Source organism: Emydura macquarii, unplaced genomic scaffold (assembly GCF_026122565.2).
Source record: "Emydura macquarii macquarii isolate MOO-44397 ecotype Brisbane River unplaced genomic scaffold, CSIRO-AGI_Emac_v2 contig_2205, whole genome shotgun sequence".
Lineage (NCBI taxonomy): Eukaryota > Metazoa > Chordata > Testudines > Chelidae > Emydura > Emydura macquarii.
Window position 1 is genome coordinate 15,780,608 of NW_027132342.1, and position 69,717 is coordinate 15,850,324.

Below are 69,717 nucleotides of genomic sequence, written 5' to 3' on the forward strand. Positions count from 1 at the left end.
GGACTTTCAGGACTGAATGAATTTGAACACATGGGCCCAGATCCTCAAACATATTTAGGTTCCTAACTCCCATTGAAATCAATGGGAGTCAGGTGCCTAACTAAGTTGGAGATTCTGGGCTTTAGCTCCCCTCCTCGCACTGGATAATTAATGTCCCACTAGGGGAGCTGTGTGTTTGTGTGTTGTGCAGGCACACCATGGGGCTAGGGCTCTCCGGATGGGTGGTGCACAGAATCCTAGCACTAGATCTGGAAAAGACCTTTTAAGCGACCTTTTCTCTCACATTCACACCGCACCAGCTGGGGTTCTCACTAGGGGCTACATCCTTCCAGGTGCTGAGCATTTCCCAGAGCTGCTGAACACTGAAGTCCTCAGGAGATGAGGGCCCTCAGCACTCCGGGAATAGCTCCAAATCTTGCAGGCTTGAGCCCCAAAGAGAGCAGTGTCCATCTGCATCTGGGCACACATGGGATTCTTGCCCCTTTTTGTGACCCCCGTGATCCTTCTGACCCCAGCATCATCCCTCGGCTGAACAGTAGCAGATATTGGGGTCTTGCAGATCAGCTTCCCCGTGGGGAGTTTGGTATATCAAAGTGTAACTTGGTATATTTACACACATACCCCAGGCCTGGAATAGAGGCAGGGCAATCCCATCTTGCAAGGATCTATCCGACACCAAGGTCCGGTTCCTAAGGAGTAACCTGGGAGTAAGTCTCAAGAATGGGCTCTTGTTAAAGAGCATGGCAGAGATCTGACTCTCTTGCCACTCACACAGCTCCCTCTATCCACAACCTGGTGTAACCGCCAATTAACAACAACACAACATACAGGCCTTTCCTCCCAGACTAAAAACTTGCTCACTAAAAGGGGAAAAACAGCTTGGAAGACTGTGTGTAGGTGGGCCACCTGGTGACTCCCACCGTACTAGTATGTTTTCTAGCCACAATAAGGGAGGGCAGGTGATGGTCTGGGGGATGGTGGCAGTCCCATTGCTTGGGACAATTAAAGCTAGACCTGGGAAATCCCTGGAGCATACATGGTACGCAGCAACCCTGTGCTGGCTGGGACGGACAGACTAACTGCCCCACTAGGTCTTTCCCATCACTGCTCCCTCTGATTCTGTCTGTACTTAGCAGCTGCTGCCGGCCAATGCATGGCTCCATTGCAGTCACTGCGGTTCCCCTCCAGTGGGCCTGGGGCACGTTGCTGTGCTGGAATGTTGTTTTCCAGTTCTAGGAAACTGGATAAAGGGACAGAGAATCCTGGCTGTTATTTACCTTTGATTAAAACCAGTCCTCCTCCCTCCCGGGCTGGGGAGGCCAAGGTTGCTGTTATTTATTCTGCTGCCAAGCCTGGAGTTCAATCTGCCCTGCGGCACTCAATAAAAACCAGTGCTGGGCAAGAAAGAGAGAGAGAGACACCTTCCAGGGCTGGGGGCAGGGCCCAAGCATAACTTTTTTAGGCCCAGTACAAACTTGTAACACGGGCCCCCTCCCATACACATACCACAATCCCTCAGCCCATACATACAATCTCATGAGCCATGAAAAATGTTTGAATCCTGAAATTACTGTTACATATTCTACATTTCTGAAAAATACCCCCCTTTGCTATTTTGTTTAACATAACACCCAGCCTGAGAGTCCTACAAGTCTGCTTACTATTTTATAACCTTTTGGTCGTTATAAAGGTATTATATCCTGTCAGTGTCTTGATTTTTTTTATTCTAATGGGCCAATGTGAGTGCAAACATTTTATAATTAGGCCAATTAACTTTAAAGCTTTATTTTTCTGGCCTTTGTCATTGCAAAATCATGAATTAGCCCCCCAAAGTCAATTTCTCTTGCAAGTTCACACTCAATAGACATGATAGCTAGGTAGCTTAACTGTTCTTGCCCCATTGTAGAACGCCTGCAGTTTTTGATGAGTGCTAGCTTGCTGAAACTTCTTTCAGCTTCTGCCATAGTCACTGGCAGTGTGCAAAAAATCCATAAGGCTATGCACACTTCACTGAAAATTAGTCGCAGTTGTTTTTTGTAAATCTCATTTAATAAGATAAGTGGGGGGGGGCGGGTAGTTCATATTCTTTTCCAAAAGAAGACTTGAAGATTTTTTTCAGGTGCGACATTTCACAAGGAAAATGCTCAGAAAGCGCTGTGGGATACTTGTGAAATAGATATTTAGAAGCTTCTTCCAGTTCCCCAGGCTCTAGTGTCACATATTGGTTCCAGCAAATCTCACACGATCTGGACAATAGATACAGGGAAATAAGTTTCTATAAATATCCTCAGGTATGATCTACAATTTAGCCTCAATTTTTTCCTCATGGTAATGGGGGTTACACCCTGGGCCAGGCCCTCCAGGGCCTCAGGGCCCCGGTAAAGTGTACCCTTCCCCCCGCCCATGTGGGGGCCCTGGCTGGGGCCAGGCCTAGCGAAGAGAAAGAAACTCTGCTGCCCTAGCTGTCTGAGTGTGGGGTATCAGGGGACGTTTCTGAACCACACCATACATGTTCCCACTTCACTTTGCTTATCTCTCAGTTACCCACACCCCCTTCCCATTGTCTTTCGTTGCCCCATTCCATCCTTCCCTCCTCACTCTCAGCCACTTCCCATCCTCCATCTGGCTCGCATTCGCTCTTCTCAGCCTCTTACTCTTGGCCTTGTGCTCTCTCTCCCTTCATGCTCACTTTCTTCCATCCTTTCTTTCCTCTCCTCCGCTCTAGCTCATGTTTTCACCCTTCCTCTGCTCTCTCTCTCTTCCCTTTTTCCCTCTCTTGCCCCCTCCCCCTTTCCTTTCATTATCTCCTCCATTTCTCTTGTTCCCTCCATTTCCCTGGCTTGGGCTCCCTCTCCCCTCACCCCAGCTAATTCCAGGACAATAGAGCAGATGGCAGGCTGTTTGTTTTATACGTCCCTTCGGAAACTCGCCTCGGCTCGAGAATCTGCCGCTGTTTCTAAAAACAGACACCGTATAACGCTGAACCGAGCACCAAGGGAATGGGGGGCTCAACTCCCCTCCCCCCCCCACCAGCTGCACAGGGGCATGCTCTCTCATTCTCTCCCCTGGCCCACACCAAGGCCCTGGTAAAATAAGCCTGTTGCAGATTCCCAAGCGGCTGCAGCAGAGCACCGTCACAAGTGAAGTGAGTCTGGCCAGCCTCTGGTGCAGGATTCCAATGACAGGAGAATGACTTTAAAGCCGTCTCACTGTACATCAGTGTTGTGAGGGAGTGTGCTCGCTCCCTCCAAAGGAGTTGGCGCCAATAGACGGCTCCCAGAAACCGCACTGTGTTTCACACAGCGACAGGTGGGCTGGACACCGGCCTTCAATTCCTGGCTCGGCTGTGCGACCTTGGCGCGGCATTTCAGCTCTCCGGGCCGCTATTCCCTCCCCACCACCTTCCTGCCTTTCCGATTTAGACTGTTTGGGGTAGGGACAGTCTCTAGCTAGGGCCAACTCTACACATCACACTTTTGCTGGTATAGAGATGCTGGCCGGGGGGGGGCGATGAGGAGTAAAATGAGGATGATGCCAGCAAAAACCCCTAGTGTAGACACCATTTCATCAGCAAAGCTTCATTTTTGCAGGTCTGTCTTATTTTGCCGCGGGGAGAGAGGGCCTAGAAGAAGGAGGCCAGGGCCCTGAGGGAGCATCGAACATTTTCTCGCTGTCAGGTGCTTGGCTGGCTGCTTCTTGCTCACATGCTCATGGTCTAACTGATCACCACAGGTGGGGTCGGGAAGGAACCCTCCCCCAGGTCGGATTGGAAGTGACTTTGGCCTTCCCCTGCAGCAGGTGGGTGTGGGTCGCTTGCCAGGATTATCTGGATATATCTCAATCATTTCCCTGCCATTGCAGGGGTCTCGGGCACTGGCACACATCAGTTCTTCCGCTGCTCTGCCTGCAGCACATATCGAGTCTCCTGTGGGCTGTAATACTTTGGTCTAATTTCGGTCGTTGGGTTTCGTGGGCGTGGGTTGGGTGGTGCTGATGGCCTGTGATATTCAGGAGCTCAGACTGGATAATCTGCTGGTCTCCTCTAACCTTATACTCTATGTCCTCTAATAAGATATATCTCCAAAGCACAGTTTTGCCCACACTGGGAGCACTTTGCTGCTGCTGTATATATGGACAAAGCATGCCTTGTTTCGATCTGGCCTTGTTCAGCACCTAGCACAATGGGAGCCTCTCGGCACCATCGCGGTGCAAACAGAGTAAATACACATCAATCCTGGTTTCCTAACTGTAAATGGGACAGCCAGCCCACCTTGTGCTGGGAGCATATCTGCTCTTCTGAGCTAATCAAGGTTGAGCCAGGTCATTGCTTGACCTTCAAGGACCAGACAGCTGCAGCATACACATGATGTGGGTGGCTAAAAGGATGCTCTTCTTGGTGAGCCTAGTGCAGCCCAGCATGGAATTAGGACTCACTATGACGTGGGAAGTTTTGTTTTTTGACTGAGACGTAAGGTCCTAACTGCTCTGCCATCATTAAAGATCCCATGGCACTTTTTGCCAGAGTGTTTGCCCCATTCTCCCCATCAAATTCCAACTCTGGTAATTACATTGGCCCTGGTCATCAAAGGTATTTAGGCACCTAAATCCCATTGAAATCAATTGGAGTTAGGTGCCTAAATACCTTTGTAGATCTGGGCCTAAGGGGATTGGGAATTATGGGACAGGAAGCCTTTCAACTCTTGACACCAGCTCAGATGACCAGCAACATGTCTCCCACTGGGGAAGCAGATCCTCAGTGGCAAACATCTCCCATCACCGGCCAGGAGAAGGAGAGGCAGCTCATGGGTTTAAGCACTGACTTCTAGCTGCCGCAGGCAGGGCTGGGTTGGCGTCGGGGCTGTGGTGATCTATCCTGGAGAGTGGTTGTTGTGACTCCCCATGACAATAACCAGCCTTCACCGCCGGGTGCCAACAAAGCAAGAGGCGTGTCTGCTTTGCAGAGCACAGCCATCCCGCCCCAGCCGCGAGATGCACAGACACTGCAGAGAAAGAGTGTAAATAATGACAGCGCCAGCACAGCTCTCCAGAGCACAAAAAGCACTTCATCACTCAAGCACCACCCGACCCGAGTGAGTAATGGCCTGGCTGCCAAGCGGGAGAGGTGGGACCAGCCTCTCTCCCTTTTCCTTCACAGGCTTCCTCTCGCTCTCCCTTCCCACACTCAGTCACATGTTCTCACCCCTTCCCAATGGGATAGATCCTCAGCTGGCACAAACCAGCCACTACTAAAGCAAATGAGGCTTTACTGCTTTACACAAGCTGAGGAACTGGCTTCATCTCACTCCCTCATTCTGACTGTCTCCTCTTCACCTCTCTTACACGCCTACGCCAGCAGCCCCTCACCCCTATTTCAGCTGTCTTTTTTGGGGGAGTGGAGGGAAGAAGGTTGTTCCTGATGCCTTTTATAGCACTGTTCATTTTCCCCACTCTAGCTTTCACTCCCAGACCCTTTCCCAGACTCACCCTTAGCTCACTGTACGCCCCCCAAAGGACACTGCCCCAGGGACCTCCAGCAACAGATCCTCTTCTCCCTACTAGCTCTGGCAGTGATTACATGGAGGGTCACAGCAGTGGTATCTCTCCCCATCCCGCAGGCCCCCTGATCAATCTCACTTGCACTCCTCCCATTGCCCACAGGATTGCCAACATTTCCAGCTGAAGGAGACAGGCCAGGTTCAGAGAATCCAAGCACAAAGAGTCCCATTTAATTTTTCTCAACGCTCGTTGATAACAAGTTCTGGCTCCCTGAACAGAAAGCAATGGGTGCTGTAATGAGATGCATTCAGACAAGATGCCTGAACAACTAACTTGGGCTCACTAGATCCTGGAAAGCAATTTAAACATCTGAGACAGGCAAATCACCCAATCTTGGGGTCCATAATTAATCACACACATTTTAAACAGTGGAAGAAATGAGATTTTAGCTTTCTTGGAATTCAAGCTGGATCAAAATGCACTAGGCAGAAAATTCAAGTTGTCAAGGGGCAGCCTTAAAGGGGCCCCATCATCTTAGTCACTAAAGTCCTCTCTTGAGTTTATTTTAACCTGCTATTGTCACAAGTGACAGCCCGGATTATAGTACCTGAAAGAGCAGGAGGGAACAAATAGTTGTCACTAATTTTTCCATCTTGTTTCCTTTGTGTATTTGATGATGCTCTGTGTATAGTCAGTTTCACCGTCTCCTCTCTGAGTGAAATTCTGGCTGGAGTGAAGTCAGAGGCCAAACTCCCATTGACGTCAATAGGACCGGGACATCACCCTTTGTGAATAGTCAGTCAGGCCCTGCTCATGTGAGTTGTTGTGCTCAAGTCACAGGGGTTCGGCTGGATCAGTTGCAGGCCTGGGGCCCTAGTCAATTTCACCTCGTTGGGTGGGTTACTCACAGCAGTGGGAGAGTGACAAACATCTAATAGAGCTGGTCAAAACAGCTCAACCCTCAAAAGGTTTCCACAGGGAATAGTGAAAAAATTCCACGAAACCTCTTATGTCAGATTGCTGCCAAGCAACTCCACATTTTAATACGATGGGATTGTAAAACCCCAACTCGGGGATCAGAAGAGTTCTCAAAACTAATTTTAATTCACGTTTTTAACACTGATCAGATTTCAAGTTGACGGTGTCCCCTTAAGCTGTCTTTTTGTGCCTAACGACATGCTCTAGGAATCCCTTTGTCTGCTTTCAGGATCCCTTTTCTTTCTAGTACAGTACGGTAGCAGTTACCACAGGCCCTTTTGTAGTTCACGTTAACACAACCCTGCTTTCCCATGCTCCTCCACATCTTCCTCTTCTCATTAATTTGCAGGCTCTTCATGCGAGCAGATGCTCTCCACAGGAGTGGTGCCTGCTGGCATGGCAAGGAAACGTTCCACTGGTTTGAGGAGGTTCAGACTCACACCTGCTGAAGGCTTTGACCCTTTCAGGGCTAGATTCTCAGCTGAGGTAAAGGGAGCTGTGCCAGTTTATGCCAGATGAGACCCTGACCCAGCATTTGCCTCCTATTTCTGCAGCTTGTCTTCCCACAAGGGCTCAGAGTTTGTTGTCTACCCCACACACACACACACACACATACTGTGTTGTGCTTTGACTGCCTCTGCACCTGCTGTCACTTCTTCAGATATGATTGGCTTTTTTAGTCTAAGCACTGAATGCATATGAGGTGAGATCGCAAATGGGGAAAAATAATCCAGGCACTGTAGACTCTTCTCAAGGCGCTAGTTTTTTCTCTCAGAAGGAGTGGCCAGCCGGAAGCTTTTTCATGTTCTGGTTAACTTGGAAACCCAAATCACTTCTCTTACACCGGGGACTTCAAACTCATTCTTAATCTCAATGTATTGTCACACACTTATTCTGGCAGTGCGGGTGGCTTAACTTTCAGTGGCTTTGATTCACATGGTTACTGGGCTCCGATCGCTGTGTGAGAAAAACATTATACACTGAGAGAGAGGTAATTGTTATCAGCAAACCCTTGCTCCTGGTCAGAGAGGAGTTTCCAGATGAAAGAGTCCGTTTCTTGTGACAGAAAGCAGGACTTGCAAGCCGTCTGCTTCTTCAGAAGTTGATCAATGACTGAAAGCAATGGCTGGATTGGAAAGTGACAAGAGGCCACTGCATTCTTGTTCTACAAAAATCAAAGCACGCTTTCAATTCTTGAACCCTCTTTGCCCAGGCGGAAAACTCGATTGAAACATGCAATTTTTTAACTCTTCAGTAGCCCATATGTGGGTCTGAGGTGCAAGCCAGGACAATTCTCGTTCCTTTGTAGGGGTTGGGCTGATGGGTGTGCAAAATGGTAAAGACACAGTGGTGTTCTCCATAGGCCTCTACCACACTGACAGCAACGGATGTAGTTGTATTATCCCGGGTTAAAGATTTCTCTCTCAATTTGGATGACTCTGTGGAGAGATCACGCCTGCACAGGGGTGTGCACAGGAGTAAACATTTGATGGCTTTTGGAGGGACGCATTCTGTGCCCCTACTACAGCTCCAAGGCTGGAGGAGTTCTATGCCCCCGCTGATTACTGGCAGGCGAGAGCGGGGGGCATGCCCCTGCTTGCTCCCCGCATGCACATCCTTGCACCCACCTTTTCAGCTGCATTCTCACAGAAATCCTCAGACACCACTGGCTTTTGAAAACCACCTTCCCTTTAAAAGGAAACCACTTTACATTTCTTTTATTCGGAGCATCACTTGCCATTGAACGTGGTTTCTTTGCTTTTTATCTTTCCCCAGTCTGCTCCCTCCATGTGTGCAAGGACAAAACATAACGGCTATTCGTTTCCCATCAAGACCTTTGGGTAACACAACAAGACCAGCCCGGGGCAAGAGGCAAGGGACATCCACCCTCTCCCTCCCCAGATCTGGAATCATTCTGAACAGTCGATAACCCTCCGTGTCCTAGCTCTCCATCTCACTCCTTCTTCCCCTCTTGACTGCACTGAGCAAGGAGGAGCAGACAAAGCTGCCCCTAGTGTCTGGAGGGCTGAAGTGCAGGGGTAATAGCTATTTGCCCTTCCATTTTCACTCCACAGCGAATTAGGGGATTTGGGCACAGTTCTTAAATCCACAATCTCCAATCTGCTCCTGCCTGCTCCTTCACTATCTCCTCCTCCTTTCTTCTACCTCACTCTCCTTTTCTCCCACTCCAAATCCTTCATTAAGTCTATCCTCTCACATCCCCTCACCCCAGATAGGAGTTGGAGTCTAATCTCAAAGGACAGGCTGATAATGAGAAAGAGGGATTATCCTGATCCCCAGTGGAGAAGAGAAAAGGAAGAGTGCTCAGGGAGAGACAGAGAGATATCCCCACTTGAATAATGCACGAACCCCACACACCCCTGCAAACGCACACACACATTCTCCTCCACCCACCCATCAGATGGGAGACTCCTGGAAGAACCCAGCGCTCCTGCTCCTCCTTCCCACCCTCTTCCCAAGACAGTTTCTCAGGGCCTGATCTGGTACAAAGACGGGATCACAATCTCATTTTATTTAAATGCATGATCAAAGACTTGAGTTTCTGACTTGAGAATTTAGCCAGACTATCTAAACAGAGGCTTAGCAAGGGGGTTGGGGCAAGAGGAGTCCTGGCCAGCAGAGGCGCGACAAAAGGGGGACAGAAAAGGCTCTTGTCCAGAACAGTGAGAAAAGGTTTGGGGTGCATAAAGGGAGGAGATCTGCCCAGCAGAGACTGAAATGAAGGCAGGGTGCACTCCATTCAAACCCTGGCCCCAAGCTCGCATACAGAGATATGCGCCAACCAGGCAGCAGGGGGCACCAGGTCTCCATCTATTCCTGCACAGCCAGAAGCTGTGGCCAGAAAGTCTTGCTGTGTTAACAGAGGCATACGGTTACCTCACCCACCCTGTCTCTCTAATATCCTGGGACCGATGGGGTGACAGCTACACTGCCTACATGAACAGAGGCATGTCAACATCCCCCTCTCTCCCGTCCTCACCCTCCACAAGTGACCCAGAGCCCGTGGGAAGCTGGGCTGTATTTGAGTGTCTCACTCATGGTGTCCTTCCACATTTCCACCTGGGTGCCTTGCTGTGGCTCCTACCTTCTCACCCTGTGCCATGCCCAGCGAGCACTGACCCACAAAGCTATCGCTAGCGGCAGCATTTGGGCCCCAGGGCGGTCACTGTGGAGGAGCCCCCCACACAACACGATCTGAGGGTCTTTGGCCTTTGGGTGCGGGAGGTCGGTCGTCACCGGCCGAGGGGCCGTGGGCACCAGGAAGTGTCTGGGTAGAGAAGGCAGTGAAAGGATCGGAACCTGCAGGAGAGAGAGGAATGTCAGGCGGCGAAGGAAGCCCCGTGGGAGGAGTGCGTCTCCCCGGCGCCCAATCCCACGCCAGACGCTCTCGCGCTGCACTGCAGCTACTGCTCTCGATGGACGCCTCCAGACTCCTAAACTGCGCAAGGATGTGGGGAGGGCGAGAGGTGAGCCTCAACCCAAGCCCTGGATCCAGACCCAACCCCTGCGACACCGGCCCAGTTCCAGCCAGGACCAAAGCAAATGCCACAAACAACAATGGGGCAGGCAGTATTCCAGCTCCAGCTACACAGTTCTGCCACTGCACCTCGGTCCTGACCAGCCCCCGCTCCTGCCCCCCTGCTGCCCTATTCCACCCTCCTTTCATAGGAAATTCTGGGAGCAGGCAGAACGAGCTAGAGACTCAGCGAACCCACCTGGAGGGGTCTTCCTGCTGGGAGAAGGGGCCGGCCAGCTCAACAGTGTTGAGTTTCTTCTCAAAGACACCATAACTGAGGGTGACCTGCAGGGAAAGCCCATGAGAAAGGAAGGGGAAGGTAAGGTAACAAGGAGGCAGCTTTGGCTGCTCTCAACTTTTATGTGCCTGGGCTCCAGACACTCCAATCATCCCGCAGGCTGGACCCACAGAGCCACTCCGCAAGCGTCATACCCCACTCCCAAATCTCCACTGCTTCTCCCCTCTGCCCACGTTGATTTATAGAGCCAGGCTGCAGGCTTTCGCCCCCTCCTCACTTCCATTTCCTCCATGTCTCCAGCCCCTCTCTCTCCTGGCCCTCTCCCCCTCACCCCATGACACGTAGGGCTATATCACAGGGTCCCTGTGGGTGGGCCACAGGCACATCCTTGGGCTGCGCGGCAGCTCCGAAGGCGAGGGCCCTCCCCATGCTCTTTGACTGACAGCAGTTTTATTGGCTAGTTAATTGCCTTTTCATCCTTTACCCATCATTGCGGAGCAGCGTCGAGGGATGCATTTGTCAGGAAAACCTCGTAGAAATAATATGTGGTTGATTCGATCAGTGTCACAATTACCGCCGGAATGACGTGAGTCATCGCCCGCCTGGTCTGCTCCTCTTCCCCCACCCCGTCCAACTCTCCTCCACAACCTCTCCTTCTCCTGAGCCTCTCCTTCTCCTCCTCCTCCCTTCTCACTTCTCTTCCCCAGTCACCTGCTGCGGGAGCTGGGAGCTGGGGATCAGCTGCAGGTTCTCTAGGTGAGAGTGGAAGAGCCTGTTGGGAAGCAGACGCCTGCCCAGTTTGCACTCAACGATGTAGCCCACGGTGCAGTCGTCCGGGAGGCGGATGAGCTCCGAAGTGCTCAGGAAATTACTGCCGCTGGAAGAGAATGGGCTGCTTTGATCAGTGGGGAAATCAAGACATCCAGTGGGATTCCCCCACCCCGTCCCGGTCTTGGAGCAGGATGAGAGATCAGGAGCCACACTCATCCCTTGGGTAACTCCACTGACCTCAGAGATTCCTGTAGCCCTGGCTGTGAAGAGGCAGGTGGGCTGCCCAGTTCTGTCTGTCTGCACTGCAAAAACTTATGAACAGATCCCCGCTTACATGCCAACGCAGCAATACGTGCATGCAGTGCCCAGCATGGGTGGAGCCCCACTGAGCTACCACAACACAAATACACACCCTCACCTGCCTGCCATCACACACTCACAGTTGTAGGCAGACCCGCACTGTGCCCTCTCTCGCACGCCCCGTGTGCTCACATACACTCACCGACACACACGCACACCAACTCACGCATGACCTTTCATGACACTGACCGGGGTTTCTCATGTACACAAGCTCACATATCTCCTGGCTTCACAGCTCACCTGGCCCAAGGCGCCATCTTGACGGCCAGCCTGCGGCTGATGCAGAATCCTGCCCCTCCGGTAGCAAACCAGAAGCGCACAGACTTCTGGGGAGAGAAGAGCAGAGAAAGGGAAGGGGCTGAAAATGGAGCCCATGGATCCTGTGCCTGCAAGTCTCAACACCAAAGCACTGGCCATTAGATTCACACAGAGCCAGATATAACCCGCCCTGCTGCACCAAAACATGGGGTGGCACAAAGGGGACCTTGGTATTGTGGGTCTCCGGGAGACTCCAGTGCCCGGTGGCCAACTCTTACATTTGTGCCCCCCAGCCCTGTTGGCAGCAGCAGCACCCCACGGGGGGGAGGGGCGGAGTCCCATTTCCAGCTCCCCCTCACTCCCCTCCCCCACTGTGGGGACAGCGGGAAATGGGAGCGACAGGGGCAGATGCCCCCAGGCCGCCCGGCGGTGGGGAGGGGGGCGTGATGGGCTCTGCCCTGGAGCCCCGCCTTTGGCTGCCTGGCCCCTGCGTGGCCAAACTCCCTGCGGCTCTCTCCTTGCACCCAGCACGGGGGTGGAGGGGCCGAGAGGATGCTTGTTCCTCCTGCAGTGAGAGCCCTTGGCCACCGGCAGGCCTGAGCTGGGATTGGCGCGGCCACCGGGGCATCTGCGGCCCCTGGCTGCCTGCAACAACGAGGGGCGGCTCCTCCTCCGAGGGCCTGGCTGGCGCCCACCCAGACCAATACCCAGGGGCATACCTTCCCCCTCCCCGCCCACCACTGCTCCTCCCAGAGTACACCACTGCCTTGGCTTCACTGCATCGGCTGGTTGAAAATGCAGGGTATCTGTGCTACTACCCTGGAGCCAGGATTCTTCCCTCAGCCCACTAGCAAAGAGGGGGGCCCCAGGGCAGAGATGAGGGTGTTCTCCCCATCCTTCAGGAATGGTCCCCCTGAGGCAAAGGCATCCTATCGGTAGAGCAGTGTGGGAAGCCCAGAGCCAGGTGAAGCTCTTCACCGGTGGGGTTGCTATTGAGGACCAGCAGGTGCGTGACGGCCTCTCTCTCTAGGCTGCACGTTGCTCAGACTGAGCCAACCCACACTGCCACAGTTGCCTGGAATCAGATGGGCTCCAGCTGAGGCCAGGCCTGGAGCCTCCTGGTGCCCTCCTCTTCTTGGTGTGTGACAAGTCACATGTTCAAGAGCCCCCGGCTCCCTTCAGAAACACCCAACGAGCCAGTCGACTGCTTGGCCACGCTGCCGTGGGGCGGGAGTTACCGTCTGGTTGTTGGGCATCGTTTCGGAGGTTTGGATGGGCCGGTTCAAGCTGGGCTTCCCAATGTAAACGTCCCAGGCTGGAGAGTAGGAAGACAAGAGCCTCAACAGGGCCTGTGGGTTCAGGTAGTTATCATCATCCAGGTGGCAAAACCAGCTGGCAACAGACAGGGAGAAAGACAAGAGGAGGTGAGGTCAGGACGCTGCTGCTGACTCAGCTTCACGTCACGGGCCTGGTTTCTACAGCTCCTGAGCAGCCCCACGCTGAGGGGCTTCAATCAGCATCTCTGCAGACCAGACCCTTCTTCATCCTTCCCCACTGGAACTCGGCTCACAGCCCCCACTTAGTCACACAGGGCGCCACTGGCTGGCAGTGACGGCTTCCCGCCCCCACCTGCCTGGGGTGGGAAGTTCCCTCCCATCACACAAGTGCGAAGGCCACCCCCCGGATGCTCACCTCAGGCCGCTGGCCAGGAACGCATCGAACTCAGCTGCCATCTTGCAGGAGAGTGCCGGGTGGCTATGCTCTGCGGAGCAGTTTGTGAACACCACGTGGTCACCTGCGGGGAAAGGAGGCAACGCTCCAAGTCAGCTACCCCTGCCCTAGCCAGCTCCAGCCTGGCCTGGCCCTCCCCGGCAGGAAACCCCTCTGGCCAGAGAAAGCAGGAATCAATCACTGTGTTAATTCAGTCCTGGGCTTCTCACATTCACACCCTGTTCTCCAATGGGGTCCTGCCGGTTCCCATCCCCTCCCCCCTCTCCCCCATTTCTCTGGGTTCTTCCAATTCATCCAGCCCTTTGCTTCGCAGCCCACACGCTGCTGCCTTAATGGAACCCCAGCCTTGCCCTGGAGGCGGCTCCCTCCCTTCTGCTGGGCTGAAAAGGGAAGCTCGTCTCCATGTGGTTTCCATCCTGGACTTCTCCCCCCACATGCCAGACAGATGGTGGCTCTTAGCCTGCGCAGTGCAAATGATCTGTGGAGGCACTTGTCCAGCCCCCAGGCATTTGGGCGCCTCGCAAGCATTAACAGCTTTCTCAGGAGGTCGGGCTAAATGAGCTGGCGTTCCCTTCTGGCAGCAGGCTGGCGGACAGCACCACTGCAGTGCAAGGAAGCATGATACGCCCCATCCTCCAGGCAGGGAGCTGGAGCAGCCAAAGGGGAAATGGCTTGACAGAGGAAGCCTGTTGCAGAGGCAGGAATTGAACCTGTGTTCTGCCGAGTCCCAGCCCACTGCCTTAACAACAGGACCTTCCTTCCCACTGGGGGCTGGGATGGAAGACATGGTTGCCTGACCCCCGTGTTACCACCCAGGAGAGCTGGAAGCCCGCAGCTTCTTCCTGCACAATAGGGTGACCAGATAGCAAGTGTGAAAACTCGGGGGGTAATAAGCACTTATTTAAGACTAAGCTCCGAATATCGGGACTGTCCCTATGATATCGGGACAGCTGGTCACCCTGCGGGGTGTTGCTGTGCCAGTCTCCTGTCTCCCTCCCTTCAGAAGGCAAGCTCATCCCACACACTTTTCCGAAAGGAAGCTTAGCTGAGTCTCAACCCCAGAGTCATTGTCGCGCCTGCTGGGGAGGCTCTGGGAGGGGTTCATCCTATCGCACAGATCCAGAGGGGCACCATGCCATGCATGGGAGGAGGATAAGCTGTCCTCACTCAGGGTCTGATCCAAAACTGACTGGAGTTGGGGGGGTGGCCGGGCTGCGTGACAGGAAAGTCTGGGTTACCCATTCTCTTCTGCAGGGCTTCGTCTTCTTCATCAGTAAAGACGTACGTCTGAGAAAACAGGGGAGAGAAGAGAGGGCGAGGTGAGTCTGAGGCCCGGCGCTGGCTCTATTTCTGGCCTCCCGAGCTGTCACTAAAAGCCAAGCTCCCAACAGCCAGACACAAGGGGAGGGATGGGTGTGTTAGCAAGCCTCCCCCCACTCACCCACCCCACACCGGTCTGTGCCTTTAACACCCATTCTGCTGCTGCCTCTGGCTAGGCTGAAGCGGTGCAGCTAGGGAGGCTGCCTGGGCGGGAGGTGGGAGCCGCTGCCCCAGCACATTGTTCATCCGCTTCTCTTGCAAGGGGGGTTGGCGGGTAATTAATCCTCTTAGAGCCCTGTGCCCTGCTCCCACAGCTCCCTCCTCCTCCAGCCTACACCTGCCCAGCCTACCAGGAGCGTAGCCAGCTTCAGTCCAGAGAGAGATTTCCCCCTTGGGTCAGGGGATTGAAGGAAAAGGGCTCAAATCACAGACCCTCCTCCGCAAGAGGCAAGGGCAGCTGGGAACCCTGGAGGTTAGCTCCCCCCGCAGAGCTGGGACCCCCGCCTGTGTTCACACTAGGAAGACATCTAGACAGCCGGGGAAGCCAGGCATCCTGGGGTCAGATTCCCAGCTAGTGAGAAGAGAAGTCTGCTCTGAAGCTATGTTACACTACGCACCCCTCTTACCCACAGTCTGGGCTTTGCGTTCCCCACCCTCCCTTCCATGGCCCTGCCACCTGGTGAACGGAGAACTTGGGCAAGCCCCGATATCCCGAGCCGGGGGTGGGGAGGCCCAGCTTTGGTTTTTGAATGAAGTCGAAGGGCAGAAGAAAGCAGCAACTTTGGGGTCAGAGGAAACGTGGGTTAAGAGGGGAACATCTGTTTGTGTGTAAAGGAGCTACAGCCCCCTGCTGCTTCCCAGTCCCCCCCCCCCCCCACCTCGGTCTGCCCAGCCCCCCCGGCCGCCATTCTGTGACACATCTCCCCCTCCCGGGACAGAGGGGGACCACGGCCAGCTGAGAAAAGCTCTCCTCATGCGGAAAATACGCTTTCAAGGAACCAAAGGGGCTGAAAGAAAGAGACACAAGCCTTAAACAATCTCTCCACCAGCTGCTCATGGGCTAGTTAAACACAGCACCCAGGCTGGGCGCTGGGGGGGGAGCGCGGGGGTGGAGAACAAAGGCATTCAGACAGGCACCAGAGCAAACGACTCTGGCACTGGGCCACGGGAGTCCACACACCCTAGCTATCAGTCCAGGTGCCACATGCCCACCGGGCTACTGGGCAAGGTGCAAGAGGACAAAGGGGCCGCAGCGTTAAAGGGAGAAGCCAAGTTATGATCATTGGAATGGGCAACCCAGGGGAAGGGATCTGACGAGCGTGTGGAAGGGCAGCCGGCAGCGGACTCACGACAAGCTCTGAAGCAAGAGGGTGCAGTAAGAAACAGAGAGGGGAAAGTGGGCAGTGCCAAGAGTGTCAGAGGGGAGAGACTCTGGAGCAGGGGATCCCCCCCACAGGCAGTGAAGAAAGCTGCCTCCGGGAACACTGTCAGCACAGGTGAGCCAGCACTATCTGAAGAGGCAGTGGTAGATGGGGGCCACACCTCTGTGGGGTGAGGGGAAGGGGAAGATCACTCTCCAGCCTCCCCCAATTCTGTGAGCTCCCTAACGCTGCCCCTTTCCAGTAGGACCTGGAGAAGCCTAGAGAAGTGGGGTCAGAGTTCTCCGCCCAGCTCGCTCCCATTCATTCAGGTCTCTAGTTAGCAGGGAGACTGTCTTGTGCCCCCTCCACTTGTGTCCTGCAGGTGATTGCAGCAGCAGAGCCAGCTGCCAGCTCCCGCTCCGGCCCCCTGGCACAGTTGCTGGAACGACTGCTTGCCCCGTTTCCCTCAACAGGGTTGCACAGGAGGGCTGGGGCAGGAGAGAGCTGGGAGGACACCTGTGGTAAATCTGGCAGAGGGCATTTGCTCAGCCCTAAGGTCCGTCTCTCAAGGAGACGCCAGCCTCCATTATATGTACTGACGGGCTCTGGAGCGGGTTTGCTAGCACAGGCGGAGCCCCAAACCACCTCTCCCTCAGCCACTGCCTCTGCAGGGGACACCCAGCAACTTCCAGATGAGACCAATTTGGTGCCACTTTTCCCAGCTCAATCAGAGGGGGATGGGTGGGACAAGGTTGCCTTTGGGTTCACTGGCTGACCACTGTGTCTGTCCAGGTTTTTTTATCATGCCCGTCGCTGTGGCATCCCAACACCGACACTCTGCCCACGGGGCTCAGGGCCTGTTTTGGCAGACGTCAGGGCCAGGCACAACTGAGCTGGAGTTCAAGCCCTGCGTCCCCGGCCCCCGACTACACAGGGCAGCCTACAGTGGAGACGCTGGCTGGGTGTGAGATCCCCAGGCCCCAGCTCTCGGACACACTGTCTCCCGTGCAGTGCTTGCGGCAGCCTTTTCAGTGGAGCGAGGTCAGGAAGGCGGAGGGGCCCAAATGTGAATCTGTCCTTCGGTTCTGAGGAGGAGCGAAGGGGTGCATGGCAGGGAAAACTCCAACTGGATCCCAAATGCAAAAGAAAGCCTGGCGGAGCCCTTGCTGCCCTGAAGCCTCGTCTGACAAGCTCCCCCTGGAGCATATATGCCCCTGGATGGAGAATAAGGACCAGGCTTTAGGCTGGACTTCAACCTGGGCCCCACTGTGCTGGGTGCTGTACAGACAAACACAAAGACAATCCAGCCCCAGAGCGCTCGCGCTCCAGGATTTAGACACCTTGCAAAAGGCGAATCACCAAGAGGTGAATAGGCAGGAGTGAGGAAACCAGCGGCGATTTGGGGGAACTGGAAACGTAAGGGCCCATGGCAGTGTCCACCTTTACAAGATTAAATTGAGCTCTTTTCCTGGCAGAGTCAGCCCTAAAAACGCAAACCAAACCCTGGGATGAAGGCTTGTCACATATTATTCCTCAAGTGCACAGGGCACTAGACTGGGCCTCAGGACACCTGGACTCTATTCTCAGCTCTGCCACTGGCCTCCTTGGGGAGCTAGAGCCAGTCACTGCCCTGCTCTGTGCCTCAGTTTCCCTTCCCATCTTTTGGCTGGCTTGTCTATGTAGACTATAAGCTCTTTGGGGCAGGGAATGTGTCTGTGCAGCACCTAACACAATGAGGCCTGATCTTCTCGGGGGGCCTCAAGGCACCACAGTTGCTAAAAATAAAGATCACAGGTTATCCTGACTCCTGCAAAGCCACCCAGGCCTGGAGGACCCCAAGCAGATTCTCAGCTCAACGGCGGTGCCATTCCAACTGGCATTAGTAACACTGCTGCTGCAAGTGCCTTCCCACCCAGCTGCCTGTCTAGGAGGAGGCTCTGTGGCTGAGCAGCCAGCACGTCCCTAGGTCACAAGATGGGGAAGCTCAGTTCATGAGCAGCTGCTTGGTTTAGGGGAGTAACTTTAAGACTGAGGGGAAGTGATCCCTGCAGGTTAGACCTAGCTATGATACCAATTCCTTCTGTGCCATTAGCCATGTCCCTCACCTTTCTGCCTTTGTCTCCCCGCTAGGCTAATGATACTTGCCTACCTCATCGGCCTGGGTGTCACAGGGATGAATGAATGCTGCAGAATGCTAGCTGGGTGCTTCAATTCTCCAGAGCACACACAAAAGCCTTCATAGGATGGGGCCTAGACCCCCTTCCCCCCAAATGGGACATTTGTCCCTTGCAGATCAGTCAGGTTGGTATTTGTTGCGCAAAACTTTCCTTGGGGTAGAAAAATGAAGTGTTTTTCAAAACACAGAACATATTTGGTTTTCCACATTTCCTGGTTTTTTTTCCAATGAAAACTGAAAGCTTTGTTTTTTCAATTTTTACTTTCTCCCCCCTCCCCACCACAACCTTTTTCATTGACATGATAAAAAAAAGGGGAGGGTGGTAAAAGGAAGGGGAGGAGGAAAAACTAAAGGTTTTCAGTATAAGCAATTCAACAAACAGCTCTTTTTTAAAACATTTTTGACAAATTTCTCCCCTTCCCCTCCCCCGTTTTTTCCCCAGCTAGCTCGATTTGTGGTGCTTTCCTACATAGTGGCAACGGTGCACAGACCTCCACACAAACAGTGGCGCTCCCCTTCTCCCGAGGCAGGACCCAGGGGTTTGGGCATGTATTTCACAGAATCATAGGAATGTAGGGTTGGAAAGGACCTCAAGAGGTCATCAAGTCCAGGTTCCTGCACTGGGGCAGGACCAAGTAAACCTAAATCATCCCTGACAGGTGTTTGACCAACCTGTTCTTAAAAACTTCCAGTGATGGGATTCCACAGCCTCCCTTGGAAGCCTGTTTAAAACTTAACTGTCCTTCTAGTTGGGAAGCTTTTCCTAATATCTAACTTAAATCTCCCTTGCTGAAGATTAAGCCCGTAACTTCTTGTCCTACCTTCAGTGGACATGGAGAACAATTGATCACCATCCTTTTATTAACAGCCCCTAACACATTTGAAGACTGTTATCAAGTCCCCGCTCAGGCTTCTTTATGCAGAAATAAACATGGCCAGTTTTTTTAACCTTTCCTTATAGGTCAGGTTTTCTAAACCTTTTATCATTTTTGCTGCTGTCCTCTGGACTCTCTCCAATCTGTCCACATCTTCCCTAAGGTGTGGCACCTGGAATTGGACACAGTACTCCAGCTGAGGGCACATCACTGCCGAGTAGAGCAGGACAACTACCTCCTAAGTCTTACATACAACACTCATCTTAATAAACCCCAGACTGATATTAGCCTTTTTCTCAACTGCATCGCATTGCTGACTCACATTCAATTTGTGATCCACTATCACCCCCAGACCCTTTTCTGAAGTACTGCCACCTAGCTGCTTCATCCCCATTTTGGAATTGTGCATTTGACTTTTTCCTTCCGAAGTGAGGTACTTGCACTTATCTTTATTGAATTGCATCTTGTTGAATTCAGACCAATTCTCCAATTTGTCACGGTCCTTTAGAATTTGAATCCTGTGCTCCAAAGTGCTTGCAACCCCTCCCAGCTTGGTGTCATCTGCAAATGTTATAGATTTCCCACACACACACACACAAAGAGTCAGGTAATTTGGGATGCCCCGGAAAATCTTCTCGGTACCCTTTTCCCCCTAATTCTTGGTGTGGCCAGAATGGACATGTATTAGTTAAGTTTGGGGTGGGGAAAACTGTTTTACAAGCCCCCTCAGAAACAACAAAGCTGGCTATAATCATGGTACTCGTGTGCCAGCACTCAGCCCACATCATGGCACGTCTATACCAAGAAGTATGGTATCCGCTAAGAGGCATTAAAGAGTAGGAGGCAGAGTGCTCAGGGCTTGGAGCAGCATGTCTAAAAGGGGAAGTATAATATTACAAATGCTAAGGCACATTGAGGAAGTGGGTTCAAAACAGGAAATGGCTTCCTCTGGCAACCGCAACTGACTAGGCAGCAGAAAGCACCAGACAGTTACAGCTCAGCGTGTGGAAGGACAAACCGCCCTTACCCAGAATGCCCTGCTCTGTCTCAAGGGCTCTTTTCTTCTGCTCCCCCACAATCTAGCCACCTCTTTTAGGTCCCAATTCTGCAACCCACCCATGCCTGGGCAGACCTCTGAGCCCCCACTGACTTCTGTGGGGTTCTGTGCAAGGCCCGTGGCAGGATCGGTGCAGCCTACAGCCCCTGCACGTGCAGCTCCACAGGGGAAAAGGGGGACCCAAAAGCAGGGGGGCAGCAGTCAGAAAGCCCTCCCAGCAGTCCCTTCAGTGCTCACAAGATTAGCAATGGGGCAGGCACTGGGCGCCGATTTAGCAGTGGCAATAAAATCAGGTAGGGATTAGAGGCCATGTTTAAATATAACCCAAGTTCCTGGAGTCTACACTCAGCCCTGCAGGGGCTTTCCCCATTACGCAGGGAGACTCCAGGTAGCAGAGTGTGTTTCGCCCCAGCCATTATTCAGTCTGTTCTGGGGCATCAGGGTGCACTAGCCTAATATGCCCCAACAGGATGTGAAACTCTCAAGACTGTGCTGGGTGAAGGGGGAAGAACCGTCCAGCCCGCAGTACCAACACCCACAAACAACAGCCTGCAGCCCCTTCCCCTGCACACACACACTGGGCAGGGGGGCCGAGGAATTCTCACCAGAGCGCATGTGAATGGATCTGGTGCCCTGGCAAGCGAGGGACCGATGGCGCTGAGACAAAGACGGGGCGCACAGGCGCTGTGCATGCGCCCACAGGCAGTGTCACTGCACCCCTCCTGCTCTTCCAGCCCTGGGCCCCCACACGCGCAAATTCCGCTACCCGGCACTTCCGTCCCCCTTGCTGGGCCAGCCCTGGGCTCTATCCACCCCTCAGCCAGCTCTGTGGTCTTGTTCTCAAGCACCCCTGGCTGCCCCAGGCCCAGGCAACCCTTCCTGGGCAGACACTGCCTAATCTGCATGTGGTTTTGTAAGATATACAAATGGTGTGAGGCTGGAGGGAGCAGCTGGTCTGAAACCCCACAAGCTCATTCTACTGGTGAGCGAAGATCAGCAGTTTGAATCAGGCCTCTGATGGTGAAAGAGCAGTGCACTCACCTCACCTCCCCGCCCCATGCCCCAGGCAGACTTTAACCCCAGCAGCTGAAGAGAGGACCCCTAGTGTAGCTGGATATAAAGGGGGGTGAATCGCCCCACTGAGGCTATAGGCGAGAGGCTGATGGTCCCTGTCAAATATCACTTCTCTGCCCAATGCTGTGCTAACAGACATCATAAACCTTTGCGTTTCTCCACAGGGCTTTTCCCTGAGCCTGACGCTGATTCAGACCTAGTTATTAAGCCCTCCACCCAACCAGGGTGCAGTGTCCCTGGCTCTCTGCACGGTGGAATCAAGGATTAGACATGATGTAGAAAACGCACTGAATTGGACAGTTGTTCTTAATCCCCTGCGGCATAACCCTGGCTTCAGTATAATGAGTCCCTGGGTCCTTATTCCTCCCCACAGGCATTAGATTCCTCCTGTCCCCAACACCCCCCTCCAAGGAGGCCTGTTGTTGCAATGAACCCCTCAGTCCTCACCCCCATACACACCTGCTCTTTTGCCCTGGATATCCAAGTGTCCAGCAGCAGCTCCATCCTGGTCTGGTGGAACCTCTTGGTTGTCTTCACCGCAATGAAAACCTCTCCAAGTTCCAGGCCTCTTCGAATGCTGGAGCCCACCATGGAAGGGCCCGGTGGCTCTTCAAGCTCCTGTCTCCTGCCGCTGTCTCCCAGCGCATCTGCTGGGGATGTTTTAGCCTGGTGCTCTGTGATCTCCAACGCCCTTTCCTCAAGCCCTTGGTACCGGGCCACCTCCCGAGTGCCATGATGCCTCGTGGAGAGGAGAGCCATGCTGACAAGGAGGACAGCAGCTCCAGAGAGACTACGGAGGAGACGCCAATGCATCACTGCCAACTTCCAACGCCACGGCAAGGAGCCCAGCAGGCAGAGAGAGCTTCTTCCTCCATGCCCCAGGGTCTGTGAGCCCCACCCTGGCCTCATACCTCCCAGAGGGGGAGGCTAGAGAGAGGACAGACAGGTTGAGGTCCTACTAGGATACGGCCATGGAGTGTGAGGGGAGGGAAGCAGAAAGTGACAGTGAAATTCTTAGAGCGACAAACACCAAGTCTGAAAGGGACAATTGCCCCTGGGGATGGGGGGAGCCTCCAGGAAAGAGACACAGGGACCAGGAAGACCTGATTTTCCAGCTGGCGGAGGACAGGTGACAGGCAGACCCCTGAAGGCCAGCAGGTCACACAGTCAGAGCTGAGCTAACTCAGATTGCAGGCTCTTAGCCGAGAGGCCGAGGGTCCCGGGTGGGGGCCTGGTCTGGGTTGGAGGTCAAGGGTCCAGGAAGAGAGTCCATTCCACGCAAGGGGCTGAGGGTGCCAGGTTTCCAGGAGGCGTGATGGGGAAATATCCAGGTGAATGACTCTGGTTTCCAGGCTGGAGGCAAAGGGCCTGACCCAGCATCAAAGGATGCATCAGGACAGGCAGGTCCCAGGCTAGAGGCTGATGCAGTCAAGATGCTGAGAATAGCCAGGACCAGGGAACAAGCCGGCGAGCTTCCTTCCACCTGCTCTGTCTGTTCAGCTCTCACTGAATAATCCCTCTAGCTACAGGCACCAGGCTCCGCCCACTCCTTCCTTGGGCCTAGGGTAGGCGGGGCCCTTCAGCCTGGGGGGAATCCTAGCTAGCTGTCACCTAGGCTCACAGCTGCTGCCCTGTGGGCGGCTTCTTGTGACCGTATCAGACAGGGGGAAGAGTTGGGTTACACTAAACTGGAAGCCTCCCTGAGGGAGGAAGTCTCCAGAGGCTTCACTCTCATGTAATGAACCCGTGGGGAACGTGCTTCTAGGCCCACCCCCGGCTCCCAGGGAGCCTCTCAGAACTGAGCACGGCTGCCAGGGGTGGGACTCACCCCTGCGCTGTGGCCACTTGGCGCTGGTGTGAGGCTGGTGGTGCAAAGTGGCCTCAAAGCAACTGCATGGGGCAGGCACAGAGCCAGCCGAACACCCCTGCAAAAGGAGATATGCTGGCAGGGCTGGGGGAATGGCTGAGAAGGGAAGGAGGCATGCAGAGGCTCTTAGAATGGCCCCTAGGAGCCATTGCAGATGGTGTGCAAGCTAAGACAGCCCCTGGCCACTGGAGAATCATTACCTCCCCGGTAAATCTCTGTGCCAGGCTTGGCACCAATGCAAGGAGGAAGTACCACAAAAGAGGCTTTCCCAACCCCCCATCCCAGCTGCCAGGGCATCTGCAGGTCCAGCCGCAGGTTCTGTAGGGCCCTATGCAAAGCTGTTGGCCCAATCCTGTTTTCGTGCAATACATGAAAGAACAGAGCCACAAACACAAACACCTGCCCCACTTCCTACCAAGAGGCACTTCAGCCTGACACATTGTAACTTTAATCGAAAGTTAAAACCTCAGCTGACTCTTATTGTTCTACCCTTTGAAACGTTCACTTCAGCCTTTTTAAAATATCCATTTACTGCATAATAATTCAAGTCTGTCTTTACTTTCTATAATTCTATTTGTTTTAGGATTGTTTGTAAAACCACTCCCCTGACCATTTTATCTGTTAATTTTACCCACTTTCAATATATTTGTAAAAACCCTATTTTAAGTATAAAAAGCCACACTGTGAATGTAATATTCCTACCTAATTGTGACACTGACAAAAATAAAATAAAATTTGCTTTAAAAATAATATGTGAATTCTTCAGCTAGGAGTTGGTACTGAGTGATTGAAGTGTGAATGGCTGAGTAATTGAGGTGTGTGTAGACAGGGAAAGTGATTGAACAATTGGTCTGAGTAAGGGATGTTGAAACAAATAAAGAAAACACCAGCCTCACCTAAAACGTTTGAGGGAGGAAGAAAGGAGCGAAGATAATAACTTTTACCACTCAACTGGCTGAAGAGGAGCCCACCCTGATAACTTTGGAGTTAGCCCACTTCAAAGAACAAAATCTGATCAGGCTTGCAACAATGTGGGTGATTAAAGATCACACCAAATGCAGATGAAGTATGACAAAGCAAAACCCCAGAGACTTACATGGGGTCTTTTCCCTATAAAATGGGACAGAAAGATGAAGGCTGGAGGTTCAGGTCTACATCACCAACCAGCCAGAAGTACCGATGCACATCGGCAGAACCTTGCTCCTCACCCTCGTGCTACAATCACCTGGCCAGTGACTACCACAAGCACCAAGAGACTGGTGGTAACTGTAACATCTGTGAGACCCCATGTATGTTTGTCCATCTCCCTGTGAGTTGAAAGAAAATAATTGTTTGCTTGACCACAGTTACTCCATTTTGTTGTTTTTTAGTGTTCTGCTTTCTGTTGAAATCACCCACCCACTCCTCTTCAATATGTCTATGGTGCTTATCTCTGCCAAGGTCAGAGAGAAAGATTAACAGGAGAAATGAGGAGTCAGCTATAAGTAGTTTTTGCTTTCTCTTCAGTCTTGAGAAATAGACTAGACAATGTTGATAGATAAGTTGAAATCGTCTGCCCTTATCTTTTATGTTATGCATATGTTTATAGTTAGAAGAGGTAGAAAGTGTAATGTTAATAGCAATAATAATAATAATCTGAGCGTACCAATAAGCATTAAGAATTTATGCATATGTAATTTCTTTGTTTGTGTTTGTATAAATATGCAAGAGAGCATGCCTTCAGGGTCACACACTGACCACTTGCTGGGAAGTGTCCGATCTCTGCAGAAATAAAACTTTGAGACTGCCCAAATACCTGCTTAGATCTCTCTTTTATCTGGTGCAGGGTAAACGAACCTCATTTGGAATATTTTTCCAACAGAGTGTGAATGAAAGTACCAATTGAAACGTGTCAACGAAGTATCTTTTATTAACAAGAATCTCTGTCATTGTAGTAGTGATACAATGTTGATACTGTTTTCCTAGTATTTACATTATTGATACTATTTCACTAAGTAAAGAGCAATATTGATGTTGTTACAGTGTTGATACTTTTTTATTGATACTATTTACCAAATATCTGCATTCACAATAAACCTGGCTTGTTGCCTTATCCCCTGAAAAAGATCCTGTGATATTTGTAATTTGAATAACAAAGTGACACAAAGTAGCTAGAAACCCAGCTTAACCGGCTCAGTGTCACTCCTTATCCTGGCATTGGGAATGGTTTCAAGGGGAAAGGGGGATGGATAAGGCATCCCTATACTCCAGCGACCCCCAGTTGTTGGAACTGCCCCTTGGCTCCATTGACAGTTGGGCATAACTTAGAGCAGCCCCATGGTTTGCAGCCCTTTTTGCTCTCCCCTCCCCTAGCTCAGACACACACCGCTGCACATCCACTCCCCTGAGGGCAGGTAGAACTTTTTTTCTAAATGACGCTTTACATTGGGATCATATAAGGCTTTTACAGCCGGTAATTGGTGCCCACAGCTGCTAATGGCATTCCACCTGTTCCTTAACCCGTGACTCATTCCTCCACAGAAGGAAGCTGTACCTCCCCAGGGCAGAGATGTCAGGCACCCCCCAGGGAGGAGTACAACAGTCAAGGGTAGAACTGGAGCCAGGGAATGTTACTGGGTTAATGTTTACCTAAGATCCTTCTCTTCCCCTCCATCCACATCTGGAACCAGCTGGAGCTGGGCTTGTGGAACTGTGGAATGGGCCAGCCTAGGCCATTGTGACCTCTGAAACAAACCAGGGAATGAGTGGAATGACTCCTGGAAGAAGCTTGGTAGAGAGCAACAGTGTTATCTAATGGTTAGAGCGGGGGTGGGGTCAGGATCACCAATGGTCTATTCCTAGCTCTGACACTAACTTGCTTTGTGACCTCATAGAAGTCATCCTACCCTTCCTTGCCTCAGTTTCCCTAGCTTTACAATGGAGATGTCACTTACATCTATGGGGTCCTTTCAGATCCACATCTGCTGCCATATGTTCAGGTGACAGCAGTGGCCACGATGACATTTATGTTCTGTGCCTCACAAGAATATCTCCGGGGGGGGGGGGGGTGCATGTCTCCCTCACTCTCATTGGAGGGACCCCGATGGTTGTATTTTTAAGAACCCTCTGAACAGCTGCGCATTCTTTGTGTTCACTGATTGGTGGGGACACAGCCGCAGTGTTGCCAATTTAGTCATTTTCAGCCCTCCCTTGTAAATTTGAACATCTCTTCTAATTTCACTTCCTGGGGAAAACACTGTGCAGTTCACAGCCAGTCGCATGGTGCCAACGCACCAGGAGCTGCCCGCCACCTGCTAGCACCTGGTGCAGTGGAAAGTACTGGCTTTTTGACCTCTAAAGCCTCAGTGACACTGGTCCTGTGACACTGTCACGGGTGTTCTCACTGGAGGCACTTGAGCAACAGTCTCCCCTTGTTTCAGTGGAGGTGGGTGGCTAGCAGGGTGTTCTCTGGGAATGGTCGCCCCTGCATCTTGCCTCCACACTGGTCCAACAGAGGTTAGTTGTGTCAGCCTTCAGGTCACTTTGCAAGAGGCACCTTGGCAGTGGGGCAGCATCTCCCCTGGGATGGGTGAGGCAAGGCTTCTGAGGGGGCGGAGGCGGTGGGTGTTCATCTGTCCAAGGGAGAAGTCTCTCAGACTTTCTTCTTGGGCTACGGCCTGTGCTGCTGCAGGCAGCCCCAGGAGGTTGCATTACGTTTTCATGGCTGTAGGTTTACATTTCTGTAAAGACGCAGGCGCTGCTGTAAAAAGCCCAAGAACAAAGTAACTCATCCCAGGGGAGCTGGGAGGATCAGTGAGTTAATCTTTGCCCAGAGCCGGAAAGCAATAGCTCACTGCTAAGCATTCTTATGGGGACACAAAGGGGACTTTGGGCACTGTCTAGCCCAGTGGTTCTCAACCCACAAGCCACTTGCGACCCAATCAGCACCCAGCTGCGGCCCATGTGACATCCTCAGCCAGTATGTATATTATGGGGATGTACATACAGGCAGTATGTATATTATGGGGATGCGGCCCACCTGATGTAACACACAGAGAGCTGCATGTGTGGCCCACAATAGGTTGAGAACCACTGGGTCTAGCCCCTCTGCCGGGCCGTCTCCCACCTCCTGCAAAGCAACAAAAGCATTCAGCTGTTGCTGATCTCTGCCCCTCCCAGCCCACATCCGTGCGCAGTCAGCATCATAGGCTGGGGCCACTTGGCAGTGGGGCCATGTCCAGCTGACATTCTGGGCCAGGACTCAGGGCCACGCCCTGCCAGTGACTGGGCTGCCTCATGTTCAGGTTGCCTGAGGGTGGGGCTGGCAGCTTGGGCTGGCTGGAATGGGGTTCCTTCCCAGTTGTGTTAGGTGGCTCGGCTCGGTGGGGGCGGCTCTGGCCGGCAGCAAGGAAGGGGGTGTAAGGGGCAGGGCCTCAGGCAGAAGGGGCAGGGCCCCGGGCTTGCCTCCCCTAACGGGGGTTCTCCCACCACCCATGCCCACACCGTCCCAGTCCTGGGGACACAGAGGTCTGCCTCCAGGCTCTCCTCCCTTCATGCTGCTCCCCATCACCCCCAGCACAGCCCTGTGCTGGGGGGTGGAGGGTGGCACACTTTTCTCCAGCTCTGCATCAGCCTTCACAGTCCCCTTTACCGCTCCAGTGCTGTCCCTCCCCCCTCAACCTCCTCCCCCTTCCCTGAACCCGAAGGAAGCCCCAGCTTGGCCAGCAATAACTATGCAAGGCGTCTCTGGTACTGATGAAGGGAGGGCTCGCCAAGCTAAGCGCGCTCCTGACAGCATTATGACTCCCTGAGGAGTGCTTCGAACACCAACCGAGATCCCTGCTACATGCCAGGAACGTGCTGCAGACAAGCGTAGATGCTTCCTCCTGACCTCCTCCACTCCTATCTCCCTCTTCCTTCCCTTCATGGCTGTTTCTTTCTCAAGTGCTTCCTCTTTGGCTCTGTTCTTCCTTTTCCCCCAGCATCTGAGAGGAGGGGTCAGGAGCAAGAGAGGGGCTGAATTTCTGGCGGAGTCAGACCGGCTAGGTAAGAACCGTCTCTTTTCAAGGGGCAAAAGACAATCCCCGGCCTTCCGGCAGCCTCGTGGGTCTACCCTCTCCTATTGATCCCCTGGAGAAGGACCCAGCCAGTGGAGGTAACCAGAGAGCTACAGGGACAAAGGCGCTGGGAGAACCAGCCAAGCGTCCGCAGTGTTCCCCTGACTTTCCCAGAGAGGGACCAGCTGCCTGAGTCTGTGCTGGAGAGAGAGCAGAGAAAGCCGTGCATGGGGGAGAGTCGGCTGGGAGAGGCACAAGGCAGGGATAGGAGAGAAATCCCCCAGCACCCCACTCCTGCTGTTAATGCAAGAAGCAGCAGCCACCTCTCATCCATGCTCATTATAAATGGTATTTAATTCTCTTTTAGATGCGTGTTTCCAATAAAAGGACCATTAATAATTTATACACCATAAAGATTACAATTCCCACCCAATGAGGATGTCTGACAAACCCCGCTTAGTGTCGCTCTGCTTGTGGCCAGGTGTGTGTACCATCTCCATTTCCATTGGGGCATCAGCTGAGATAGACAGGAGGCCAGAGAGAGATGGGGAAGGGGAGATGGAGATGGGGAAGGGGGACAGGTGATTGGAGCAAGTGGAAAGCAGAGAGTCTCACACACACAGGCCCTTTCGCAGATTGTCCTCTGTTCCCCCTTGCTCTGATTCCCCAAATGACTGGGCCTTACAAAAGGGTTTGGGTGCCAAGGGCACCCTGCAGGAGCAGGGGCTTCAAGCTGAGGGGATTCTCAGAAGGGAGGGGAAGAAAATCGCTCCAGTAAACCTGGACATGGGGGAAAGGGAATCTGAGTCTGTGTTACCCCCACCCGGGCCAGTCTCCAAGCAGCCTGAAGTGGGCTCACTAAACTCCCTGACAAGAGTGAGCATGAGGGGCCATCTGGGCCCTCCAGACATCCACTGATTGCAAGACACCCCACTGCACGCGATCAGGGAGAAGTGACACATTGTTTCTGAAACTGTCTGGGGATCCAAGAGAGAAGCTGAGTGTCCTCCTGGCACCGCCCTTGGGAATGGAAGCTAGCACCCCACCCCACCCTCTGCTGGAGCCTCCCGATATGAAGGCACAGCCCCAGCTCAGCCAGGCCTGGGCTCACAGCTCGTCATCCTCAACCCACACGACCCTGTTCTGCTCCTGGAAGATGCGGCACCGCACCACTTTCACCAGCTCCTCGGCGTGGCACCAGGACTGGGCATCCACGCAGGCCCACGAGCAGGGCAGGGCATGGAGAGCCTGCTCGGCACTCCGGCAAAGCTTCACCACATCCGAGTCACGTTGGCCTGGCTTCCCCAACAAGTTCCTGCCAGAGAAAGGGAAACACACCCATAACACGTTGCCCACCCAGAGAGCGATGGTGCCCCAGTGTACCACAGCCAGCCCTCCCCACCCCTTCCCTTTGTTCTCTCTTTGAGCATGGGCCAGCATCACTCTTTCCATGGTATGACCTCTGCTTGTCCTCTGAAGGGCTTTTTGTACCTGAGTCCCCTGACATTCTTCTCGGTGACCTCCACGTGGATAACGATGGGGTATATTTCACTTTTAATTAGATCCCTCACCCTCTGGAGGCCCACCTCGAGCAGGCAGTGTTTATTCTGCAAGGAAATTGAATAGATTTACTGATTTAAATGGAAAAGAAATAACCCAAGTCCTTGACAGTTACATTAAATCAAACCCCATACTGTGAGATATCATTGCTTTTCCAGTAGTAATTCCATTAAATGTGGATTTACAGCTAACCCCGTGAGGGAACCAGAGAATTAAAGAGCAAGGTCATCTGATCCGTAACAGGCTGTGTCCCCAGCCTGGCCAGGGGGCCCTCTTATCCCTCCCTCCCTAGCACCCAAATCATAGACTCCTTTCCTTCCCCCTACCACACTCCCCATTCAGTGGTCTCTTCTCTTCCTCTCTCTCTCCCCCATTCAAGTATCCCATCCTCTTCCTAGTGTCCAGTGGGACCTCCCGCCCCAGCAGGCAGTGTCCAGCAGCTGTTGCTCTCAGTTCAGCACCTTGCCGATGCACTCCCGGATGGCGCGGATCCTTCTGTCCGCCCTCTGCTCCTGGAGGGAGCCTCTAGCCACACAGGCTTCCTGGGGAGGGGTAGCAGCGGCCTGGTGGTTAGCAAGGGTCTCTGCAGTGGGAGGCAAAGAGGAGTGTTGGATGTGACAGATATGGCAATTTTCTGCAATATCCTGGCCAAGCCTTACTGAATTAAGTTAAACCTCATTGAATTAAGTTTCAGTACCCTAGGAGCTCATTGTATTAAAAATGCAGCTGTTTACCTGTTATTGTGGGGTTGTATTTATAGTCTCTAGGAGACATGACTAATGTAAACTCTAAGAAGTGTTATGAGCAACTGGGGATGCTTTGAAACAGTGTACCAGACAAACAAAGTGGGATCCCTAGAAAATACTTGGGAGGAGGGCAAGGCAACTTCACACCTCCAGACCCAGCCTTTTGAAGCTGTGCCCTGAGGAGACACCCATTATGGGCTGATTACCTGTTATATGATGGCAAGATCAGAGGCCCGAACTGGATATGAGTGACTCACCAATTGGGGGGGGCAGGGGAGGGCTTGTTCTGAACTAACAGCTGTTATGAACTTGTGACCCCAGGGAAAATCCTTGGTGGGGTTTGAAGGACCCTTGGCCATCGGCCAGAGCCCTTGTTGGAGTTGGGGTAATCACTGGTAAGTTTATTAGCATGCACGTAGGCTCTTTTCTTGTTTTTAATGTGTTTTCGCTGTAGTGCTCGGATCTTAAGTGCTTGCTTAGACAGAGCTGTGTGGTCACTTAACTGTGGGCAATAACACCACGTACGGCCTTTGAGGCAGGAAGGCAAAGCTGGCCTGCTGAGGCAGTGCAGGCAGGGAGCTGTGCAGCCTGGAAAAACCCCATTCAGGAGGACTGCGGGTCTCAAGAGAGGTGACAGAAGTCAGGCAGTGGGTGACCTTGCTGGACTACGAGGGGGTATACAGGTGCAGTTGCCAGAATTGTGACATTGGATATGTGGTGGGAAGATGCCCATAAGACCCGCCTTCTACCTGGGTGGGGGCAGTCCAGGCTAGCCAGAAGGGGAACCCTGGTAAGTGGCTTTCATAGGTGCCCCAATGCCACCTGGCGGTGTGGGGTGAGAGTGGGGCCCTAGGCTGCAGGACAGGGCATTCGCAGGACAGCACACAAGCTGTACGAGTCACACAGCTCACACATGGAGCCAGGCAGAACATTTTCTTTCAAAGCCTCCTTTTGTGACGGAAAATGGAGATTTTCACCAAAAAAATGTTTGTTGTTTTTTAAAAAGTTTTCAAGTTTGGACAACCAAAAATTTCTGAAGGGAAAATTGATGGGGAGAATTAGTTTTCATGGAAATTTCTGTTGGGAAAATTTCCCAACCAGCTGAGCTAATCAGTAAAACAACAAAAATGAGAGGGAGAAACATCCTTACAGGAAGAAGGGAGAGAGCGCGGCGCCGCAGCTGGTTACAATGGACACCTGGAGGCAAACGAGGAAGGGACAGAGCTAGTGGAGCTGCAGTCCTTCAGGGCAAAGCCAGGGGGCGCTCTGAGAAAAGGGCTTTGGGCAATCTGGAGACACCTACTAGAGTGACCATTATCTAACCAAAGGAAGACACTCCAGCCAGGCCAAGAGACGGGCAGTGTCCCTAGGGCCACGGAAGAGCCTGGGCAGGAGCTGGCCCTCCAGCAGCTCAAAGGGAAGCATCGCAGCCAAGATGATGACAGGAGGCATCAGGTGTTTCGGAGAGTCCCAAGCGAAGTGGGACCCGAACTGGTTAGAAATAGCCGAAAGATGAACCGGCAGCAGCTGCCGTGTGGGAAGAGCCAGAGAGCATTGCGTCAGCTGCTGAGGAGGACACTGAGGCATCTTTCACCATCCCTGAAAGACCTGTAGGTGCACTCTCGGGTCGCCTGGGTTCTTAGACAGCTACCACACTTGACTGGAGAGGGCCTGCCACGGGCCTGGGTATCATCACTCTAGAGGTAGGAAAGACCTGTCTTCAACAGCATCAAGGCCATCTCCCTGGTAAGCGGCTGCGGACTAGCAGGAGGGAAAGGGCAATCCTCCTCCTCCTCCGAAGAGCCGTGTGACTAGCGCTGGGACCAGGACTCAGCCGAGCTGGGCTCTGTTCCAGACTCTACCACACGCCCCCTGGGAGACTCTGGGTAAGTCACCTGATTGCTCCTGCTCACCAGCTGGGCACAGGTGAAAGTCCAGGCGCGAGGTGGGCAGGTCGAGCAGGTTCCTGATGAGCCTGGGCGCAATGCAGTCAGGGGAGAGCACCACCGGGCGAGGTGCCTGCACCCGCAGGGGGCGCACAAGGCTGTAGGGCTTGGGGCTCCTGTCTGGCTCTGGAAGAGAAGCAGGTGAGCGAATGAGAGCTACGAGCTGAAAGCAGCACGGAGACCGTTCCTTTCTCCCACGTCAAACCCACTCCGGCCACGTGCACCCCACCCTCCCAATGCCTAGAGCCACCCAACCCCCTACCACACCCCCTGCCAGACCCATCACCCCCTCCCTGCCACTGCCCACCCACTGCCAGCCTCACCTGCCTGGTACCCTAGCCTCACTGCTTCCCCCACACCCCTCCCAATCTCAGCCTGGTAGGCCACGGAGACTGGCTATGACTCCCTTCCCAGCTGTCCAGCCCCACCTCCTGATCGCCTCACGGGGTCGGGGCAATGACACACACAGGGCACTCCGCTCCCTTGGGGGGCAGGGAGGCTGCACAAACCCAGAGCTCCCTGAGTCACACAAGGAAGCTGCGGCCCAGCTACCCATCCTCACCCGTGAGAAGGTGTGTTGAGTGAGGATGGAGAGTCCCAGCTCCGCCAGGCAACAGCCCCAGAGGGGACACAGACTTTGTCCCTGGGGGAACCCCTCCCCCTGGGGGGGCTGTACCAGAGGAGGGCGCAGAGCAGAGCAGCAGCTCACCTGGGCAGGGATCCAGCAGCAGCTGCTGAGGGGGCTCCACCTGCGGTTTGGATTTTCCCAGCCTCAACTGCCCCAGGGTCCGTTTCTTCAGCTGAGGAGAACAGGGAGAGACCAGAACACAGAGCTCCGCTGTGCCCCACCGGCACAGAAAGGGCTCACGTGGGAAGGCAGATGGACAGGCCCAGACCCCAGGAGGTTCAGGGGCTCCACTGAAAGGAGCATGCAAAAGCTCCCTGACACGAAGCACCCCTCCCCTCCCCCACAGCAGCATGCTGCCTGCTGAGCGTCCCCCCCTCTGGGAGGCTGAGACCCAGCTTGGCACACTGCCCCACAGAGCCCCCAGGCCTGGCCCTTGCAGCATTCCCAGCCCCTAGGAGGGCAAGAGATAAAGACTCCAGCCCTGCTTTTCTCTCACAGCCTGGGGGGCTAACGCTGGCACTGCCATGCTCCAGCCAGGGGAGAGTAGACAGCATGGCCCTGGCTGCTCCTCCCATTCCCCACAGCACGTAGGGGGCTCAGACAGTCTCCAGCCAGGTGGTCTCCTCTCCCCTTCATTCACCCTGCAGCACATTTCAGTGGCGATGAGGATCCCAGCACAGAGCATGCTTGGGCAAAGGAGCGTGTAATGCCATGCAGGGATTGAACTTAGGCCCTCGGGGATCACAAAGCAGGAGCCATCACTGCCTGAGCCAACAGCCCCAGCTCTGCTAGCCAAGACCACAGCAGGCTCATCGACCCCTATATGTCCCCATCTAGCGGCGGACGGGACACAGAGCGACACACTCGGTGGGTGCAGATTACAGGTACTACGATCCCCACCCCCACTTTCCACCGCTTTCTCCTCCAGCTTACATTACTCCCGCAGCCCCTCTGCCGGCCTGGCGCTTGGCCTTTCTCCTGTACCTTCAAAAGCTGGTGAGCCCTGGGAGGAGAGAGATTACCATCAGGTAGCTACAGAACCTAAAAGGGGTGTACCCCACTGAACCCCCATAATTCTCCTGGAACAACACCGGGAAGGGACCTACTCTATCACCCCTTCTCTTGGGGGTGCTCAGATGCCACGGTGATGGGCACTACACTATGATATGATCTTGAGAACCTAGACAGCTCGTACTCCTACAGAGTACGGGAACCCAAAGGCAAAGGGAGGGAAGACAAACGCTCCTTCCCAATTGCCAAGACCCTAAAGAGAGGGCTTCCTCTGACGGGGACTGCAGCCCCCTGTGCCCACATTACCTGCTGTAATTAGGCACTGTTCCATGGTCCAGGTCCCGCAGCGTCAGGGGGTCGACGCGGGCACAGTACCACTCCAGCCGCCTCTTGTGCATGGTGTCGGTGACGTGCAAGATCTCCCAACGCTTGACGCACAGGGCATAGGGGTCGGATTGGTCCAGGAGGGTCAGATTGGCACGCACATAGAATGAGTCTCCAGTCACTTTCTTCCCTTCTTCTAAGGCCTCCTTGAGCGGCCGGTACCCTGGGACAAGAGAGACAGAATGAAATTCACCACAGCCAAGCCCCTTCTCCAAGAGACAGGCAGGAGCAAGCTGGGCAGCCATCTCTGGAACTTCTGGGCCTCTGTAACAGCCGTGCTACATGAACTGGTATTCACAGCCACATGGTCTTTGGTGTGAAGTGAAAGCCTGGTAGTGAAAAAACATGAAGAGTCTCCTGTGAGGCAGGGTGGGGGTCTTAGGGCAGGGAGGGACAGGGCCCAGGACTCAGGGAGCTGCAGGCTGAATGAACAAGAGAGTTGAATTCCCCTTCTCACCAAGGAAAGGGAAGGCGATTCAGCCTTTACCGTAGTGAAGGCCATCATTACGCCAAGACAAGCAGCAGCCACGGGGATTTACCTGCCATGTCGGGCAAGAAGATGAGAGCAGCTGGGTCAGCCGAGTGCAACAGGCTCAGGTAAGCTACCTCCCGGGTGCAGTTCTCCAGGGACAGCACCTCCCCGTTCGGCAAAGACAGCTGCCAAGGAAAGACAGACAGGAGGGAGAGGTGTGACCACAGGCCATACCCCATAGCCCCTCCCACCACTCATGCCATTAGATGACAGAGCTCCCTTTGCCCAGCACCTCAAGCTGCTAAAGGACAAATGAGCTTTGGAAGGGACTGAAATCTTCATGACGTAGGGCTTAACCCAGCCTCTTGCCACTGGGGCTAGGGGAAAAACTGTCTCTGACAGCAGGCTATCCTACATCTGCCTATTACAGAGTTTCTTGCACCTTCCTCTGACGCCTCTGCTGCCAGCCTCTGCTGCTCACAGGATGCTGGAGTGGCTCACACAATTCCTCAGTGCTCTTCATCTGTGGCTTCCCTCTGACTGTCAAACCTTATATCCCCATGCAGCCCACAGCTCTTCGGGCTCTGACGTTCATAGAGTTCAAAGCCACAAGGGAGCACCAGATCATCCAGTCTGACCTCCTGTATATCACAGGCCACCAGCACCACCCAGCCTGTTCGCCAACTAAGCAGCGTCAGGCATAGTTATTACTCAGATGGGAGACACTCGGGTACTGGAAACTCAAAAAAGGTGCTTTTCCCTCTTACTCAGTCCCCCAGCATGGAACCATGTTGCTGGAGGTGCTTGTCCAGGTTTGTAAAAAGGAGTGATTTGTCCAAGAACAGGGGTATTAATCCATGTAGCCTGGCCAAACTACAAGTCAGGTCATTATATTCTGCCCCCATAAATACCCCACAGCACTTCCACTGGAGGAATTATTCTCCATATAACTTCCTCCAAAGCGTGTGAGGTGTCACTGAGGCAGAATGGCTGCATTTCAACAGGGAAGGAATGATCCAGCCTGTGAAGTGCTTTGGGACCTGCAGGGTGGCAGGCACTATGGAGTACATGGTAGTATTACTACCACCCAGTTTTCCCAATGTCCCGACTGGAAGGAACTCTCCAGCCACTCATTCCAGAAAGATTCCGTATCTAAACAGACCTGTCTTCAAATGCTCACTAGCATTATATTATTCAGCCACTCCTTTCTGTGCGCCTCATCGGCAGCGAGTGGTTCCCGATGAACAAGGGAGACAAAGCTGGGACTCAAGCTGCGCAGAGGCCTGTAGCTGTAGCTTGCTTGTTTCATAGACGTTTCCTGTTTCAGATGGACTGTGGTTCCATACATCATGACAATCTCCAGACTCACCTCTAGGAGCCGGCACCCCTCTGTCAGGCCTGTCCTCTCAGCCTCTGAACCTGGCTTCACCCACTGGACATAAACCCCTGTTCTGTTCCCCCCCAGAATGGAGATGTCCCTTCCAAGCCCCCTGTCCTGGGGCAATGGATTGCTCAGGTGACCCATGCTAGACAGCTGCACCACCGGGGATCTGGTAAGGGAGAAAACAACAGGGAGAAATTCAAGCCTATTGCCTTTGCAAGGAACCATGTCCATAGTCTGGTGTGTCAGGACTCCTTACGTCAAGATACTGAGACTCAACAGTGAGGTACATGACTAATTACCGACCATGGCTGCTCTGCCTTGTCCCACCATGCATCAGGCTCAGCGCAGACCCCGAGATGGATTCTCTAGGGACAGGTTCTCCCAAACCCTAGTCAGGATCTGAAGGAGGTGTTCCCTCCATCGCCTCCTGCAGGGAGATGTCCCGATCTCCCACCTTGTTGCCCGGCACCATTATGATGGACTGGGTCAGAAGGAAGGGATAGGAGCCCCATTTGAGGAGCAGAGCCTAGGTGAAACCCATAGACAGTTTCATCCTCTGATCCCCTCAGGAAGGGGCCTTTCCTGATACGAAAGCCCATAATGAAAGAACAGGGAGACCACCCCAAGACAGGGAGCGGGATTCCCCAACACCTCATTGTTCAGAGGATGAAATCCTTAACCTTCCCCAGCACCGAGCCTAACACAAGGATGAGTAAAAGGAAGGAAGCACCTCCTGATGAGCTCCTTCTGGTCAGAGGTGGTGGACAAGCAGATCTCTGACTTCACCGTGGTGTATGCACTGCCAGAAAAGGAGGAGAGACCGGCCAATGAAACAGGAGTGGTCACGCTGCCTAGAAAAGAGAGAGAGAGAGAGACGAGAGCAAGTCAGCACAGATGACTGCATAGACTCAGAATCCTGCAGGGGTCCAACGCAGGATTGCCCTGGGTCTGCCCTACCTGAAGGGTATTTGGAGTGAGACAGGTAGATGGTGGGTGGAAGGAAGGTTAGAAGTTGCACTGGACACTTGGACACCTGCAATGGAGCCTGAGAACAGGCAATTTCCCCTTCCCCACCCTTTCAGCAGCAGGCCTGGTGTGACTGCAGAACACAGGTAGCCTGTAACCACCCACCCAGCTGGGGAGCCGTAGCCCTAGAACATGCCACAAATCCAGCCGGTCCTGAGATATACAGGGGGACGTGCTCAAAGAGTTACAACCCATCACCAAGGACCGCTAACATCCTGAAGTTAAAGCGTTTATCTCTTCCAGTTCCTACCCCTCTGGCTCGGAATCGAATTCTCTGTCAAATAAAACCCTCTGTAAATTACATATACCAGACCAGAATATCCTAAAAGCTCCACAGGAGACAGGCGGGCCCTCCACAGACTGCTGCTGTGGCTGACAGGCGAAGCGTGGGACAATGGTGCCCCCCAGTGGGCGCATGGCCTTGCAGCTGGTTTCATTGATGGAAGGCACGGGGGACGCTCCCTGTCCCCTCTCTCCCTGATCTCTCCCTCTGACACAGTTCCCAGGCAAGTCCTTCTGGAAAAGCCATGACTGCTGGTACCTGTGTCCTCCATGCTGCCAAGAGACCCGCAGGACAGGCTGGAAGGGAGAGGGAAACACAAAGGGGAATCACTAGGCAACAGCGTTTCTAACACCCATTTGTAGATCCCGGAGCCCGGATCCACATCCAACCCGCAAACATGACGACCAATACATTGGCATCTGCGGACGCGGCTCTCTGTCGATATCAAACAGGGCTCACCTGGTTGTGTCACGCCATGCGCCTACTATGCCTGCCTGGCTCCCCCCAGCAGCTCCTCCCCCCACACAGCCAGCATTGCCTGCCCCTCAGCTCCCCCCTCCCCGCAGCCAGCTTTGCCAACACCCCTCCTCCCAGAAACACCCTCTCCGTGAGCCGTCCGCGCTCTTGCACCCTTTACCGTCGGTGCGCCTCTCCTCAGCAGCTGCGCACCTACATTATTCCCTCCCTCATCACCGACATTCCCGCCCCCCTGCAATGAGCCTCCAATTTTCGGCAGCCAAGGGCATGTTTCCCTAGTCTGAAGCGTGTGCCGGAGATCGCAGCACTGCAGGGTCTTGGCGCGCCCCTCAGCCATCACTTCAGCCCCCTGGCTGCCAGAAGCTGGGACTGAAGCAGTTGGCATTTCCCCTCAACCGGGGCCCAGCCTGCAGCACCTGCTGGGGAGGCTGGAACCGAAGGGGCCTGTAAGGGGTTGTAGTGAGGTACGGAAGGCTCAGGACTCCATGGGCTACCTTTTGAAGGGCACGAATCCATCTTCCCGCTGCCGTCGGAGGATGGAGCCAGCACAGGGGGGGAAGGGGAAGGTGGAAAGGCGGTTAATGTCCTTCTCACTCTCTGGAGGCACCTCCTGAACAGAGCAAGGGAGACACCAGCTTGCATCACATCTGCCATCTAGAGCCAGCCTCAGTCCAATTTCAGTGGCGCCTGCCCCTGTGCCGCCCTCCCACTCCTCTTTGGGTGGGTCGGCTTCAGATCCCAGCCACAGCTGCTGGCACCACATTCCTGTTCAGTGCCCATCTATTCTCCACCCCTCCCTTGCTCCTGGAGGCTCTGCCAGGCCTTGCCACCCCAGGAGATGGGGGAAGGGTCTCTGAAGAGAGGAGGCAAAATGCCAAACCTCACCAAGTCCCCATCCCTTTGCAATCTGCATGACAAGTGGCGTGGTACCAGCCGAGGCCGTGGGTAGGTGTGAAGGAGAGGTGAAGTGTAAAGGGAATACCCATCAGGTCCTCACATTCACCCTCCTCCGTGACCCAGAAGGAATGAGCTGTCAAGGCAATGGGTGCAAGCAGAGAAAAGGACTCCGTGTGTCGTTAACCTGTGGAACTTGCCACTGCAGGATATTGCCAAAGACTAGGAAATTCTAAGGATCAGGGTTGAAATCCTGGCCCCATTACAGTCAATGGGAGTTTTGCCATTGAGTTCATTGGAGCCCAGATTTCCTCCCTAGCTTTGTGGGTGTGACTGAAAATCAGTGATACTAACTAGGGGAAGGGCCACAGATCACTGTGCCTGAGAGTGAGGAAGAGAGTATTGAGCAATTAGGGGCACTGGTGGATGTGGGGGGCTGGTCTGCTCCCCATGAACGAGAGCCCTCTGAAAACAACACTGGGAGCTCCTGGGTTCTGGTCCCAGCTTTGACACTGACTCACTGTGTGAACTTGGACAAGTCCCCGCCCCTCTCTGCCTTGTGAAACCTGGGTCACGCCACCACTTACCCAGTCTGCAGAGGTGCTGCCGGGCTTAGGGCTAAGTAACAGCCTGGTCCCCCTGCTCTTACCATGCTGTGGTTTGTGGAGTCCCCTGGAAAGGTGATGGCAGGAACTCGCAGCGTGTCCATGGCTCCGTTCCCCAGGGAGGAGGGGTTATCACTCAGGCTCCAGGTGCTGCTGAAGTTGGAGCAGAGGGAATAGGAGGAGGTACACACCTGAGAGAGAAGGGACCCAATAAGAAGGTCATTGGCCCACCCTATACCCGGGCCCTTTGGAGGCCCCTCAGCCCCTCCCTTCTTCTCTTCACACTCCCTTTCCACTCAGGGTCTCATCCCCATCTGCCCCTCCCTCAGGGTCCTACCTGCCCAGCCTTCTCCTTCTACGTCCCCGTGGGCTCCTTGTCAGTTGTCACTCACCTTCATGCCCCGGTTGCCTTGGCATCGCTGCAGCTGTGCCTGCAGGGTGCTCTCCATTCTCTCCGCCTGGCTGAGTTTGCTCAGAAGCTCGTCTCTCTCCTCCTCCAGGGTCCGAACCCGTTTGCGGTACTGGTCCTTCTCGATCAGGCTCTGGGAGTACTGCAGCTGCACCCTGTCTCGGCTCTGGATAGCCTGTGGGGAAAGAGTCAGATTCCAAGGGCAGCAGGGACCGTGGTGATGATCTAGTCTGCCCTCCTCTAGAACACGGGCAATAGAACCTTCCCCAGAATAACTCCTGGAGCAGATCTTTTAGAAAAGCATCCAATCCTCATTGAAAAATTGCCACCAGTGGAAAGAGCACTAAGGGTAAGAGGGGAAGGAGGGAAGTATAGGCATCAGGCCTACAGAGCTAGCCCCCTTCTGAGATCAGGAAGGGGATCAAGAGTGGAGATTTGGCCCCTTTCCTAATGGGGAAGAGGAGTCTGGATGGGAGGACAATTCACCTGATCCCTCTCCTTCTCGATCTCCTCCAGCTGAGACAGCAGCGTGTTCATCCGGTGTTTGTACAGATCACAGTCTTTCTGCAGAGTCCGGTGCTTCAGCTGCAGATCCTCCATCTCCTGCAGGTACTGGGGACAGGAATCATAGGCCATCCCTACACTAGCAAGTTTACAGCAGCACAGCTGTACCGATGCCGCTGCGCCGCTGTAGGATGGCTCGTGTGGCCGCTCCACGCCGGCAGGAGAGAGCTCTCCCGTCAACATAATAAAACCACCTCAATGAGTGGTGATAGCTATGCCAGCAGGAGAAGCTCTCCCGCCGACACAGCGCTGTGCACACTGCCACTAATGCTGGCGAAACTGATGTCGCTCTGGGAGGTGGTTTTTTCACACCCCTGAGCAACGTAGGTTTTGCTGACATAAGCAGTAGTGTAGACATAGCCAGAGTGTCATGCCTTCCAGGAGCAAATATCCCAGCTCCTCGGGGCCCCACTGTTCAGCTGTACTGGGAAAAGGGGGTAATACCTTATCCCTTAGTTCCTCAGCCCACTGCAGCTCACTCTGCACGGAGTGGAGCTTCTGGCACAGCTCCTGCCGTTCATCCTGGGCTTCCTTCCAGTCGTGCTCCAGAATGTCCAGGAGGATCCGCTGGGAGCCCGGCGCCTGGGGCTCACTTGCTGCCTAGGAGAGGAGAGAGCAGAGTCGCCTACCACAGGCACCAAGGGATGCTCCCAGCTACGGGCCGTCTCACACTCCTCGGGTAAGGGGACTGACATATGAGTGTTGTAATAAAAGTGACAACCGCAGCAGCACCCAGCCGAATCAGGGCCCTGAAGAGTTCACACCCCAAACAGCCAAGACAGACGAAGGATGGATTACTGTGGAGAACTGAGGCACAGAGAGATCAGGGGACTTGCCCACAGTCACACACAGAATCTGTGGCAAAGCCAGGAAATGAAGCCAGATCTCCTGAGTCCCAGTCCAGTGCTGTCCCAACAAGCCTGTCCCCTGAGTACTTAGCATAAAAATCCTGTTACCCCTCCTCAGGTGTGAACCTGAAAACCTGGACTGCTAAGGGTCCCCTAAAAGCACCAAAGGGAGTAAGAGAATCGGAGTGCACAATTTTAGACAAAGACCTTGTTGCTGTTTAGAATTCAGCATGGTTTTAGCTTGCTATTCCGGTATGTCCTGGGATGTTGGTCCTTCTATCCCATCGTCTTTGGGGCTGTTGCTCTGTCATGCTTGGTGCAAGGTTCCCTGTCTATTCTGATGTCTCTCTCTATAGCCCCTGCTTCTTGTTAGGCTCTGTAAATAAATCTGATCTTTGCATCAGTTTTTCCCACCATGGAAACAGCTGTATTTAAAACATGCCCAAGTGGGGGAGAGCAGAGTCTAGGGTGACTGCCTGCCTTCAGCATGGCTCAGCCCCAGAGAGGGACCCAAGGAGACAGCCTCGATGGTCTGCAACACCAGAACGAAGGGCAAATCTGGTGATGGGAAGAACCTACTGCTCATCTCTACGCTGCATGGTGTGGCCAGCTGGTTAGAGGATGCCACAGGAAGCATCCACAAGGTGATCAGCCTTGAAAAGCAGCTGATCCTCCTGACTCTGAGAAGGGAGGGTGGCTACATGGTATCTTGGAGGAGAAAGGCTGCTCCAGGTTATGCAGGGTGGTGATGGTCAAGCAGCAGGGGCAGGGGGAAAGGAAATGTAGAGATACCGAGCAGAGCTGGCAGTGTAGAGTGCAAGGAGTATCAGACTATATCTCATCCCACACTCCTTCCATGCAGTCTCTCTCTACCCAGTAGCCCTATTCAACCCTTACCATCCACCCTCCTTCCACTCCACCCCATCAGCCCCTCTCCGCATGCATCACCCATCTACCCACGTTTGTGCGTTGCCAGCTCTCTCTCAGCCATCGGCTCCTCCTTAGCATAACCATACAGGACAGAGCTCTCCACCCCACTGGGGGTCCAACCATGGAGGAATAAGGGTCTCACAGCCTGTTTTCCTTTTGCCCCGGCTGGTACCTGCCGCATGCTCTGCAGCTCCTGCAGTGAGGCTATCAGCTTCTGGTTCTCGGCCTGCAGCTCGGACACTGTGTCAGGTTGACCCCGTTCCTCTGCCTCTCGCTGGGGACCGGCGGACGTGTGTTTCCGCAGCTGCCTGCACTCCTCCTCCAGGCTGCTAACCTTACATTGCAGCTGGTCCACCTAGGACAGGGAGAACAAAGACAGCCTCACGCCCTCCGCCTCCACCTTAGGTACCAGGGAGGGAAGCGGGGAGGTTGGTACGCAGGGAAAGGGTTTGGGAGAGCCAGGGCTGAAATAACATGGTGGAGAGGGCCTTGTATAATTGGGGGGAGGGCTCTCTTCCGGCTCAGCTCTCAAGTGAAAGGGGTTTGGTGGGTGAGACAGAGGAGGCTAGCTCTGTACCAAACTCTGATCTCCAGTTTGTTGAGTGACTGCCACTTTGTACTGTAACCTTTGTGTTGCATTGCAACCTCCATTGTGGATTAGAGCATCCATTTGGTAGCAGCAGCTTGGCACCTAGTGGAATGACTCTATCTGTGAAGTTAAAACAGGGCAAACTAGCCCCTCAGCTCCATTGTCTCTCAATGAGCTGCCAACTCCTGGAGCAATGACCTCCCTGCATACTATAGCTGTCTGACTTTGGGTGGGGGAGGAGGTGGAGCAAGGAGCTGGAATTTCCCAGCTAGAGCACATGGCTGGGCAAGCTGCAGTTTCTCCTGTTGGCCACCTGACCAAAGGGGTCAGAGGCAATATTTCAGAGAGGGGGTTTTCTGAGCAAGGGCCCATCCGTCCATCACCAGAAGACCAGGTTAAGGAGGCGGAAAGGACAGACTGGTTGAAGGATGGTGACCAAATCCAGGACTCACAGACAGGGTGAGATCAGAGTTGCGTGGCTGTGTTCTGGACTATTTGTTGTTTTCCAAAAATCTGCGACTCTTGAGTTTGCTTTGTTAAGAGTAAAGTCTCTGTGGCTAAGAAATTCCAATGCTAAGCCTGTCTTCCTTGTTTTCCAGCCTTGCTTTTTTTGTCTCTGAAGGGGTTAATCAAGAAACCAGAGCTTTCACAGCCAGGTGGGCTCTGGGGGAATGTATCTAAGCAATTGGGGGGAGGGGGCTCAGAGGGGTAGGGCACTAGTTCTGGGGTCTAGGCAGCTGGTGTCAGACAGGGGATCTGTGCCTAGGAGTAGGTCAGAGGGTATGTATGTCTGCACTACAGTAGAAGACCCCGGCCTGAGCCGGGCCCAAGTCAGCTGACTCAGGCTTGCTGGGCTTGGGATGCAAAGCTGTAAAAGTGCAGTGTTCGCATCTGGGCTCAGGATGGAGCCTGGGCTCTGACAGCCCACGAGGGCAGGGCGGGGGTGTCCCTAAGCCTGAACATCAACACTGCAATTGTATAGCCCCATGGCCCCAGCCCAAGTCGGCTGACCTGGGCCAGCCACGGGTGTTCTACTGCAGTGTAGACACCCTGAGAGACCCAGAGCTGGGAACAGTGACCAGTCAGTACCAGACACAGGGAATTGAGTAGCACATGCAGACCAACGGGAGGGCAAGGGGGGCAATTGCCCAAGGGCCCGGCGATTTAAAAGGGGTCAGGCGGATGGGAGGGTAGATACGTATCCTCCTCTCCTCCACATGCCCTCTTCCCCAGAAGCCATCGCCGCTCGCGCTCTCCATCCCTCCCCTGAGTGGAGCTTATTTATTATGTGCCATGCAGGTTCCCGGTTCATCGGTAATCTCCCTGTGGAGTCCAAAGGACCCCAGATCCCAGATCCTCCCCCAGTCGCCCAGCAACCTGCATGGCACATAATAAATAAGTAAAAGCTTCCGGTGGAAGCTCACTCGGACTTCAGCCATCCCTTTCTAGGGGAGCCATTGACTGCTCTGCCCCAGGGCCCAATATTGCTGTTGGGGGTGCCTGTGCCCATGGGATCCAGTGACGGGGTCCATTCATCACAGCCTGGTGTCCATCCAGAGAAGGGGACTGGGCCAGCCTGTGACAATAGGTCTCACCCTACTCTATGGTGGATATTTGTCCATATTACAAAACCCCACAAACAATTCAGCTGTCTGTGCTCAGAAGCAGCCTAGGATTGCTATAGCAGAGAGTGATGCTGGGCAAGAATGAGGGACATGGGCAAGAGATGTGGGGATCTCCGGGCTGAAAGAGCAGAGTGTGAACGGGGCTGGAGCGAGGGACATGGGCAGAGCTGTATATGGGCATCCAGCCCTAGAACAGCAGGGGGGCAAGCGCGGGGCATCGGCAGAGCTGTGTGGGAGCCTGGGATTGGAAGAAGGGGGAAACAACCCAAGGAAAGGTTACTAAGGAGAGAGTTGTTAGTAGGACGGCTGCACCTTGAGTTAACTTATTTCAAACAGAGGAAGTGGGTGTGTTATTGCTGGAGGTGAAAGCCTGATAACTGGGGCATGGTGTCATGAATTCCTTCTCGCTTGCATCACCTGAGGGGAGGGGAGAGGTGAGGTGGGCTCTGTGCCCAGCACTTCAGGAACAACCCCAAATACCAGGCAGTACAGAGCACCTCGCACACAAACACACACAGAGCCTAACGCGCACACAGCAAGACACACATGCTCACTCCTGCAGAGAAATGGATACGGACATAATATAAGTGGAAAGAATAAATATAACACCAACCCACACAGAGCAACATGCACTGCCCCAATACACACACACACACCGAGCAACACACAGTACACCAGAACACACACACAAGCACACACACAGACGGTACACACACACGCTCACAGACCAGCAGACAGGACACACACATGCTGACGGAGCAATATACAATACACGTACACGCTGAACACACCATCACATACTAATATGCAACTGAACGCACACACGTTTTCAGTAAAACACTCATACAAAGACACATTAATACACAACCTCAGTCACTAGTGCACATACACTCTCTTACACACACACACACACTCAGTAGTGCCTGCTATACTAACATAGAACATGCACACTCCCCCTTCCACACCCCCTGGCTGGGAATACCCATCACACCTCTGTACCTAACCTGCAGCCTACCCCAGGCCCATGCTCTGTAATAAGTACACCCACCCCAGCCCACCTTCAGGCCGACTAACTGCCAGGCACATGCTCTCCCGCCCTGCCATACCGCCAGCTGCAGGTCCCGGCTCCGCAGCACGGCCAGGTTCTTCTCCTCACACAGCTGTGCGTAGCGCATGGCCAACATGTAGTTCTCATCCTTCAGCCGCAGCAGCTCCATGCTGTTGGAATCCCACTCCTCCCGCAGCCTCTGGCACCGCTCCTGCACCTTCAGCAGCTCCTGCAGTCGCTGTTCCAGCCGGGTCCCCTCCTCTTCCAGGGCCTGGTTCTTCACCTTTAACTGGCGCTCTCTCACCAGGTGGTCTTTCCTCTGCGCCCTCATCCCCTTCACCTCCAGCATCAGGAACTGGGTCAGACCCTCGGGGCCCTCCTCATCTGGAAGAGAGGAAGGTAATCAGTTCCTGGGTGCTGAGACAGGGACAGCTACCACCCTGTCTTACATCTGGGACACAGACTTGTCAGTCACTCTGTATCCCTAAAACCAGGGTTCAAGGTGCCCAGGTTCCCCCCCCACACACACACACAGGGCTCTTCCCAACGCAGGGTTCAGGGCGCTGGGTTCCCCACACACACAGGGCTCTCCCCAAGGCAGGGTTCAGGGTGCCAGGTTCCCTCCCCTCCCCGCCCCACAGGTTTCTCTAAGCCGCTGCACAGCTGGAGAAGAAGGGGGCTGCTTCCCTACCCAGGATCATAGAGCAGCGCTGCCCTGGCTCCCTGCCTGTCAGCTGGGTGAAGCGCTCTGGGTAATAAAACTCCAGGGATTCTAGGAAGGCTTCATAGCCTCGCTTTCCTCGACCTCGAAGGATGTCCATCAGGTGTCCTAAAACAAGACAGAGCCACATAGGACCAAAGCATTGCTAAACCCATGAGAAACTGTGTGTAATGACATCACTGTAGGAAGAAGCAAATTCACCGATTCCCACCACTTCTAAGAGCAGGAAGGAGGCGAGAGTGCTGGCTGTGTGTGTTTTGGGGGGTTGCTGTAGAGGACAGGTCAGGAGCACCGGCTGTGGCGGATGGGATAGCGGGATATCTCTGTAGGGAACGGGGCAGGAGCACCACCTGGGGCGGGGAGCGTTGCTGGAGGGAACGGGGCGGGAGTGCCCGCTGTACTGGGGGGATAGTCGCTGCAGTGATGAAGGAGTGCTGGTGTGAGAGGAAAACGCAGGCCTGGAGCTCTGAGATGTGGAGTCTCTCCAGTGAGTGGCAGGGCTGTCCTGGGTAAAGGAGGGCTCCACACCCACTGTGGTAGCCTGGTTTCTCCCACCTGTGCGGTTGCTCTTGCAGGGGAACCTGCATGAGCTCAGCACCTCCTCCTCGTCCTGCTCATCTATCACACGGCACTGGCGCAGGTAGGGCGTCAATTTTGCTGGGTTCAAGGAGCGGGTCAGTTGGTGCCGCACTCTCTCAATCTTCTCCCACAACACATCCTCCTCCTCCTCCTCCTCTGAGGGGCTATAGGCCTGTCCAGGGGCATCCTCGGGGCCTGGGAAGGGGGAAGGAAAAACTAGTGTCGTGAGAGTGGGGAGTCACAGACATAGAGCGACGCTAGGGATCAGCTCTCCCCCGACCAGGCCCAAATGGTGGATCAATCATCTTAAATATCAGAATGGTCCAGAAGGACCAAAAGGCATCCACCCACCTGGGGCATCCAAACTGGAGGGTGAAAGAGAGGGTGCCTGTTCTCACCCACTCCAGACAATCTGCCACCCGAGGCAAAGCTCACCACCTCTTTTCCGCAGCCCCCAGAGTGAGAATGGTATCGTCATTTCCGAAACTGGAGTCTAAATGATACCAAACTGCACAGCAAGGATGTTGAGTCAAGAATTCAGTAGAGGTTAACCCATCAAGGAAAGGGTTAATTATCTCTCGGTCTGTTCTACTTGGGGTAATTAGAATGCTAAGTGCCTACAGTCTTCCCATTGGCTAGAAGGCCCTGGGGAGAAACAAAAGCTGTGGTGTTGTTGCAACTAATGTTCTATCCTACAGCTGTAATTCATTTGTTCCTTTGGAGACAGAATTGTGGAGAAGGGGAATTTAACAGCAACCACTGAATGGTGTGCTGGCTGTTAAGACGGTCTGGCTATTGTTTTGAACTCTGCTCCCTGGAAATTTGTGAGTTTGAATTATCCATTCATTAAGGAAATTTAAGGAGGTACCCTGTGACTGTTCAGTAAAACAACCAGCTTCCTGACAGGCGGTCACAGCCGAAAAACCAAGGCCTGCCTGGTTCCGGAGGCTGACTTCCTCTCTCCCTCCCTCCCCACTCCCGCCCTGAGGTGGACCCCTCCATGTAGGACTGAGCTGAGTCACTCCAGATGGCGGGGGAGGGCAGCGTGGTGTCTATAAAAATATTGTCAAGTCTGAGTGAACATGGAGACTGAATTCCCTTTGCCGGTCCCAGTCTTCTCCCCACACACACCGTGCAGACCTGGTGGAGGAGGGGCTTCCCCACAGCACTGGGACCCCACTGGGCAGCTGTGCGTAGGTGGGGTGAACAAACACAAATAGGCCAAATTCTGCCCTGCTGTAGAAAGTGCAGCTCCGCAGCCTCCCCCAGCATAGGTGACGGCGAGGAGGTGCCTCCGGGGCAGGGCTGTGGGCCCTAAGAAAATTCCATGAATCACAGAAAGCAGACAGTCAAAAGAGCCACTAAATCATCTAGCACGCCCCCACCCCTGCCAACCCGCCTTTGTCCTGGGGCAGGTACATTTGCTAGTGGTTTGTGCACTGTGCCATTAAAAGTCCTAAAGGATGATTTCGCACACACCTTCCCCCTGCACGCGCCTGCACACATACACATCCTTCCTCTAGTCCAGGGGTTCTCAAACTGAGGGGCGGGACCCCTCAAGGGGTTGCAAGGTTATTATGGGAGGGTCGCGAGCTGTCAGCCGTCACACAAGCTGGGGCTGAGGCTTTCAGAAGGGTGGCATGACATGAGGGAGGGTGGCATGGCATGGGAGGGTCGCCATTTTGGGGGGCAGGGGGTCGTCACAGCCTGAAATATTTTCGAAGGGGGTCCCATCGAAAAAAGTTTGAGAACCCCCGCTCTAGCCCGAGAACAGATAAAGCTAGTAAAAGACCACCACGCACTAACATCTCCCTCCACCGAACACTTGCCCCTGGCTGGCAGGGCTCTTCCTACCTGTCATGCCAAAAGGACACAGCCAGAGCCAACCACCGGATCACACTTCCACTCCCGCAAATTGCCCTCTGCCTCCCCTTCCTGAGCAGCCAGCGTCCCTAAATCTCAGTGTGTCACCTTTCCAATTCCAAGTGCCGGGTTAGCCTAATCCCAGCTGAGAATGGGAGCAGGGGTGGGGTCATCGGAGACTCAGCTATGCTCCAGCTCTGGTTGGCTGACCCGGATTTCAGTCACACAGAAAGAATCTGATCTGGACTGTGTTCCCCCCGGGGCAGGTTTCTGGTTGTCTCGCAGTCCCCATGGGTGTGTCCCAGACCCTTCCCCACCCTCTCTCTCTTTCTCAGTTTGTCATTCGCTTGGCTGGATACAGCGTGCAGAGCAGCAAACTCTAAGCATGTGAACAGTGTCTAGTCACAGCCTAACCCCGCCCCCTCCCCCAAACTTTACAAACTGAGAGACTGTCAAGACAAACTCACCCCTCATCCAGGTAACAGGGACCTCAGCCCCCTGCCAGGCAGCTGCGTGGGCCAAGCCTCTGCCCTGGAGGTCGACAAGCATGGGCCTGCAAGGGGACTTGCGGAGTTCACAGAAGTTCCAGAGCCAGACCACTGAAAATAGCCGGCCCTCTCCTATTTGAGACGGGGGGGGCTATTCACTCGAGTCCCTCAGCTGATGGCCAATGCCACAGCGCCAGCTAAGGAGCCAGGTCCCAAACCACTGGAGCCAACTGCTTCCTACCTTTCTCTCCTCCTCCTCCCTCTCTCTCTCTCTCTCTCCTGCTTTCACCACCCCCCACTCACTCTCTGGACACACACCTGGCATGAGCAGGCAAGGATGGCAAGGCAGGGCAGAGGCAGATTTCCTTTTCAGGAATGCAAGACCTGAGCAAAAACAAGTGCTGACACCCCTCCTTCCTGCCCAGGAATGCAAGCTGTGAATTCCCTTCCGAGAGAAGAATCCAGCCAGGTGGGCGGCGAGGGAGCATGACCTCCGGGGATAGAGAGTGCTTCCAGCTCGGGGCTAACCCTTTCCTCCGGCTCCAGGCAGCTGCACGGTGACCGTCAGCTCCTCTCCCTCACAACTGCCTCTCGGACAGCGTGTTGTTCCCTGCCCCAGTGGGTCACTGACAGGATGTGGGTTGCTTGGCAGCATGCCCCTACCTCCTGTCCTGGTGCATGCGTCACATTCCTGCCAAGCACAGGGGCCCAAGCTCTATGGTGGCAGAGGTCATGCTGCCAGCTGCCAGAAGCCTGCAGGCTGCCCCTGACCTGTGCTTACAGTAGCATGCCCTTGATCTGCTCAGGCACTTGGGCAGAGAGAGAGAGGCAGTGCTCGGTGCCAGGGTGCAGCAGCAGCAGCGATCAGCTCGGGCCGTACCCTGGGGTCATGGGGAGGCGGAGAGGGGCTGGGTTTTAGAACTCAATAGGTCACGTGCTGTGCATTCCAGTTGTGGAGCCGGAAAGCCCCCTGCCACTGCCTGAGCTGAAGGGGCCTCAGAAGTCTGGCCCACCAAGGGGATGGCTGAGTCCAGGCACCGTTCTGGCACTTCTTAAGGTCAATGAATTACAGCTGCTCGGCGGGTGGGGAGCAAACTGCGTTCGCAGAATCTCAGAATCATTAACCGCATCTGGGCAAACACGCTGGCGAGCCCACACCTATGCCTCTGAGAGGCGCTGGCCAGAGGGTGCCCAGGTCCAGACACTGAAGATGGAGAGGGGAAGTTATTGCTCTCCTAGCTGAACAAAAGCCGCCTTTTTATTGCCATGGGGAATCGCTAACATTTCCAAGTGGCATCCATGGAGTCGTGGGTGGGGTAATGCCCTGCTCTGCTACATAAGGGCTTATTGCCACGTTGGAATTTGGTGCAGGTTAACCTCCTTGTGATTCCTAGTCCTGGTCTCTTGTACCATGCAGACTGGCAGGAGACGACAAGCCAACAGAGTGAGGGCGCCGGGCCCTTGGGATGACCATTTTCTGTCGTTGTCTCAGAAGAGAGCTGGGTTCAATCCCTCAACTAAGTGTCTTCCTTCTAGGACTGATGCACTTTTGCGTCTCTCTGGCAGCCCCGCCGCCCGGTGGTTTCTTACCCCTTCTGTTCTCTCCTTCTCTTTTCATCCAAACGCCCAGGGTCAGGTCGTTGAATCTGTCCAAGCAGCACGGGACCCAAAGAGGGATGGCAAAGGTGATTTAAAGCCACCTTTATGCCCCCCTGATCCCTGAGGTAGCTAGGGGCCAGCTCAGCCAACAGTGTAACTCAGCAGCCTCAAGGCTGCTGTACAGACTTCCAGCTGCAAGAGCCGCTCGGCTGCTGTGCCCAGTAGGGATCTGTGGAGCGCAGGGTCCTCGCCATTCACAGGTGGAGACTGGAGAGGATGCGGGGGCGGGGGTGTTGCCCCCAAATGTATGCGCTGATAGTGGGGGGAGCACACCATTTAAAGGTTCGGCTGCCCCCTGACCAGCTCGAGTCACGGTCGCCCCCCTCCCCTCGAACTGGCCTCCCCCTTACCTCAGTCTCCCCTCCTGGAAAGCAGCAGCCCCTCCCTGCAGCACCCAGCTGTTGCTCCTGCCTCTCCCTGCGGGGCGCCCGCTCGCAGCACAGCTCGCCTTGCCTCTGAGGGAGGGGGCCCAGCGGCACCATGTGACCAAGCAGGGCCAGCTCTGACTCAACAGGAAACCCACACACAGGAGTGGGGCAGCCCAGCACACACACACGCACCCCTCCCCAGCCCTTGGAGGTTGGATTGTTTCCAGCTGTGACTTCCAAGATCTCCCCCCATCCCAGCTGGGGGCTCCTGCGCATGATCCATCCTGTGGCCCTTGCTAAATGTCCCCACCCTGCCCCCCCCAACTATAGAAGTCACACTATGCCTATGCTGCCATTCCACCTCTCACCACCAACATATCTTCTGCACTGGGAGGAACCAGAAGCAAGTGGCAAAGAGGGTGGGATCCCCCAACCCCGTGCAAAGGGAATCCCTATCTGCCCTGCAATGGCAGCTTCCTACTGATTCTAGTCGATGGGATAGAATGAGCACCAGTGATCTGGCCCTTAATGGGGAGGAAATACCCTTGAGACCTATTTTTCCACAGGGGCACAAAATAGAAGAAAAGGTGCGAGGGAAGCTTGGCCCCTCCCACATGAGCTCAGAAGGCCCCATAGGCCATGGAGTGGTGGATCTCTATGCAATGCCATACAAGGAGTGGGTGGGAGCAAGGGCAGAGAAGCTGCAGCTCCCTGGATCCTCTCCCAAAGGGTGGGGGCAGGGCCTCTGCCAGCATTTCAGCTGGAGCAGCAACTGTTGGAGACCTTGGACTCTTGTTCGCTGTTGTGGTGAGGGAAGCATTCCTCCCGTTTGTCCCCACGCGGCTCCCAAGCTTGGCTGCGCAGGCTGGCCTTGGGGAGAGAGGGCTTAGCCGCTAGCAAACAGACTCTTTGCCTTTGGTGCTGCATTATTTTCAAGGGCACGCGCATCACAGACCTGAGAACGAGATAAAACGATTGAGTCGAGACTTGATTTATTGTCCATGTTCTTAAAGGTTCCTCTGCTCACCAGGCTTGGCAGCGATGCCTGGCCTCCACGTTGTGGGAAATGCTGAGGGTCTTGATTTATTTCTGATGGTGTGCAAGCAACACAATATTTGCACTGCATCCACCCCATTAAATTCCAGTTAACACGGGAAGAGTTAACTTGTTGCTGAGTCCTTCTCACTCAGTGGGGCCAAACTCCATAGGATCACAGAAGATTAGGGTTGGAAGGGACCTCAGGAGGTCACCTAGTCCAACCCCCTGCTCAAAGCACAACCAACCCCAACTAAATCATCCCAGCCAGGGCTTTGTCAAGCAGCACCTTACAAACCTCCAAGGATACTGATTCCACCACCTCCCTAGGTAACCCATTCCAGTGCTTCACCACCCTCCTAGTGAAAAAGTTTTTCCTAATATCCAACCTAGACCTTCCCCACTGCAACTTGAGATCATTTCTCCTTGTTCTGTCATCTGCCACCACTGAGAACAACCTAGCTCCATCCCCCTGGAACACCCTTTCAGGTAGCTAAAGGCTGCTATCAAATCCCCCCTCATTCTTCTCTTCTGCAGATTAAATAAGCCTAGTTCCCTCAGCCTCTCCTCATAAGTCCTCTGCTCCAGCCTCCTAATCATTTTTGTTGCCCTCCACTGAACTGTCTCCATTTTGTCCACATCCTTTCTGTAGTGAGGGATCCAAAACTGGACACAATTCTCCAAACAAGGCCTCACCAGTGCTGAATAGAGGAATAATCACTTCCCTCGATCTGCGGACAATGCTCCTACTAATACAGCCCAATATGCCATTAGCCTACTTGGCAATAAGGGCACACTGTTGACTCATATCCAGCTTCTTTTCCACTGTAACCCCCAGGTCCTTTTCTGCCGAACTGCTGCCTAGCTCGTCGGTCCCCAGTCTGTAGCTGTGTGTGGGGTTCTTCCATCCTAAGTGCAGGACTCTGCACTTGTCCTTGTTGAACCTCATCAGATTTTTTTTGGCCCAATTTGTCTAGGTTGCTCTGTATGCTATCCCTGCCCTCCAGTGTATCTACCACTCCCCCCAGCTCAGTGTCTCTCGATGTCTCCCGAGCCAGTCACCATATGGCTGCTGCACTGTGAGGTGGGAGAACTTGACCCATGGTCTCCAGTCGGAATTCAATGCCGGTGTCAGTCCACTGCCTCCAGTCATAGGAATCAATTCGCCAGTTGCACTGAATGATCAGAAGCTAGTACTCCAAGCAGTGCTGGCTGCACTGAACTGAGACTGACTCAAGATGAGACAGTTCCTTTTGTTAGTTACTCTACTGGAGCCAGCCAGAGTCAGCCTCTCTCTCTCGCTCTCTCTGTTTGATGAAAAGATTTTCTGAGCTGGATGTTGTGGACTTCATGCAGCCATTTACACGGCACAACGTGGATGTCAGACACCACCATTCCGAACTGGTAGCACTGCTCACCTGCTTCCCACTCACTCGAACCGGTGGACATGACTGGACAAGGCACAGAGGATCGACCCGTCTATTTCTCAGAAACAAATGACCATATAAAGACTTCTAGCAAACAGGGCTCATACGATGATGCTTGCCTCATTCGAGGAAGTGGTTTTGTTTAGATGGGAAAACAAACAAATAGATTCATAGCTTTGTAGCTTCCAAGGCCAGAAGGGACCATTGTGATCATCTAGTCTGACCTCCTGTATAACATGGGCCAGAGAACTGCCCCAAAATCATTCCTAGAGCAGATCTTCTAGAAAAACATCCCATCTTGATTTTAAAATTGCCAGTGATGGAGAATCTGCATGACCCTTGGTAAATTTGCCCACTGCTTAATTATCCTCACTGTTAAAAATTTATACCTTATCTCCAGTCTGAATTTGTCTAGATTCAACTTCCAGCCATTGAATCATGCTATACCTTTCTCTAGAATGAAGAGCCCATTATCAAATATTTATTCCCCATATAGATACTTATAGACTGTGATCAAGCCACCCCTTCACCTTCTCTTTGTTAAGTGAAATAGACTGAGCTCCTAGAGCCTATCACTATATGTCGTGTTTTCTAATCCTTTAATCATTCTCATGGCTCCTCTCTGAATCCTCTCAAATGATCAACATCCTTCTTGAATTGTGGGCACCAGAACTGGATACAGTATTCCAGCAGCAGTCACACCAGTGCTCAATACAAGGTAAAATACCTCTACACTCCTTCTCAAGATCCTGTGTTCATGCATCCGAGAATCGTATTAGCCCTTTTGGCCACAGCACCACACTGGGAGCTCATGTTTAGCTGATTATTCACCATGATCCCCAAATCTTTTTCAGAGTCACTGCTTCCCATGATAGAGTCCCCCATCTATAAGTATGGCCTGTATTCTCTACTCCTAGATGTATACATTTACATTTAGCCATATTAAAATACATATTGCTTGTTTGCGGCCAGTTTACTGAGTGATTCAGATAGCTCTGTATCAGTGACCTGTGCTCTTCATTATTTACCACTCTCCCAAATCATCTGCAAATTTTATCAGTGATGATTTTGTGTTTCCTTCCAGGTCATTGATAAAAATAGTAAATAGTGTAAGACCAAGAACTGATCCTTGAAGGACCCCACTAGAAACACACCCATTCAACAATGATTCCCCATTTACAATTACATTTAAGATCTACCAGTTAGCCAGTTTTAATCCATTTAATGTGTGCCGTGTTAATTTTCTATTGTTCTAGTTTTTTAGTCAAAATGTTTTGTGGTACCAAGTGAAATGCCTTACGAAAGTGTAAGTATATTACATCCTTTACCACTATTACCTTTACCAACCAAACTTGCAATCGCATAAAAAAAAAATCGACAGTTTGACCAGATCTATTTTCCAAAAATCCATGTTGATTGGCATTAATTATATTACCCTTCTTTAATTTTGTATTAATTAAGTCCCATATTAGCTGCTTCATTATCTTGCCCAGGATCAATGTCAGACAGCCTTATAATTACTTGGTCATCTTGAAAAGGTTTCCCCTTTTTCAATACTGGCACAACATTAGCATTCTTACAGTTTTCTGGAACCTCCCCAGGGTTCCAAGACTCATTGAAAATCATCATTAATAATATAGTGAGCTTCTCAGCCAGCTCTTTTAAAGCTCCCAAATGCAAGTTATTTGGACCTGCTGATTTTAAAAAGTTTAGCTTTAGTAGCCATTGTTTAACATCCTCCCAAGAGATCAGAAAAATGGAAGGAGTGCTGTCATCATGTGATATGACTACATTTTTTGTTTTTCCCCAAAGAACAGAAATATTTATTGAACATTTCTGCCTTTTCTGAATTATTATTGATAATTCTAGCATTTCCATCTAATAGACCAATACCATTGTTAGGATTCCTTTTGTTCCCAATACACTTTAAAACTCCTCCATATTTTCCTTAACTCTGCTGACCATAGTTTTCTCCTTGTGCCCCTTTGCTTCCCTTATCAATTTTCTACAGTTCCTAACTTCTGATATATATATATATATATATGTATATGCCCTGCACATGCATGTGCACACATGCACGCACCCTCAGTGCTTAGGACTAATGGGGGAAAAGGACTGTGGGGAACCCCTGTCTAAAATATTGGCAACACATCACTGTCCTGATTAGAACTTCAAGGCACATCCAGGGACAAATAAGATTCAAACTAGAGAGCATGTGTGAAGGAATCAAATCTGGGATATACACTACATAATTCTAAAGAAACTCCAACCCCATTGATGAATCCACTGGCATGAGAATTAGACCATAAATCTCCCCAGATATGTATTTCACCCCAATCCTGCTTCTGAACTACCTTAATATTAAAATGTTCTTATCCCTTTCTTTGCCTTTTATTCAATACACAAAGTACATTCACCTGATTACTAGCATTTGGTAGACCTGCCTGGTCTGTTAAACGTGTATACTGAACTCTCATTCAACTTAATAAAATCACTAGAAATGCTATATTACAGGAGTTGTAATGATGCTCACTTTGTAATATGTTAACACTTTATTAAATAGAAAGATCTGATTACTATTTTGCTGTATATCTCTTTAAACAAAAGCTAATGGTTGTAATGATTATTTTGTTTCTGATGTTTACAAGGCAAGGATTTGTAAACTTGTTCAAACTTCCTAAATAAATAAATAGTTTTAAAAATTACACAGAAAAATGCTCTTATCATTGTAAAACATTCTCTACCTCACCTCATCCTCTCTCTCTCCCACACACACACACACACACACACACAAGGTAAGGCCTCCACCTCCTCAACCCATTTTTAGAGCATATTTGTGGTTTAGGTGTAGCTCTATAAAGATACTATAAATTACTGCATCCTCTGCAATATATGAGTAAAAACAACGAGAGTCCTGTAGCACTTTAAAGACTAACAAATTTAATCTCTGCAGGCATAAGCTTTCGTGGGCTGTAACCCACTTCGTCATCTTATGCCTGCAGAAATTAAATTTGTTAGTCTTTAAAGTGCTACAGGACTCTCATTTTTGCTGTATATAGACTAACACAGCTATCCCTCTGGAACTTTTCAATATATGAGTAGTTACATATGGCCAAATACAGACCACACAGCAGCTCCATTGACTTCAGTGGAGTTGCACCTGCTTATACCAGCTCTGAATTTGACCCATAGTCTTTACAAATTTGAGGCCGAATTCAATGGAGTCAGTGGAGTTACTCCCAGCTTTCAGTGGAAGCAAAGTTTGTCCCTGTTTCAACAGAGAAAAGATAAACAAGTGATTGAATAAATTACCAGCAAATTCAGTCTCTCTCATTCTATTTCCAAATCTCCTGAGTCCCAATTCAGAGACAAAGAAGCTGTGTAGAGGAAGATATTATAGGCAGAGTTGGTAGAGAAGCTTACAGTTAAGGTTGCCTGACACTTTGCGTTATAAGACTCTGTTTTCAGTTGCTCATAACTTTACCAAATTTTAACCATTTGGGCTGAAATTTTCCATGCAGAGCTGTCTGCATTAGGATGACTTTTCTGGAAAAGTTTCAGCCAAAATAGTTCAACCGTTTCCAAAAATGAAGTCAGGGGAAAATACATTATTTTGCCATATTAAAAAGATTCTTACAACAATTTGGTTGAGAAGTTCTAGCATCTCCTTGCTTTGGAGCAAGAATTTGAAATTTAGCAGGCGGTTGCCCTGCTATCAGCCTTTTGCTGTCCCTCTGAAAATTCAGCCACATTTGGCCAATTTATCAGTGTCTGAAAAATCTCAGGTTGCACATGCTCAGGAGAAACTTCAATTTTAGCAGCTAAATTCTCTGAAGATTCCATCCTCACTGAGCATGCTCCATCCATTCACAGCTCCTACATGTGACAGGACTGCACCTGCACCATCATCACAGAGCTACTAAGCAATATTCTATCCTGGGGCTGCGCAGGACTTTTCTGCCATAACTCCTCCTATCTGACAGGGATTGCTGTGGTAGAACTGAGAGCAGAGAGACTATCTCCCCTATGCACTCAGTGCTCCCCTGCTGCTGCCCAGGCAGCATGGAAGGAAAAAGGTGGGTATGATCAAGGTGGGAGGAGAGAAGGGTTAGAAGCAAGGACCCTGGAGGGGCAGAAGCAGAGGGGGCTGACAAAAGGGAGAGGGAGAGGGGAAGGAATGGGGGCATGAACCAGGGAGATTGCAGAAGAGGGGAAGACAAGGCTGGAAATGGGGAGGAGGCGATAGGAGCAGAAGGGGACAGGGAGACGTGGTGGGGGAAAGGTCTGAAATCACTTATGAAAACTTCCCTACAGAACCTGGAATAAAACCTAGGATTCCTGAATCTCAGTGTTCTCTGCTGTCCAGCAAAAAGCTGTGAAAACTACTGGCAAAGTGTTTATCTCCGTTCTGCTCTAGCGGTAGGTCCACATAGAAGATAACAGCCTTCCACTGCTACCAGTTACTCCATTAGCTCAAATGGTAGAGGACTGGGCTGTGGATCTAAAGAGACCACCCCATTGATGACCTATGTGCAGCGTCAGTATGGTTACACATGCTGACATTTTTGGCTTTTCAATTTTTGTAAGATTTTGTTACAAAATGAGGAAATTATATCCAAACAAATTCTGTTAAAAAACATTAAGGTTGCAAAGTCAAGCACTCCAACACTAGGAAATATCAGAATTAAAGTTGCCCAGGAAACCTTAAGTTTGGCCCCCTTATGTGTATGCTTTATGAAACAGTCTTTAATTACATACTCACATGCTGTTTTTTCCACAGGACCCCTGCCTCATTCAGTGCACAGGATGGATGGTGCTCTGAGGATGAATCAGGGTTGTGTAGTGAAGGAGGCTGTTATCCATAGGAGCCCTGCTTCATTTGCTGAGTGGGTTGGAAGGTGTGTGTTGAACGAGGCAGGGCCAGCAGGAAGAGGAAGGATAGTCTCATGGTTAAGGCAGCAAAGTGACACCCTGGAAAAATGGATTATCTCCCTGCTTTTGCCTCAGAGTTCCTGTGGGACACTGGGCAAGTCACATAAACCAATATTTTCACAGGTAGCCGCTGTGTGTTCCTCATTTTCTGGGCACCCGACTTGAGACACCTGGAGTCTGATGAGCAGAAGTGCTGGGCACTCTCGGGAAGTCAATGGGAATTCCCCTCTGAACATATAAAGTGCTGTAAAATGCTAAGTACCCTGAATAATCAGACCCTAGGCATTTCAAATTGGGCACCCAAAATTAACAGACACTTGACCATTTTGGCTTAAAGCTCTGTGCCTCAGTGCCTCCTGTGTAAAATGAGGGTAATAATGCCACCTCATGGGGGTGCAGTGAAGATGAAAAGTTCTTTACAGACAGGAATGGACTTAAGGCCCATCCACAAAGGGACTTGGGCTCTGCAATGCTGAGCACTGCGGTGCCTAACTTTTAGGCACCTAGAAAATCTCAGGAACAACACCGTGATCCACAAAGCCTGAATTAGGCTCTGGGCTCCTCTGCAATGAATGGGGAGAGACAGGTGCCTAGAATGCAATCCACAAAAGTCAGCTTGTTAGGTGGGCAGCTGCCCATGCTAGCCAATGGGAGATGCCAAGGAGAGGAGTGTGTGCTAAGCCCCACCTCTCTCTTGGAAATAAGCACCTAAATCCAGGCTGCAGGGAGGCGCCTAGCTCTGCTTAGCAATCCACAAATGGGAACCTGGCACCTGAAGCCAAGTGGCATAGGCACCTGAGCTGTTTCTTGCAGGAATGGGTTAGCTGCCCACTTCACGCCACACCAAATAGCAGAGATGGAGGTGGTATTGGTGCCAGTGACCACCTTATATATTTTACCCTAGTGGCTAGCTCACTCACCTGTGGTGTGAGAGACCCAGGTTCAATTGCCCCCTAAGTCAGATGAGGGAAAGGATTTGATCAGGGGTCTCCCACCTCTCAGGTGTGTGTTCTAACCACAGAACAGATATTCTGATGGGGGCAGGTTTTCCCTCAGTCAGTCCTGTTGAAGCTGTTCCACGATAGATAACTAATAAGAGAGTAATTTGGAATAGAGGAACTGGATGCTGGGTCTCCCAGGTGGGTGCACTAACCACTGGGCTGCAGAATCTCTATAGCTGCATAAAGGGTAAGGCAACAGAGACTCAAGCCCATAGAATTTAGCACAAATCCAAATTGCACGCTGACTGCAGACTGCAACGGATCGAAGATGACATCTCCACACATTATCAACATAGGAGCATTGGCAACTGTTCAGTGTGGAGTCCCATTATTTATGGCCCAGCTTTCACCTAATAAATTGGCTTTCATCTAGTCAAGTCAAATCAGCCCAGTCCATCAATTTAACATAAAACAAATCAATCAGCCCTTAAATTCCAGGGCTTGCAGTTTACCTCCCTATTGGTTCCCTGGAGAGAGAGAGAGAAAGTGCGAGCCTGACATGGAGCTGTTTCTGCTCCATCATCCCAGGCCTTTCTGCCTTGGGCCAGTCTCCTTCTTTTATAGCTGGGCTTGTTTTCCTTATTGGTCCCAGCTGTGGGCGCTTCTCTCCATAATCGGCCATTCTGATCAGCCTAGTTGCCTATAAGTGGTGGTGTTCTGCATGGGGTTTATAAACCCTGTTACCAGCAGTATCCTCTCGGCTCACGCCGGCCCATTCCCCGGATCACAAATAGTAGCGGGATCCTCTCAAACTTTCATGCTTGTGTAGTAGTATAGAGGGCCATCCTGTGCTGCAGCCTACAGCCACTAGAGGGCAACATGGCCATGTCAGCTTGTGCAAACCAGACGTTTCAGGCAGCGGTGTGCAAAAAAATGTATAGAAAGACAGACGTACAGATGCAGTTTGTCATTTTTTCCCCTAGAAAACAACTTTAAAATAGATTACGGTTGTGAGTAACTGAATGTTCATGCCATTAAAATAATATCACCATGGAACATTGTCGTCGTAAAATACAAATATTTGAAAGTGAGAACATTCATAGCTAAGGTTCCACAGCCTTAATTCTGATGCCCAGAACCCTCCTATCAGATACAGATACATCATTACTAGTCCAAGAACTTTAGAGATGTTTCCCTTCATGGATTTCAGTGGAACTATGCTGATTCACACCAGCGGAAGATGTGGCCCATTAGCTACAGATGAAAAGGGATGTTCCGCAGATGCTGGCTCCCATCTCTCCTCCATGGGAACTCAGAAAGGCCTATCTCTGTCAATAGGGTTCTCTGGTGTCTGCAGCCAATCCATGTAGAATGAAAGGGATAAAGGCCCATATCTGACCCATGTGCAAAGGGAGGGGGTCTCAAAGCCATACTGGGAGGGTGAAGGAGAGGGATACAGTGTGGTTACTAGTCCATATATAGAGAAAACACAGGCTAGCTTTGGTTCTCTAGCTCATTGCTGGATGGTGGGTGGCCTGGGATGTACTCTCTGGACTGCCTATGGAGGCTGTGGCCACTTGCCCACAGCAGCAGAGTGGGACTGTAGGAAGGTCAAGTGAAGTCTCCAGCATGCATATCGAGGGTGAGACAGAGTACAAGAGGTTGGTATCTCCAGCTCATAACAGGCAGCAAGACTAGAGGAAGAAGAAATCATATATTCTGTTATATCTGATGAATAAGCTTGTGTTACAAAACTCTCTGCCCTAGAGCACCTCCTTACAACACAATAGGGCAGCGTAACAGCTATTTTTTCATTTCCCCTTGGTCTTCCTCAGCTCCACCCAGCCACCAACACCTTCCGGTTCTTCCGTCACTTAGCCCTCCAGCTAAGCCATATTTAGTCCCACCCCTTCTGAGATGCCAATGTCCACAGGCCTTACTCTCAGGCCCGTAAATACATCTCCCACAGCACATCAGCTTCCTTCTCCCCCTTGACTCCAACAGCCAGAGTGTCAGCTTTCCATCTTGTCTGAAAGACAGCACCTCTAGCGGAACAGCATCTCCCCTTTTCCACGCTCTGCTTGGTCACTGGGCTGAATACCTACTATGCAGGAAGCGCACTCTCTACTGAGCCACTGACACCACTTCCTGCAGACAGCTAGGTTTTATCGGCTGGAGTCTCATCCAAGTACAGACCAAGCCTGATCCTAACTTAATGGCTGAGATCTGAGCCCCAATGGAGGGCAAATACAAACAGAAGATAAGAGGTAACTCAACCTCTTCACATGGCATGTCAGCTCTCAACTTTTGGAGGTTTGGCTCCCAATGTTTTCATTGTCCCTCTAATGCAAACTCCTGCTCGTGGTCACTGAAGACTTGGGACAGGTTCATGACCCACTGCTCCCATTGTGGCATTGGTAGTGAAACTGGAAACATAGGGTTGCACAGAGTCCTCATATAAATGCTCCCAGATCTTGCTCGAGTCACAGCGTTAACAACAAATTTCAGTTAGCTGAAAGAGGGATTTGCTCGTATAACTTCTGTGGCTGTGGAAATGTATCCTGCTAAATGTACACATGGGGGTCATTAAAGAACCCACAGTTATTCCCTGGGCTCATGATCATACGGGGAGACATTGCTCCTGATGTGCTTCCAGAACACACAGGCATCTGCTACTTGGGCTGAAGGAGGGTCTCTCTTAACTGTAACAGCAGTAGAGGCTATAGCCTCCACAAATTGCAGCCACTAGAGGGTAACGAGATCACAACACCTGAGCAGGTCAGGCGGCCCATCCAGCAGAGGACGGTATACACGCACATTACAACCTACAGAACTGTTCCCTCCAGAGTGAGAGCGGCAAGCCCTGGCTCTGAGCAGTGAAGCTGATAAACCCACGTCAGAGACACACCTCATCCTGCTGTGCTGCTACAGGAGAAGAGGAAGGAGCAGGCACCTTTCCACACTCCCAAAGCTGCCCAAACCCTCCCCCATGTACCTTGCTGACTCCCCTCCTGAGCTCTGACCCATGTGCCCTCTGCATCCCCCACCTCCCTGTGGCATGGGCTATGTTTTTGCACTTGGAAATCTGGTCACTCTAGCGAGGTGGGAGATGCTGCGACAGGGGAGGGCAGGAGTCTCAAGACTCAGCTATGGCCCACAAGGCCACGGGAACGAGCACAAAGGGAAGAGGGACCTGGCCTCTTTGCTCAAGAGCACAAACTATCCATGACACAGATGGGGTAAAGCCAAATCTCCTGCCTAGGATGTACGGCACTGCAATTAGCCAGGGGGCAGACCCCCAACAGCTCCCTGAAGAGATCAAAGGGAGCCAACAAATAAAGGGAGCCAACAACACTGCTACCGCCAAGCCCCAGGGTGTCACCCTCACTCTGCCATGCACTCAGACAGGAAGTGGGGAGCGGGTGCCCTGCCCTGCTGGGAGTCGCTGGGATGCTGGCTGGCTCGCTGCTAAGTGGCATGAGGAGTTCATGGAGCTCTAGGCAAAAAGGCAAGGCCTGTGGTAAGCAAGGGCTGGTGCAATCACTTTTTACCTTCTTTGAAGGGAAGAATTTGGATTGACCATGAAAGCTGGGGCTGGAAAGAGCCGCCACTGCCGGATCATGCAGCCTAGTGCTGTGCAAGCATCTCCCAGTGCCTCTCACTCCTGACCTGCAACGCCCCCTGTTATTCCAGCCTTGGGCTCTGCATGTGCACACGCACCCAGTCCTGACCAGCAACCCTTCCTCTCTTAGACCTAGGACCCTCCAGAGAATGGTGTGGCAACTTCTGATGTGTACATGTGGAGACCTAGGCTGAGACCCAGCAATCTCATTGCACTGCTGACATAAGCCAGAATTCAGGCTCAGGTCTTTCGAGGTGATAACCAGCGCTCTCACCCCTTATTTCCATCTTCCCAGGCCCTCCCAGTTGGCCTCGGGAAGCGATCCTAGATAACGTGGGGGTTCTTGAAGCTCTTCTGTCTGCTGCAGAGGCTCAGCTTTGGCATCCACATTGCTAACTGGCTGTTATTGGTACAGCTCCTTTAAATATTCTACTCCCCGCATTCCTGACCATTCCCAAGGCTTCTCATTCCTGTGTCCCGAGCCAATACATCCGCCCCCCCAGGCCATCCCACAGAGACCAACACCAGCCAAGGGCAGAGACAAGATCCCATTCAGCACAGACAAACAAAATGAGTCAAATCAAAGCCCCAGCCCCCGGTGCAGCAAGAGTTATGCCTCAACTCCCAAGAATCTAACCCCAAATTCCCTGCACCAGGAGGATTTATGCTCAGCCCTTGGGAATCTAACCCTAGTCTCTCATGACATCTACGCACAGCCCCTGGGAAACTAAGCCCAGCTTCCCTGCACCAGCAGGGTCTATGCTCAGCCCTTGGGAATCTGAGCCCAGACTCCCTGGCACAGTCACGTTCACGCCCTTACAAATGAAAACCCAGTCAGTCTCAACAGTCCTACCCCCAGGAGTCAAGCCCCAGTCTGTCTTTTCAGCCACAGAGAGACAGACACGAATGACTGACCAAGACCTGCCAGCGCTCCAACTCCTCCCCTGCTGGCTCCCTCTCCCTTCTAGGGGCGTCTGTTAGTCACATAAACAGGAAGAGCCTGTCCCCCCCTTCAGAGCTAAACAAGCCCCTGTATTCTGTGTGTATGGCCTCCTGGGGGAGGGCTGCCCTGAGCTCAGTCTCTGCATTTCCCGTGCAGCCTCAGAGGGAGACTAAGCCCTTTATCCTAGACACAGAGCATGTCTCAGTGTAAAAGGGCCTCCAGATGCAGGGAGGGAGGGGGTCACACCAGATTCTCCCAGCCCCTCTCTGTCACCCCTAGCGACCTAGGGGAGAAAGAGGGCGCCCTACAGCGGGAATATGACCGTGGGTGTCCCCGGCCCCGAGGGCAGCACGCTCTGAGCCCCACTTGGGTGCTCTGCCTTAGGACGGAGTGGAAGTCGCAGACGCATAGAGAAATGGAGCGCAGGACATGAAAGGGCAAGGGCTCCTCTCCAACCCCGGGACCGGAGTCGACTCTGAGGAGCCTCATTTGCGCCCAGGCTTATTTTTGAAAGCCCTGTGGTGTTCCCGCCCCAAAACCAAAGGCGTCCGCGCCAGTGCCAGGCCTGGCAGCTGCAGAGGAGGGAGCGCACGCCAAGGCTGGAAAGCCGCAGAGGGTGCCCGCAAGGGAGGGGCTCAGTTCCTCCTCCTGCAAGACTGGATTGTCTTTGGCTCTAATGGTCTCTCAGAGACCAAAACTCTTAACCCTTGGCTCACTGTGCTGTGACACAGGCGAAGGATTCGGGGCTGAGACCAGAAGCTGGGTCTCCTGCATGGCAGCATGGACCTCTGACCCCTAAAGCAAGTCCACGCCGCTAGAGAGTGAGACTGGCCCGGGCCCGCAGCACAATCCAATACTGTGAAGCAGGACACAAGACTGTGAGTGGAAGCTCAGTCTCCCAGGCATGTGTTAACCCCTTGGACACCAGGCCCAACGCCCGCAGGACTCTCAGCCTCGGTAAAAAGATCCAGGAGTGGGACTGGAATCTGGGTCTCCAACATGGCAGTGGAAAGCCCTAACCCTGAGCAGGAAGGGGCGAGCCCGGCCCAGCTCACCCTAGCTGTACTTCTTCGGCAACTTCAGCTGGAAAGCAGGGCTCAGCTGAGTTCACAGCTCCCCAGGACCAGGCACCACTTCATAGGTACCATCCCTGCACCCACAGAGCTCTGTGCCACCCCCAGGATACTGATCAGGTGTGATGCTCTCCCTTGGCGGTCTGGCATAGGAAGCAAGGGGGTGGGTCCCCGATCGAAGCCCCCTCACATTCCTTTTTGCCCTTCCCGCTCTCCCCAGGAATGCAGCAGCAAGCTGCATGTGGGAAACTGGAATGAGCAGAGACCTTGGATGTGTCAGTTCCCAGCTAAGTAAACAAGAAACACTCTGGCAGCATTCAGAGATCTCATGGAGGGATGGAGAGGGGTCTCCCCCTGTACAAAGTCCACAAACCTCTCTCCCACCTCTCCAGGCTCAGGCGCTAGCCCCACACCCTTTTAACCCCATCAGGTCGAGCCTTGAAGGGAGCTGCCTGGGACATATGCGCCACCCCCTGCCATACAGGGCATTTAGGCAATTCCAGCTAAAGCCGGTCAGATCTAACCTGGCAGAGCCCAGCTTGGGGGACCCCAGGGAGGCCCAGAAGGAAATGACGCGTAAGATTCTGGGAGAAATTCTGTCACAAGCTGGGGTTTGGGTGTCCTGGGTAGAGGAGTCCCCAGGACTGGGTGTCAGAAGAGAAGTTATTGCCCTGCCCTAACCCTCTGCCCTCCCCAGCTTGGGGCTTAGGGTGCACTGGCAGTACAGAGGGAGAGGGCGCCCCAGGAATCAGTGGGGGGAATGGAGATGTCTCAGTGGGGGTGCTCTCACCAGGCTGGGGTGCTTGGAGACCATAGAGAGACACACAAGTCTCCAGAGCTGGGTGTGAAATGTCTCCCTGGCGCCAGCAGGAGGCAGTCTGACCAGGCTGGATCCAAGGGAGAAGAGCCAGGACTTAACATAAGGGACGGATGGCCGTTTGTCCAGGGCACCGGGGGTCGGGGGGGCACACTCAATAGATTTCAGGTACAGGACAGCTCAGGGGGCGTGGAGTCCTCAGCTCTGAGTCTACAAAGAACGGAAAGGTCTCCTTAGTGGCACTAGGGGGTGCACCGGCCGGAGGAAAGGCACTATCATCCCCTTACAGTCCTGCAGGATCTATTCCCCTAGGCAAGCGCTCTTCCCGGACATTTCCCACCCTCTACAGGTGCAGGGAAAGAGGCGCCATCGGCCACAGCCCTGCTTGGAGCACTGCCACTGTATCTCGGGACAAGCCGTTTGCACCTGCCCTGCTAGAGAGCCCTCCCCCGCCCCCAGAACACTCTCTGGTTTGGGGGTGCCCCTTGGGGGAGGCGGGGTCCAGCACAGAGCTGCACATGGCCTCTGGGGAGCTGTTGGTTCGTTCCCCCTCCCCCACTGCAGCCCGGGACCGCCTGCTGGAGAGGTGGGCAAAGGCTGTGCCCGCCTGCTGGCCGCCCGCCCGCATCCCTATCGCTGCTCGGCAGGCACCGACTCCAGGAGAATGAGCCATTGTTTCCCGGCCTCGTGGCCTCTTCCTGTCGTCCCACAAACAAAGGCAGAGCCAGACGGTTTGGGGAGGAGACCGGGCCTGCTCCACTCCTCCAGAACCTGTAGCATCCCCACAGGCATGCGGACCCTGCCTCAGGGGGCGGGCGGGGAGACCCCTATTTTTAGCTGCTCCCCCCTCTTCCCTCCCAGGCCAAAAATACCCAAGCAGGAGGGACAGGCAGAGCTGTTAGGATAAAATATCCAGCCAGTCCTTCTGTAGCTGTCTGCCTCCCAGCCTCCCCTGCCTCCTTCGCTTTCTGCCCGTGCCCCTCTCCCCACACACATCTCCCCCCTCCATCTCCGTCTCTCTGCCTTACCTACAGGCACCCGCTGCCACCCCCCCCCCCCAACCGTCCCTTCTGCCACTCTGCCCACGTCCGGGTCTGCCTCCCGTTCAGTATCACTCTCCTCCCCTCCAGCCTTCCAGCTCAACCTCCCCTTTTCCACCTTCCTCCCCACTCCCAGGCAGTCTGCCTTTTCCGTGTCCCCTTCTCCCCACTTTTCGCGGCCCCTTAATCTCCTCCCCGCCCCCCAGTCTCCCTCATTCTCCTCCTCCCCCATCTTTACTACCCTTGCAGTCTCCCCCTGCCCTTGCCCTAGCCGTCCCCCCACCCCCATCCTTCCTCCAGCACAGACAGGCTTTAAACTCCAGCAGATGTGCAAATCGCGCCCCCCCCCCCCCCAGCTTCTGCTCAGGGAATGCAGTCAGGGGAGGGGAAATGGACCCAGAAGTGCCCCCCCGCCATCACCACACAGACACATCGCTCTGTTGCTAACTACACAGGCTCCTGCAGGAAAGAAAGTTGATATCTGAGACCCCCTCGGCCCCTCCTGGCCCCCCAAGGGCCTGTGAACAGGAACCAGAGAATTAAGAGAGATTGGGGGTGGGGGGCCCTGGTGTGAGAAGAAGAAAAAAAATCTTTTCCTGGCGCCTGGAATTCCAGAGGCGTTTCCGAGCCCCCAGCAGCTGTTCTGTACTGTCTCTAGTTTAGACTAAGCCCCCCACCCCATGGATACAATCCCACCCTCCCCTCTAGAGGGGGTAAGCAGAAAGTGCCCCTGCCCAGGGCTCCCCATTGCCCCTTCCTCCGCACCCCGCTCCCTCCAGCCTCTGAGCCCACCTCTGCCCTCACCACACCCGTGCCCAGCCCCCACAGCAGGCATAGCAGCAGCGCAGCGCGTTCCCCTTGGCCATGCAGGGCTGGTAGGAAGCAAGAAGGATGGGTGGGAGAGGAAGAGGCAGAGATATAAATGTTGGGAGGGGGGAGGGGGGACAGTGAGAGAGACAGGGAGCCTGGGAACTCAGCCCTCTCCTGGCATCTGGCAGACAGCGGTGCCCAGAGCTCTCCGCCTCTCTCCCCAGCTCTGAAGGGAAAGGCACCTCCTCCCCCGCTAAGCCTCTGGCCACAAAAGGAACGTGGCCAAAAACTCTGTTCACTGGGAAAAGGGAGACGGGGGAATAAAGCGCTGGAATTCCTCTGGCTTCTGCTACTCAATGGCCCTATGAGCTACAAGCTGGAGGAGGAAGTGAAGCTTGCAGGGACACCAGCGCGTCCCATGCTGGAAGAGGTCAGACTAGAGCTAAGTGCTGCCCGCCAGCGCCACAATCTCCTCCGTTCGTCGCCCTCTCACAATGCCAAGCAGACCAGGCTACGCCCCTCGCCTCCCCACCGCGTCTGGGGGCCCGCTTCCCTGGGCGGGAGGGAGGCTGGCGCTGTCCCTCCGACAGAGCTGAGCATGTTCCCCGCACAGCATGTCTCTGGGATGGCAGGTTACGGTGAACAGGATGAAGCCCTTTAGGCCCTTCTGCCGTGGCACAGAAGCTGGAGGGGCGGAGGAAGAAGGTCAGAAGTTGCCTTCCTCCCCCTTGGCAAAAAAAGCCCCACCGTAACTCAGTTACACGCACGTGCCCAGCGTCAGGGGCTGAGGAGAGGGGCTGACAGACTGGCGCAGAGGGAGGGGGGAGAAGGAAGCTGGATAACCCTAGGCAGGGTGTAGGGGAGGAAGGCCCCCTCCCCTCTACTTGTGGCAGGGGGCTGTCTCAAGCCAGATGCCTGCAGTTATTCCCAGACCGTGTGGTATGCGACCTCACAGCCGCTGCGAGGAGAATGGAAACATCTGGAAGTCGCCTGCAAATGAACGGCGCTCCCAGTTAATGAGGAAACATGAGCTAAGGAGCCTAGGCAGCAACAGGATATCTGCTTCTCATGTGCTGAGCCAGACATCCACCCCCCACCCCCGCCACCTCTCTTCCTCCTTCCCAAATAAGTGTCCAGGGGCCAAGCACTCAGAGACCCTGCTCCGCCTGTGCATGGCTGGATCCTGCTCCTCCTATGTGTGGATGGAGCCCCAGCACTGCCCGTCCGCAAAGCAGCCAACAAGAGCGGCAAGCCCAAAGACACAGCATCGCTCCCGGGGGAGGGAGATCCCCCTCCAGCCCTTGCCATGCAGAGAGCGCTATTGCAACGCCCACTGTCACCTACAAGTGGGCTCCTGGCACATGCCCATCGCCCTCCTTGGCTCACAGACATGGGTCAGGGAAGGGCCACGGGCCAGCCGTGGAGGGAGGAAAGGAGGCCAGGTGTCGAAACAAGGGACATCCAGAGAATCCAAAGGCCACTAATGAATGAATTTTCCTCTAGCTTCAGAGACCACCTTCCAGAGTTGGGGAGCCCAAAGCGCTTTGCAGACTGCACTGTGCGTGGGAAGTAGGCAGATCCCCAGCCATTGAAAGGCAATCACCTTTAAGCTGGGTTTCAGCGGCATCCTGCATCCAGCAGCTCTATGTGACAGGGGAAGAGAAGAACAACCGGAATCTCCTTCCTGATCAAGCCCAGCACCCTCTTCTCCTTCAAAGCCCACCCTGTGACAAAGCTCTCCAACAAACCCTAGGCGTGCTGACGCAGCAGACAAGAGGAGAGTGAAAACTCAAAGCCAGAAAGGTGGATCTAGCAAGACACGCTCTGAGTTTCA

General features: G+C 53.2%; 2 protein-coding genes across 8 annotated transcripts; both read right to left on the reverse strand.

Annotated features, from left to right (window-relative positions):
• Positions 1–9,034: 9,034 nt before the first annotated feature.
• On the reverse strand, positions 9,035–22,659 carry MFNG (MFNG O-fucosylpeptide 3-beta-N-acetylglucosaminyltransferase). 2 transcript variants are annotated; one of them, XM_067559012.1, is made up of 8 exons: positions 21,693–22,659; positions 14,609–14,657; positions 13,332–13,434; positions 12,878–13,031; positions 11,622–11,707; positions 10,962–11,127; positions 10,212–10,297; positions 9,035–9,795 (listed from the first exon to the last, which is right to left on the reverse strand). In XM_067559012.1, the coding sequence occupies exons 1-8, from the start codon at positions 22,140–22,142 to the stop codon at positions 9,729–9,731; spliced, it is 1,161 nt and encodes a 386-aa protein (XP_067415113.1). In that variant the 5' UTR covers positions 22,143–22,659; the 3' UTR covers positions 9,035–9,728. The 2 variants fall into 2 exon arrangements, with proteins under 2 accessions (XP_067415113.1, XP_067415112.1); XM_067559011.1 differs by having other exon boundaries at positions 10,945–11,127.
• Positions 22,660–25,120: 2,461 nt separating this feature from the next.
• Positions 25,121–49,769, reverse strand: CARD10 (caspase recruitment domain family member 10). Of its 6 annotated transcripts, XR_010921963.1 has the most exons (22): positions 49,196–49,769; positions 46,842–47,060; positions 46,257–46,394; positions 45,624–45,949; positions 42,476–42,658; positions 40,970–41,125; positions 40,448–40,573; positions 39,945–40,136; positions 39,597–39,743; positions 38,548–38,663; positions 37,835–37,872; positions 36,998–37,118; positions 36,253–36,433; positions 34,951–35,068; positions 34,334–34,574; positions 33,950–34,019; positions 33,098–33,188; positions 32,338–32,514; positions 30,158–30,279; positions 29,628–29,743; positions 27,911–29,451; positions 25,121–26,839 (listed from the first exon to the last, which is right to left on the reverse strand). XR_010921963.1 is itself a non-coding variant. In XM_067559446.1 (21 exons), the coding sequence occupies exons 1-21, from the start codon at positions 49,539–49,541 to the stop codon at positions 29,244–29,246; spliced, it is 3,093 nt and encodes a 1,030-aa protein (XP_067415547.1). In that variant the 5' UTR covers positions 49,542–49,769; the 3' UTR covers positions 25,121–29,243. The 6 variants fall into 6 exon arrangements, 5 of the variants coding, with proteins under 5 accessions (XP_067415547.1, XP_067415545.1, XP_067415544.1 ...); XM_067559446.1 differs by having other exon boundaries at positions 25,121–29,451; positions 49,535–49,769; XM_067559444.1 differs by having other exon boundaries at positions 25,121–29,451; positions 32,356–32,514.
• Positions 49,770–69,717: the final 19,948 nt, after the last annotated feature.

Excerpts from the sequence above, each read along its gene's own strand:
- MFNG (XM_067559011.1), bottom strand. The coding sequence starts at position 22,142 with ATGAGGCCAGGGTGGGGCTCACAGACCCTGGGGCATGGAGGAAGAAGC. Across the intron at positions 11,128-11,621 it reads AAGATGGCGCCTTGGGCCAG|CGGCAGTAATTTCCTGAGCA; the intron begins GTGAGCTGTGAA and ends ATTCTCTTCCAG. Across the intron at positions 10,298-10,944 it reads CAGGTGACTGGGGAAGAGAA|GTCACCCTCAGTTATGGTGT; the intron begins GTGAGAAGGGAG and ends CTTTCCCTGCAG.
- CARD10 (XM_067559443.1), bottom strand. The coding sequence starts at position 49,277 with ATGCTTGTCGACCTCCAGGGCAGAGGCTTGGCCCACGCAGCTGCCTGG. Across the intron at positions 36,434-36,997 it reads CAGAAGGAGCTCATCAGGAG|ATCCCCGGTGGTGCAGCTGT; the intron begins GTGCTTCCTTCC and ends CTCCCTTACCAG. Across the intron at positions 29,744-30,157 it reads TCCGGGAGTGCATCGGCAAG|AATAAACACTGCCTGCTCGA; the intron begins GTGCTGAACTGA and ends ATTTCCTTGCAG.